The following is a 72089-nucleotide window of genomic DNA, read 5'->3' as shown; positions in this document are numbered from 1 at the left end:
AATCTGGCATTCGAGCTTAATCACAATTTATTGTCGAAACATGATTGATTAAGGCTTTTAGCCACAATTATTGATTAATTGGACTTAAGCCGGATTTGTTGAAAATAAGGCAGTTGAACCGTAGTTATTAATTAACTAGGCTCTTTAGCCAAAATTGTCGGATTTAAGCTTATTACCACGATTATTAATTAACCGGGCATTTAGCTTAAATTCATTTACTTGAGGCAATTTGTTTACTTAATGATGACATGAATGCATTTATGCAGTTGTAGAATTATTAGGAGTAGAAGAGAAGCATGCATGAAGTGCTAAAATTAAATAGGCAGAGTTTCGTTTACGTACCTGATTTAATCGGAAACCGCTTCTTAACTCCAGATTAAGCTCCTCGCTTGGGAAATATTGATTAATTTTAATTTGTTTAATTTTAGTGTCCAAATATCACAACAAAAATGCAATAAAAATTAAATTAAATGCAAAAAGCGGTAAAGAAATCGCAAGGAGCGTGGGAGGGAGAAAGATCGTCCGTCAACACAGACAGGGGTGTCAAAAATGAAGGCGGAGAGGCCATTTTATAGGCCAAAACGGGTGGCCGGCGGCAGGGGCCGCGGTTACTTGGGCTTTTTCACTCCGGAGGAGTTTTCGGGAGTTTCGGGTCTCCGAAAAATATTCCGGGACCTGTTCCGTGATCGTTGCGACATTCCGGACGTTTTAAGTACCATATTGGCATACTTCGAGTAAATGTCCAAAATGGCCTTCGGTCCGGTCGGACAGTTTGCACAGTTGCTGTAGCAAAGTCAAAGTTACTGTAGCAAAGTCAAAACAATTGGCATGGTACTGTAGCAGGCGTGCTTTCCTCCATTTAAAGAGTTTCACATACCATGTTATTCCCCTGAGCCTCAAAATTTGAGTATTCACAGTTGCCCCCCACTGGCTATCATAAAAATGATTTATGAGAGCCAGTGGCTTTCTGAAGGAGCAAATTTTTGAGGATGGGCAGAGGGGGAAACCCCGCCGTTGGTTTTTTTTTTTTTTTGTCTGAATTCCTGTACTAAACTTTGACTATGCTTCTCACTGTACTTCTGTACTGAATTTTATTTGTACCTGCACTTGGTTAGTACTGAAAATATGTATGCATGTTTATTGTATTTGAAATAAAATGGGACTTCATCATTTCAGCTTATGGGCAAATTTTTTTTTTTTTTATATTTTTTTTTGTGGCCCCCACCGTTGGCGGCTGCTGCCGCCATCATTCGGCGGTAATTCGGCGGCTGCTGCCGCCCTCATTCGGTGCATTTTCTCTATAAAAACTGGTTCTTTGTTTTGGTTTTTCACTCATTCTTTTTCTTCTCTCTTCTTCTGTTCTTTTTTCAAAGAATGAATCCTTCTTTTAATCACAGCATGCACAGCTGGACTAGGAGTCTCTCCAAAGTCGAAAAGATCAACTTGGGGAGGTACGGTCTCTCTCCTATCATTACCCTTAGGGGGGTAGTAGTTGACTGGAACTTTTTATGGGCCTGCATCAGACTCTGGGACCCTGAGGCCCACGTTTTTCGGTTCGGGGCCATGATGGAGGAGATGTGCCCTCTTTTTGAGGAATTTTGTGCTATCATAGGGTGTGACCCTAATGCCCCTTTGGTCAAGCATGAGGTCAAAATCGGGTATGTTCGGTTGTTTGAAAACTTGTTTCAGTTCAGCCGACCACAAGCTAAGGCCATGATAGTTGGTGATCAGAAAGCAATTTTGCTGCCCCTGATTGATGAGTTTTCAGAGGTCCATTCAGACAACCCTGATCAGATGAGGCTGAGAATGCGGGCCTTGGTTTTCTGCTTATTAGCTGGTTTCTTGTTCAACAAGGACCCAGGCTTCGGGGATTTGCAACTCTGTCCCATGGTTCGGCAGATGGAGGATATGGGTTGCATTGGTGGCATTGTGCTGGCAGAAACTATCAGAAGTCTTGACAAAGCTGCTTTAGGCTTTGAGGACTGGACGGTTTCCCCGATCATTCTCCAGGTACTTCTCCTTTTTCCCCCCTCTTTTTTTTTTTTTTTTTTTTTTTTTTTTTTTTTTGGTGTATCCCTTTGTAACAGAAAGGATCTATTACTCAGGTTTGGTTAAAGGATCACCTCCAAGTGGTTGCTGTTCCTACTTTACTGCCTTATAACCCTGTCCAGTATCGCATGCGGAGGATCTTGATCACACATCCGTCCGCTGATGCATGGACCTCATGGCTAATTGAATTGGGTCCAAATGAAGTGCTGTGGTTCGTACCCTGGTATGGCCTTACCCGCTTTATCCAGGTTAGCTCTCGCCATACTCAGGTTTACCTTCTAGGCCTTACCCATTGTACTTGGTACTGTGCTTCGTGCGTTATGAGGCAGATGGGAATAGATCAGACTGTACCGATCGTGGATGACTCATTATCTGATTCAACCATTACTCCGGGAGTTACCCGTGCTGTCCTTAGAGCTTGGGTTAGAGACCATCAGATGGTTAGGCCTTTACCTAATCCTGCTAGTGTTCAGACTTCTCCTGAGTATCGGGTCTGGTTCATGACCGTTGTCTGGCCAGTTGAAAAGCTAAGGAGGAATGCATTGCTGAGTGCACTCGAGGGTTGGACTCAGGCTGACGCTGGTGATGGGATTAGGACTGATGAGGAGATCATGTTGGCTCCTCGGACAGACGAGGCTGGAGGGAGTTCAGCAACTGGGGATGACTCGGAGGACGTTGCCCCACGGAGGCGACGGGGTACCTAGCCTCTGATAGGCTTTTGGACTTTTGGTGTTTTGGCTTTGTTTTAACTCTTTTGACTTTTTGTTGGGGACTTTGGCTTTGGATTTTGGGTATTATTTGGAATTTTGGCTTTAGATTTTTGGATGTATGTCCTTTTGGACTTGGACTTCATTATTTATTTTTCTTGGTTTCTTTGGCTTTCTGCTTAACTTTGAATTGTTTGACTTTATTGCTTTTAATTAGGCACGCCATTTGTCTTTTAAGCTTTCCAAGCATTTTCCAACTTCATTTATTCAAGCTCTGATTTTTGCCTAAGCCGCCCTCTCGGGTTTTCAACTTAGCGAGCTACCCATTTTTGCCTAAGCCGCCCTTTTCAGGTTTTCAACTTAGCGGGCCCCGATTTTTGCCTAAGCCACCCTTTTCGGGTTTTCGACTTAGCGGGTTTTCTCTTCTTTTTTTTTTATTTTATTTTTATCCCCCTTTTTTTTTATTGTTGGCAAGGAAGAAAGAATTATGGAATGATTTTCATTAATGTTTAGACCGTACCCAATGAGGGTTGCCTACATATCTCCGATACATAATTTCTTTTTTCCAAAGAGAATCAGGTCTAGTGTAGTTCATTTTACATTATGCAATGCTTATTACACAAAATATCTCTTTAACTGATCTAAATTACACGGATTCGTGAATTCCAAACCATCCAAATCAGTCAAGATGACGGCTCCGCCGGACAATATTTTCTTCAACACATAGGGTCCAGCCCAATGAGGACGAAACTTCCCACGTGGGTCTATGATTGGCTGTCTAATCTCCTTCAGGACCAAACAACCTTCTTCCAGTTTCCGGTCTTTGACCTTCTTATTAAAATGTCATGCCATTCTTCTCTGGTAGACTTGAGTTTGGTGGATTGCTTGCAGTCGCCTTTCATCCATACCCAAGAGTTGCAAGTGATAATTCCTAGCCCAGTCTGCTTCGCTCATCTGGCTTTCCTGGATAATTCTTGCCGACTGAACTTCCAGCTCAATAGGCAACACTGCTTCCATGCCATATATCAAAGAATACGGAGTTGCTCCGGTGGGCGTTCTAATTGAAGTCCTATATCCCCATAAGGCATTCGGTAACTGTTCGTGCCAAGCTTTGTGCTTTTTAACCGTCTTCTGCAAAATGACTTTTATAGCCTTATTTGCAGCTTCTATAGCCCCGTTTGTTTGTGGACGATAGGGTGAGGACTTATGATGTTGGATTCTTGTTTCTTTCAACAAATTAGAAAATTCACTCTGAAAGTGAGACCCATTATCCGTGATGATCTCGAATGGTGTTCCGTACCGACAAAGGATGTTAGTGTGGACAAACTGTGCTGCCTTCTTGGCATTTAAAACTGAATAAGAGGCTGCCTCGATCCACTTGGTGAAATAATCTATAGCAACCAGGATGAATTGATGGCCGTTAGAGGCCTTCGGGTGGATTTTTCCGATTACGTCTATGCCCCAAGTTGCGAAAGGCCATGGTGAAGCAATAGGGTTCAAATTGACCGAAGGCTGTCTTTGCAGCTTAGCAAAAATTTGACATTCGTGACACTTCTGCGCGAGCCTCACGCAATTTGCATTCATGGTTGACCAGTAATAACCCAGGTTCACGATTTTCCGAGCCAAGGCTATCCCGTGCATGTGTGGACCAGACTCCCCATTATGTAGGGAATCCATGATGGTTTGAGCTTCTTCCTCATCAACGCATCTTAGGTGCAAGCCGCTCCAACTTCTCTTGTACAGAACCCCCCCAGTAAGGAAATATCCGGATGCTAACTGTCTCAATGTCCGTTGATCAGTCTTGGTGGATCCCTCCGGGTAAGCTTCATTCTGAAGATAATTCTATATATCCCAGTACCAGGGCTTGTCATCAACCAAATTCATGATATGTGCTGGCTGTTTCTGTAGCCGTACTGTCAAAGGTCGAATGACTCGGTCTCCTTCTACATTGACCATAGAGGCTAAAGTAGCTAGAGCATCTGCGAACTGATTTTTGGCTCGCGGCAAGTAGTGGAAGGATAAATCCTCAAATTGCTGAGCCAATTCGTCCAAGCGTTGTAGGTAAGGAACCAAATGCTCTTCTTTAATTTTCCATTTCCTTAAAGCTTGGGAGACTATTAAGTTGGAATCTCCAAAAACCTTGAGGACTTTTATCTCTTTTTCTAGGGCTGCTTCTAACCCCTTTATGCAAGCTTCATACTCGGCTTCATTGTTGGTGCAGTCGAAATCTAATTTGACAGCGATTGGAATGTATTCTCCACAAGGAGTTTTGAATATGACTCCAACCCCATTTCCATGGTAGTTCGAAGCTCCATCAAAGTACATTTCCCAGACTTCACTTTCCAAGTTCACCAAGTCTTCATCAGGAAATTCTACCTCCGGCATTTGGTCTTCGACCGGTAATTCTGCTAGTTGATCAGCCAAGGCTCCGCCTTTCACCGCCTTTCGTTGTACAAATTTTAAATCATAAGCTGTGAGCACTGACACCCACTTAGCCATTTTGCTATCGAGAACCGGCCTCTCCATAAGGAATTTCAAGGGGTTCGATTCAGAAATAACATAGGTGGTGTAGGACGAGAGATAGTGCTGCAGCTTTGTACACACCCATACTAGAGCCAAACACAACTTCTCTATCTTGTTGTATTTTAGCTCGTAGTCTAGCATCCTTTTGCTGAGGTAATACACGGCATTTTCTACCCTTGTATCTTCTGCTTGTTGGGCTAGCATTGCACCCATCGCTTCTTCTGTCACTGATAGGTACAGTAGCAAAGGCTTTCCTAGCCTTGGTGGCTGTAAAACTGGCGGGGATAACAGATATTGCTTGACTTGGTCGAAAGCTTTCTGACAATCCTCATTCCATTTTACGGCTACTCTATTTCTGAGTAATTTGAAGATCGGACCACAAGTATCAGCCAATTGATTGATGAACCGGCTGATGTACTGTAACCTTCCTAAGAAACCTCGAACTTCCTTTTCCGTCCTCGGTGCTGGTATTTCCATAACGGCTTTGGCTTTTGAAGGATCAATTTCTATGCCCTTCCGACTGACCATATGCCCCAGAAATACTCCGGATGTAGCTCCAAACAGACATTTTGCCGGGTTGAGTTTTAAATTGTACTTTCGAAGTCTAAGGAAGAACTTCTCAAGCACTGTTGTATGTTCTTTGGCTGTTTTTGACTTAACAACCATATCGTCCACGTACACTTCTACTTCTTCGTGAATCATGTCATGGAAGATGGTCGTCGCCATTCTTTGATAGGTTGCCCCGGCATTTTTGAGTCCAAAAGGCATGACCCTGTAGCAGTAGGTTCCCCACTCCGTGATGAATGCCGTTTTCTCTTTGTCTGGCACATGCATCATTATCTGGTTGTACCCGACAGCAAGATCGGTCAAGGAGACCATCTCGTGTCCCGCCATTCGGTCTACCAACAAGTCAATATGCGGCGGGGGGAAATCGTCCTTCGGACATGCTTTATTCAAATCCCGATAGTCCACACACATTCTGACTTTGCCATCTTTCTTCGGCACTAGCACAATATTTGCTAACCATGTCGGGTAGGCAATGGGTTCTATTAACTTATTCTCCAGTTGCTTGGCTACCTCCTCCTTGATTTTCAAGGACCATTCTGTTTTAAGCCTTCTTAGCTTCTGTTTCACTGGCTTAGCCTCAGGGTATACTGGAATCTTATGCACCACTATTGCTGGGTCAAATCCCGTGATGTCACTTGCCTTCCACATGAAGCAATCGGCAAACTTCTTTAAGCATTCACTGACCTGTTCCCTGTTCACACAGTCAGATGCAATGTATGTATGTTCATTTTCTTCTTTGCCAATTATTATTTTTTCTTTATCATTTTTCATTTCATTTATTTCTTTTTCATTATTTTTGCTTGGAAATGCTTGGAAAGATAGACATGCGGGGTAGCCAATAATTTGCAAGCCTTTATTGATAATAACGGAATTGTCTTCAAAAATTACATCAAATTTGAAATGTGGATTTTCAAAATCCAACACAGATGACTCAGGAATGGAACTGGACTCTGACTCGGTTTCATACTCGGGGTCAGACTCAGACTCAATACAAGACTTGATTACAGATTTTGACTCTAGGTTTGACTCAGGAGGGGGTTTATCAGCAGCGCGCTTCTCCTCGGCGTACCAGTTGGTGAGAGGTCCTTCATTTGGCTTGATCAGGCTCAGTAAATCTTGGTCCCCATCATTTCCTGTAATGACTGCAACCTCATCAAAGAGACTAGGCTGCATGAAGTCTTCCACTTCCAGTTCGGTTGTTACCTCTTCGGATAAGTCATTCAAGTCCAGGACACAGGTGTCATTCATTTCTAGGAACAGCTCAAAAGGATCGATCAATTCCTGGTCAGAAATAATAGCATTTACCCCGTGATTTGGTAAGGGATTAGTGCTAATGTTTGGCTTACTTCTCGGAATAATTGAACCATCGTCTACCAGGTCTTGGATGCAGTTCTTAAGCGTCCAGCACGCTTCAGTCTCGTGCCCATGACCTTGATGATATTCACAGTATTCATTGGTTCGGTAGTTTCTTGGTAAAGGGTAGGGTGGCGGCCTTGCTTCCAAGGGCTTGATGTAGTTGGCCTTGACAGCCTCTCGGAAAACCAAAAGGATTGGCATCCCGAGATCAGTATATGTCCTTCTTGACCGATTGCCATTTCTCATATTGCCCACACGTAAAGGATTCGTGGGGGTGATGCTTGCCATTTCATGGACTTTGCCAGCTTGGCTAGGCTTCTCGTATTTTGAGGAACCTGAGTCCTCTTTCAGTTGTCCCATTTGAAGTAAATCTTCTACCTTCGTAGCAGTGGCAATGAGCGACTGGAACGATGGTAGGTATTGAGTTTGTAGTTGGTGTTGGTAGATAGGCTGTGGGTTCTTTATTATTATGGCCACCTGTTCTTACTCAGAAGGTCGGTTAATCATTTGGGCGACCTTGGTCCTTTTCCTCGTAAGGAATGAGGGAAAGGGTTCATTGTTTTTCTGTTTGGTGGTTTCCAGTTTTTTCCTCATTTTCTGAGCTTCCGGCTCAGAAGCAGTTTTGGAAGGCACGTCCTCCAGATTAAGGGTAGGGTTTGAGGATGCAGATGCAGCACCAGGTCCTTGATTGGAGGTAGCATGACCATTTCCATTACCATTACCATTACCCAATTCAGCTATCAGGACAATCCTTTGGGCAGCCAATGCCTCAGTCATTCTGGCCTCCATTCTGGCCTCGAGTTGTTCAATGAGGGTTTGGATGTCAGCAAGTGATGCCATTGGTGTAGTTGAAGTTGATGAGGTCGGTGATAGCACAGTAGGTGTAGCTGACACTTGAACAGGGGGTACCTGTAAGTATGAGGGTAACTGGATTAAGGGTATAGTAGTATCAGGGTAGCTGATATGAGAGAGAATGACTCTTTGTCCAACTGTGCATGACCAAAGGAAATATATTTTTTTGTGTTCTCCATGTGTTTACCCAATGTTTATGATATGTCGTGAATGCGCATAACAACACATCATAATCTGTTTTAATGAGATGCTTCATATCACGGGGTGCATACAGTCCTAAAGGATAGGTTCTATAGGCTATGACACAAATAGAGAATCAGCTTATTAAGGGACCCTTGAACCTTGAATATGGATATACCTAACCATATGTGAAACAAGGAGTTTCGCGTGGGTCCAACGGTATGCATACCCATGTGCCACCCCCAAAAGGATTAGGGATGGTTTGCGGTAACAGGGAGGACGCTTTGGCTGTCCGTCGACATAATCAAAGAGACCTGCCGATCAGCGCTACTTGCTATCCAGATTCAGAAGTTTGAACAGAAAGAGAAGAAATTCATTTGAAGTTCATTTTTTATGCAATGGAGAAAAAGATTCTCAACCGTGCAAATAAATCAACAAGTTTTAATGTCTTAATCACATTAATTAAGTCCGGATTTCCATATCAAGTATTCTTAAGGAAAGCACACTTGATTCATATTAGGGTACCCTGCAAAACAAAGCATAATAAAATAATACCTTAAAGAAAGGCCGGTTAGTTTTCACAACAATCGTAGTCCGCTTTATGCAAAATGATTACATAAATCCCCAGTGAAGTCGCCAAACTGTGAACCCCTACCCCAAATATCATAGGCATATGAATGCATATGATTAAGGGCAAAAATGCACGTGAATGTATGAGTCGCCACCTTGTTTAATTATTTTAGGGTAAACTAGGAAAAACCCTAAGTGACTCCGATTTTAATTAACCTAATTACTAGATTAATTAACCCAATGTTTAAAGCATGGTCTACGAACCCGAGGTGGATCTTGAGACTATGTCATGCTGATAAACTAACCAAAAAGAGTGAATGCTTTGCAAGGTGAATGATGGATTAATGAAATGTTTAAGTGATTTCGACTTGCCACCCAGGATTAAATCCCGAACGTGCCTACGTACTTTCATTTGAATGGAAGATCAAAGTCAACGTAGTTCGATAGGCCTTTTTAAAAGGGCTTTGAAGGTGTATGCTTAATGCATGAGTGTGTATGCTTTGTGCATGAGTGTGTATGCTTTGTGCATGAGTATGTATGCTTTGTGCATAAGTGTGTATGCTTTGTGCATAAGTGTGTATGCTTTGTGCATTAGTGTGTATGCTTTGTGCATTAGTGTGTATGCTTTGTGCATGAGTATGTATGCTTTGTGCATAAGTGTGTATGCTTTGTGCATGAGTATGTATGCTTTGTGCATAAGTGTGTATGCTTTGTGCATTTTGTTTAGGCATTTTGCCAAAGATTGATTGATTTTTAGGCATGTTGCCAAAAATGTTGATTTTAATGGCTTTTAGCCAAAATGATTTTGATTTAGGCAATTGTTGCCAAAAATGTTGATTTTAGGCGATTTTCGCCAAAATGGTTGATTTTAAGGCCTTTGGCCAAAATGTGTTGTTTTAGGCAATTAGTTTGCCAAAATGTGCGATTTAGGCTTTGATGCCACGATTATTAATTAATCGGGCATTCGAGCTTAATCACAATTTATTGTCGAAACGTGATTGATTAAGGCTTTTAGCCACAATTATTGATTAATTGGACTTAAGCCGGATTTGTTGAAAATAAGGCAGTTGAACTGTAGTTATTAATTAATTAGGCTCTTTAGCCAAAATTGTCGGATTTAAGCTTATTACCACGATTATTAATTAACCGGGCATTTAGCTTAAATTCATTTACTTGAGGCAATTTGTTTACCTAATGATGACATGAATGCATTATGCAGTTGTAGAATTATTAGGAGTAGAAGAGAAGCATGCATGAAGTGCTAAAATTAAATAGGCAGAGTTTCGTTTACGTACCTGATTTAATCGGAAACCGCTTCTTAACTCCAGATTAAGCTCCTCGCTTGGGAAATATTGATTAATTTTAATTTGTTTAATTTTAGTGTCCAAATATCACAACAAAAATGCAATAAAAATTAAATTAAATGCAAAAAGCGGTAAAGAAATTGCAAGGAGCGTGGGAGGGAGAAAGATCGTCCGTCAACACAGACAGGGGTGTCAAAAATGAAGGGGGAGAGGCCATTTTATAGGCCAAAACGGGTCGCCGGCGGCAGGTGCCGCCGGCGGTCCGGCGGCAGGGGCCGCGGTTACTTGGGCTTTTTCACTTCGGAGGAGTTTTCGGGAGTTCCGGGTCTCCGAAAAATATTCCGGGACCTGTTCCGTGATCGTTGCGACATTCCGGACGTTTTAAGTACCATATTGGCATACTTCGAGTAAATGTCCAAAATGGCCTCCGGTCCGGCGGACAGTTTGCACAGTTGCTGTAGTAAAGTCAAAACAATTGGCATGGTACTGTAGCAGGCGTGCTTTCCTCCATTTAAAGAGTTTCACATACCATGTTATTCCCCTGAGCCTCAAAATTTGAGTATTCACACATATAGGCTCGACATGGGAAGGACTCAATGCTCACAAGCCTAAACCTATATAAAAATAAAGTAGAATGTCAGTAAATAAGAGAAAAAGAACAAGAATAAAGCAGAAAAGAAAGAGAAACAGCAAAGAAAAGATAGTTTAATACCTTAATAACGCACCTGTACCGAACCTTTAGGTGCGCTCACAGACACACAGATCTATGCCATAATAAAGGTATGACAAGGCAGTAGATCCCCAGTTGAACTGCCTCACCATATCCAAGTCCTGTAGAGGTGGCAGTAGTGCTAAATCCACGTCGTTACCATAGTTTGGAAATAAGGTAGTCGACAGTAAATAGAAAAGGTAGGCCCATGCTACCATGTCTACATCCAGCTCTGCCACCCGGTCTCAAGGCATCTCCTGATAATGAGCAAAGATGCTCTCATAACGGACCCCATTGTCAGAAAGGGTGGGCTCCACTCTAATAGCACCTGAGAGGCTCATACACAGGCCCGCGCAGTCCAATGTTCTCATTCAGTCGTCGAAGACGACAAATCGCCCTTCAAAAGGAAGCCCTGTAATAGCAGCAAAATCAAGTGGCGTGATCGTCATCTCGCCAAACAGTGGATGGAAAGTATGAGTGATATCTATCCAACGTTCCATGAGTGTTAGAATACTGGAGGGAAGAGTCCGCCCTTGCACCTGGGGAAGAGTATCGATAAATCAGCCAAAGCCAACCTCCCGGATGGGGTCCTGGACCGCAGAGGGAGCCAATCGAACCACTTGCCAGCTGCATAGGTGTTGTCACCAGCTTTCCCATGCTTTACGCTCTTCTACAAAAATAAACCACTATAAATATGACTAATAAAGTGCAAAGGCACATGTTTATGTGTTTTGATGCAGGTAATCTGGAAAAATGACAAAAAATAATAAAAAGTTGGTGTTACACAGCTACTATGGCACAAGGCACTACTCAAGTGGTGTGCACCACTAGTGCTGTCAAGCACGCCATAAGGCTATAGAGTAGCCAAACAAGCCTGGAAGTGGCGCATGCTAGATGCAAGGACGCACGCCACAACAGCTGGCTTCATAGACCTAAAACGCCTATAAGCGCCCAAACAGGTAAATTTCAACCCAATTCTTCATTTCGAACCTCATATTTGCATGTTTCTAGTCTTAATAATGTAGGAAAGATAAAGAAAAAGCTCTGAAATACCTCGATTGTGCCCCAGTAAAGGTGGCTAGGCAAATCGTGCTACAGGCGGATCGTAGTTCCCGCGTCAGGAATAAACTCTCGTAGTTTCATCCCATGACTCACAGGATCGATTATCACATCACCAGGAAGCCAATCCACAACATTCTTAGTAGCCATGAGTTTCGGTTGCAAAGGGAGCTAAAAGAAGAAAAGAGAGAATTTGAAAAGAAAATGAATGAGTTTGGTTGAAAGTGACAAATGAATGTCACTTTCACCTTTAATAAAGGTTAATGAGCCTATGGGCCCAATTTAAGTCTCCGGGCCCAGTTTGGCACAAAGGTCCATTAACCGTGACCAGCTCTCACACTTAGCCGGTAACTAGCCAACGGCTAGCTGCCTAAGTAGGGGCAATAGACCGTTGGCCACCAATAAGTCGCCTCATTTTTCATGCCACAGCACAATTTTCAATAAATTCACGGAAAAAACACAAACACACATAAATTCACATGAACTCACACACACACACGAATCCACATGTTTTCACATAAAATCACACATTTTTATGCGAAATCATGAGTCGCACATGCACGCTTTTTTGGGCTTAATCACATAATTTCTAACCATTACTGGCCAAAGAGCCTCTTCCCCTGTGTGTGTCAAAATTGTTTTGCAGGTACCTCCTAAAGTGGAGCATTTCAAACCGTAAGTCCCCTGAGGCAGGAAAACTATAAGTCCCCTGAGGCAGGAAAACCCAAAGCCCTTCAAAGAAGGCACCATCCAAAGGATAACCTCCCCAGGTGGAGCATTACAGAATCAAGTCATCCCAAATGATGCACCAAAGTCGTCCCAAGTGGAACATCCAAAGTCGTCCCAAGTGGCGCATCCAAAGCCATCCCAAGTGGCGCACCCCAAGCAATTCCAAGTGGCGCACCAAAGCCCTTCCAAGAAGGAAATCAGTTGTAGAAGCCGTGCTAAGTGGCGCACCAAAATTCCCTCCCGTACCATCCAAAGGACAACCTCCCACAGTGGAGCATTTCAACAAAATCGCCAACTAATGCAGTCAGCCGTAGAAGACGTCAAAAACCACCATGACACAATCCATCAGCCCAAAAATCATCGTAAAGGCACCAAAAGCCGTCCTAAGTGGCGCACAGAAAGTCCCCCTAGGCACCGTCCAAAGGATAACCTCCCACAGTGGAGCATTTCAACAAAGCCGCCAACAGGCGTAGTTAGCTGTAGAAGATGTCAAAAATCACCATGATGCAATTTGTCCGCCCAACAACTGTCATAATGGCACCCAAAGCCATCCTAAGTGGCACACCGAAAGGCCCCCTACGCATCGTCCAAAGGAAAACCTCCCACAGTAGAGCATTTCAACAAAAACCGCCAACTGGCGCAGTCAGCCATAGAAGATGTCACAAATCATTGTGAAGTAATTCGTCCACCCAACAATCACCATAATGGCACCCAAAGTCTTCTTAAGTGATGCACCAAAAGTCTCCCTAGGCATCATACAAAGGACAACCTCCCATAGTGGAGCATTTCAACAAAAGATGCTAACTAGGCACAGTCAATCGCAGAAGACGTCAAAAAACACCATGATGCAATTCGTCCGCCTAACAATCATCGTATGGCAATCCACATCAATAAAGCCGCCAAAATGGCGCACCTCATCCATTTAAGTCATTCAGAGAATGCAAAACATGTAAGTATTTTCTTACTTACGCGTCTACTTTGCACTTTGATACATTTTGCTTAAAAAGCAAAATATTATCAAAGTGGGGGCAAACTGCAGACGCTCAAATTTTGCCCCTAAAGTTTCAGTGATAATATACCATCTTTTTTACATAAATTTGGATCAGGATCCCCGTTCGCCCCGATTTTCGAACTAATGGTCTGTGGCTGAGATTATACATGTGTTTAACCGTTTTTGCCTTTTCGGGTTACTCGGCGTTTCGCGATGAAATCGAGCTTGAGAAGCTCGTAGGGATCCCCAAACACACTTTTTGATGCACACCTCATTTTGCATGCCACCCTGTCTGATTTGGTAAAAATGGATCAGCCATATTGTGGGGCCCATCAGTGGCATTTTGCCACGTCAGCCCTAAAATGGGGCCACCCACCCTCATTTGCCTATAAATAAGCACTGGAGGATGTGCATTAGGGGGAGGATTTTTTACATCTTTAGGAAAACTCATGTGTTTTGAATACTTAAACTTCATTGTTTATTGAATGAAAAACCTCAAAGATCAATTAAGAATCCCAAATACACATTTACTAATCTTTAATCTCAGATTATTGGATCAAGAACCAAGCATTTGGGTTTCTTCATCCATCTTTTACATTAAACTTCAAAGAAATCACAAAAAGGTAATATCTGAGAACCTCTCATCCATTTCTTCATCTTTTTCTTTTCCTTTTCAGTGTTTTAACCATCTATCTTGGGTCTGATTGTGAGGGAAACCTAGGATCAACCACAAGGGTTTTTCTATGCCTCTAAGGTGCATGACCCATGCTAGTGGTGCAAGCCACTACATGTGGCATGCGCCACAAGCTTGTGACTCGTGCCACTTCAACCCAGAAACCCTATACTTGACTCTGTTCCAGCTCGAATCCTTCCTGATCTCAAAAGGGCCTTAGGCCACTATGTGTGGTGCACACCACACCCTTGTGGCTCATGCCTTTCTCCCTGTGGTGCCAGGCCCTTCGATTCAAAGGCTCAGCATGTAAAATAATCAATAAATGGCCCCGATTCGGCATCCAGTGGCCAAGCTCCAACCTTAAGTGGTCTGGGATGCGTAGTTGGCCACAAATGGATCAAATAAATCATAAAAACAAGATTGAAGCAATGATTGGTGCATTTGTTCATCATTTGTGATGAACATCAAGGCGATGAGCCTTGTTCAAACCTTTAAATTCTTACTTTTTAATTACTATTCTTTACTTTTCAAGCACCTTATTACTCTTTCCTTTAATTTTATGCTTCTAACTCGATGTTTTGATATTTATTATTCCACTAACCTTTCATTTATCAACATTGTAATTAGAACATGCATCATTTGATCATTTATTATATGAATGGATGATTGTTGATTGGGAATGTATGATTTTTGGATTTTGTGGATAATGGTTACTTTGAGTTTGTGATTGATCATATGGATGTTTTATTCTTATTATGCTTAATGTTATATTTCGCTAAATGTAAAGAGATCTTAATGGATCTCAATTAAAGCTTGTTTGTAATAATTTTTGGGCATTGAGAAATTTGGAGGGTTAAAGGTAGATTGTAAATCTTTTTTCCTTGCCCTCTTTTCTTTAAATGTTTATTTTCATTCTTTTTGTTTCATTAAGATGTATGATTGACATAGTTTTTCAAAATTGCATCAAAAAGTATTTACCCCTTATTTTTGGTTAATTGCATTATTTAAGTTATTATGAATCATTGGACAATGAGGAGGCCGATTTAAAATCGGGCGATAGGGGTGCCTAACACCTTCCCTTGTTGTACCTAAATCCCAGACCCCGATTTTTGAACTAATGGTCTGTGGCTGAGATTATACATGTGTTTAACCGTTTTTGCCTTTTCAGGTTACCGGGCATTTCACGATGAAATCGAGCTTGAGAAGCTCGTAGGGCTCGCCCAATACACTTTTTAATGCATCGCCTCATTTTGCATACCACCCTGTCTGATTTGGTAAAAATGGATTGGCCATATTGCGGGGCCCATCAGTGGCATTTTTTTACAAATGCTTGGTTTGTATATTTGACAGAGTATTTATAAGATTGAATAATTAATTGGTTTAATTAATTGACTATATACAAAAATGATTATGAAAAAATAAAAAAATTTCTTAAATTGTAACTAATGACATTACCCAAGTAAATTATGAATTGTAATTTTATTGCATTTATAATTGATTGAAAAGTATTTATAAGTGATTAATTACCTATTATTCGATTTAAAATTTAAATTATGTTTGAAGACTAATGAGAGTTATTTACTACAATTGTTATATGCTATTAGTTATTGGAATGATGAATATACTATAAATTTATGAATAGGGTTGTTAATAATTAGAAAAAGAAAATGAAGAATTTTATTGTCTTAAAATTAGAATAGTCATATGAATGATATTATCAATATTTAAATTTAATTAATAATTATATCTACTTTAACATCTATTCTACTAGATCTTGAGTGTTTTGATACCTTGATTGGGATTGTATGCTTTTTTATTTAATGTGCTTTATCCTCTTTCATAGAGCTATTGATGCGTGTCCAATAATGGAAATCAATAAGCTTATGGTGATCATGAAGAGATGGACTTAAAAGAAGATCCAAGGCTAATTAACATGATCCAAACATATCGACCTTGAGTCTTTTAATTAGTTTTATATTTTAATTAGCATTATTAAGAATTCAACATCGACTAAATACCAAATCCATAAAGGGCATATAAGGGTGGAAAGCTAGCTAGCTAATCGATTAGTAGTAATCTTTTAGTATTGGTTAGCCAAAGCCCAAATAATCCCACATCACATATTTTCAGCTCATACGTTTTAACCTTCTACCTAATTCACTTATATGATCCAAATATTTATATATTTTTATACCAAAATCCCCCTAAATTAACTAAGAAATTGGCTATATTTGTGCACTTATCTTAGGAAATTTGTAGAATTAAAGTTTTATGCAGGGAGGAACCTAAGAAATTAAAAAAGATGTATTCTTCACAAAATCTGCTGAAATATTAGCTATTGAACCCGAAAAAGCCCAATTTGAAAGTTAATATTACAAGCTCATTTTACAAGCCCAAATTGAGGTTGATTTGTGGAGGAAAGAACCCCGAAAACTAAACCCCAAAGGAGAAAAGCCCAAACATAAGTAAGATAGAAGTTAGGCTATCGCTTAAGTCAAGAATAAAGGAAGAAAGGCGATCTCCCATGGCCTAACTCAAGGTAGGTGATCTCCTATAACTAAAACAAGCTCTAGGCAATCTCCTATGTACAACTCATCCTCCAGGTGATCTCGTACGGTCAAACCAAGCACCAGGCGATCTCCTAAGGCCAAAACCATCATCAGGCGATCTCTTGAGGCTAAAAGAGCACTAGGCAATCTCCTAGGGATGAAACACTACTCCAAGCACTCTCCTATGGATGTTAGGCACTCTCCTATGTACCAAAAGCCAAATCAAGCGATCGCCTACACCAGTTCCAAGGCAAAAAGTCCCCGTTCATTGAACGACATCTCATGCTTAGCTGTAATCTGATTGGACGCAGCCCACTTACCCCACTTGCCAAATTGCGAAGAGAAGAGTAGCCTCCAAGCATCTGAGTTCTATAAATAACAGCGTAAAATCAACAGAGAAAGGGGCTAGTAGAAAATAAAAATATAGTATATCACTCTATAAATATTTAGCATAGTTTCGTGTTCATAATCTTAGAGGTTAAGAGAGGAAGTTTGTGCGAGAGAGTCTCAGACTCAACGGAAGCCACACCTGATCCATCAATTTATGCAAGACAAACGCTCGTAAAATAAAGTCGGATCCTTTTATTTACTTGACATTAGGTAAGCAAGTGAAGAATCGAAAGATGAAGTTCAAGCACCTGAACCACATAAATTAAGCATTAGTTTTATATCTAGAAATAGAATAAAGCTCGTGTTAAAAGCGGAAAGCTTATTACATATGCAACATACGAAAGGCTTCATACGATTGTCATAGTTGCCTACCTCGAAAGAGGAGATAACTAATCAGAACACTCCGCCCTTCTGAAAATATATCACTGGTGCTTACTTCACTGTCGCCCCTTCCAAATTGTAATTGAGTAATCCATCACCAGAATACTTTCTCATTTATAAATTTAAAAAGAAAAAAAATATATATATATATTTTAAACTTCTAAACTACTAACCTCTAACTGCTAACCTTTAATTGCTAACTTCTAACTTCTAAAATTTAACCTTTATTTTATGTTATTTAATTTCTTTTAATTTCTGCTCTTTTACTTTACTGCACTTTAAATTCCTGCATTTACTTTTATCGCATTTTACTTTTATGCAATTTACTTTCTGTTATTTAATTATTTTTAATTTATGCATAACTCACCCCTTTTATTGATTCTGCTTGATAATTAAGTATTCAAAGGATTCTAGTACTCAATCCTTCCAATCCTTGTGGATACGATATTTTATATACTACTTGTATAACCCATTTATACTTGTAGTACAATCTCGCCGCCCGTTATTAGCTGTTGTGGGCACGTGTCATTCACCTTTACCCTTTCTACTTCTAATATGGTATCAGAGCAGGTCTGCCCCGGTCCAATTCCTCAGTTCAACTCAACATGTTGCCATTGCATTTCAATTCAAGCTCTTGTCTGAATGTCTAGTCCTCAGTGAGGCCCATCCAATTTAAAGGGCAAAGAGCCTAATTCAATTTCAGGGGGAAGATTTCAAGTTTTAAGTGTCATCCGAAAATCCAGTCTCGGCTGCACTTGAGGGGTGTTTTCGCACTGCCCCCGAGCGATCCGGAAAACGCTCGATTTTTATTTGGATTTGGAAAAGAGTGATCTTTATTAAGAACAGTGGTGACAAAACACTTTTGGATACGATGCCGATAAATCGGTCTTATAAAACATTTTGAGTCGCCACCCATTTTTACAGCAATGGGACCGTTTCCAATTTTAAAAGTGACTTCATTTAAAACCCAATTTTATTGAAGGCCAATTTAGAGAACTGGTCAGGCGCACCGAGTGCGATTCTGGGTAAGGGAATTGGGTACGTCGGCTCGTTGGAAGCCGACGCCCAGAAAAACCGGCCTCTTTTAACCTACAATTTCTAGTTTTGATTCAGAAAAGCCAAATTATTTGTTTAAACCCAACCTGAATAAATCGAACCGAGTTCCTATATGGAAAATTATTTAATCGTCCCAAACAATTTCAATCATTGCATTCATAATCATTCAAATCATTCAAACCATTCAACCCAAAGCAGTTAAGTCAATGTAAACACAAGACCCGCTCTTGCCTTATGGTTAAAGGCGGGCCACAAACCGATCCTAAAAATACATTTTACCCAATTTGCATCCAAGAAACCCTAAATACCCGAATCCATGCATAATTACATATTAATATACTAAGCTTGATTAAACTGCAATCTGCTCACAATTGGTTGTCTTCGTATTTACTTCAAGAATTAAATCCTTTTTTTTGTACAAAATTCGTTAAGTTTTTGAACAAAAATTGCTTCTGGAACCCCAGAACAATCGCGTCACGCAGTTGTTCTATGGAAGAACAGTTGCGTGATAGATCAATGGCTGCGTGACGCAGCTGTTCATAATTAGGAAAACTTTCAGATTCGTCAACCGTTTATTTCAAATCCATAATTAAAATATAATATTAAACGGTAAATAAAACAAAATAAAATTATGAACACAAACAGTTCCATCACGCAACCGCTAGATCCGTTATGGATCTAACAGTTGCGAGACGCAACTGATCTGGGTAAAGCAACTGTGTTTTGGACATGAACAGTTTCGTCACGCAACTGCCAGATCCGTGACGGAGCTACTGGCTGCGTGACGCAACTGCTCTGGTTCGTATGTATTTTTCAAACAACCCTTTTTATGTGTTCTTTTTATTTAAACATGCTTTAATACAGTATAAAAACATCCAAGAGTAGGAAGAATACCGCTTAACTAAGATTACAATACTAAAACACCAATAACATAGATAACAATGAATAAACCACTAAAAATACCAAGAAGAGTTTTAAGGAATTACCTAACCCTCAGACTGAGGATTGTTAACAGCTTGAACGCCTTAAAGAATGAAGATTTAGGGGCTCCAGAGGCCTTTATCTCCAAGGATTCAACACTCACGTCTTTTTCTTTTCTTTTTTTTCTTTTTTATGATTTTCGTTGTAACTTGATTAATCTCTAATGGTTGTTTTTCTTCAAGGGAACTCAGAAGAGTTTCTGCAGAAAAACCCATCCGCAAATGTGTATTTTTGTGCCCTAAAATTGTTGTCCCGAATAAGATAAAAAATGCAGTATTTATAGAGGTAGGTCAGGACATAGCTGCATCACGCAACTGACGGCCGCGTGACGGACCCGATAGCTGCGTGCGCAGCTCACTTTTTGGACTGTTGCCACGTACCCAAACAGAATGAAAAACAGTTATGTCGGCATTCAGGGTGACGTCATCTTGATTGGAGTTGCGTGACGCAACTGCCAGTGCCGTCACACACCTAATAGCTGCGTGACGCAACTCTAATGCAAATTAGACACCCTTAAATTGGTCTAAATTAAATCCTTGGATTAAAGGCTTCTGGATGGCTGTGACCCTTCATTCTGCGTCCTCGTATCATCATTGGGTTAGGTGGGGGCATAAAGACACGCATCAACAGTTTGCCCCCCCACTTTATCATTAATTGTGTAAACAATTAATTTTAAAGTGGTCCATTGACGCGCCTTCAACCTCGGATCGGATGAAATGGTTGTCCTGATCATCTGGTTACATTCAAAGCTCAGTTTGATCGTCTTTGTTGACTCCAGTCGGATCGGCAATGACCTCCAAAACTCGGTCTGATTGGCTTTGAAGATACCTTCGAGGCTCGGTTTGATAGGCTCGAAGGATTTTGATTCCCCTGATCAACTCCGTAATTCACCATCATTAACCAGGAAAAGGATCCAAACAGCTTCGTAATACACCATCACTATTCGATGGGACTTATCGGTTTCAAGAAACTGTCACCGGTTGGTCATTGAGATTATCCTGATCAGCTTTGCAATACACCATCACTAATCAGTAAAAAGATTGACTCGATCAACTTCGCAATACATCATCACTAATTGAGAAAACGATCCAAACAGCTTCGTAATACACCATCACTGTGTGGTGGGCTCTATTGGCTTCGAGGAACCATCACCGGTTGGCCTGAAAAATTGTTTAAGAGAAAAAGAGCAATTTCTATGTACAAACAGATCTTTGCCTTTGTTAAAATGTTGGAGCATCACATGCCCCCATGCATTGATAATCATAAACTTTGAAATTTTGCATCAGGGCAAAAGATTTTACTTTTGCCTCCAGTCCGGAATTCCGACTCGGGACCCAAAATAACATCTTTTGGCAAACCTTGAAAATTTGATTCCAAAATTTTGTTTAAAATTGTAGCAAAAATTTAAGCAAAAAAAATTGTTTTTTTTTTTTTAGTCTTGAATTTTCAAGTATACCTTTCCTGATGCGGCGTTTGAAAGAACTTACCTGAGGGTAATTTGGGCAATTTGATGATCTTGCCCCCTATGTGGTGAGTAGACAAAATTGCTGAAGTATACGAACCGTACACTGACTTCAAATTGCTTGGATGGGCCATTATGGGCTCAAATAGGTGTTAATGGGCCATTTTGGGCTTAAATGGGTGTTAATGGGCTATTTTGGGCTTAAATGGGTGTTAATTGGCTTGGGCCCATTTTCACTTCTTATTATAAATAAGCTTTTCAACATTTCATTTCTCACTTTTCAACTTTCAGACTTTCCAAAATTCTCTGAACTCTAGCTAAGATGGCCCAACTTCCCGAGATCCTTGCTTCTGATTACACACCCGAGATGGACACTCTGGGGGCGATCTCGATTATCCCGGTTTTTGAGGGTGCGCGAGTTCCGGTGAGCCATAACGCACTGACACCCGGGATGCAACATCTTCAGCTTCTTCCGCTACCGGGCTCCGACTTTCCCGTTTGACATGATACCGACGCGATGCGCGGTTTCCAATCTGAGGTAAGTAACTTCCCACTTGAATTTCTTGCTTGTAATGCATTGTGAATGATTTTTTGTGCGATTTTGTGCTGCTTGTGCTTCGGTAGTAGCGTCACGCAGAAGTAGTTGCGTGATGCGATTGTTCTCCTATGAACAGTTGCGTGACACAGCTGTTCTAGCGAGCAATTGCGTGACGCAGCTGTTCTGGCTAGAACAGTTGCATGACGCAACAAATGCGGAGTTATGCGACCCCATTGTCTCTGGATTTCGATGCAACAAATGCGGAGTTCTATTTTGCCTAGCTTGCGTGTTTCGATACCTTGTTTGCTATCTTGAAATGCTTCGCCATGTTGATTGCGACTTGCTTAGGCCCTATAGATGCATAGAAGACATACAAATTGGCAAATAGAAAAGTTAGGGTTTCTCTTTTTTTGTCTCACCTTTGACAGATGCGTCACGCATCTGTTCTTCGGAAGAACAGTTGCGTTAGTCAGAGGATGCGTCCTTGACAAGCTGCGTGGCGCAGCTCCGTGGTTGCGTGACGCGGCTGTTAGTCCGAAGGCAAAACTTCGACAAGCTGCGTCACGCAGCTTTGTAGATGCATGACGCGGCTGTAGTTGCGTGACGCGGCTGTGTCTTGCCAGAGGCTTGAACACTTTATTTTCCTGCCATGAAAACAAAAATAGACAAGTGTGTAACACCCTCCGCCAAGCCCTGTGAGACCCGACGACGGATGCCACATTCGGTGCCGGAGACACCGTCTTAACTTAACATACAAATCATTAAATAAGATTATGAATTAGAAGTAATTGAGTATTCACAAGTGTAGCGAATAATAATTGTTTTTGTTATAGATAATCATTTCATTTTGTTTTCATCTCTTTTTTTTTTTTTTTTGAAAAATAGATTGGGAAAAATCCTATATAAATACTGTAAGAATTTCCCTTTTAAAAACTGAGCTCGCCAAACATGTGAATACAAAACACTCCCAATTAAACTCCAAACTCCCAACATCTCCACATAATCATCATAACACAACAACACTTCTATATTTTCATAATTATATAAATCCTCAATAGCAGTTTAATATTCATCAATTAATTGCATTCAGTATATATATCAAGTCTTAATAAACTAATCATACCAACTCTCTTGAAATATTTTATATTCAATCATTTAATGAATCTTATGCTTATCTCCAAATATAGACACCAACATAATTGCTAATTACATGCTTAAGTTATAATTCAAATAATACAATCTCTGAAAATATAATACTTATACATGCCATAGTTCTTAAGTACATAAATCTCAATCTACTACTACCACATTAGTCACTTCTGCCCTGATGCTACTCTTTTAGTCTTCAAGCAGCAACCACAGTCTTTAACCTGCGTGTGATAAAAATCAACGCGCTGAGTATAAAACTCAGTAGTGCTCATAATTCACATACTTACTAAAGTTGTGATGACAACTTACTTAAAACACAAATGACATAAAATCATTAAATTTCAACATACATGTACATTTATAGCAAAAGAAATATCTAATAAACTATTAATTAACAACATAAAGAATTTAATTCTTTCAACTCATAAATTCATTACTTGCACATTTATTATACCAATACATATACTATTTATGTTTAAAACTATGTACCGGAATATCATGCTTTGAAAATTCATTTGATAACATAATCATTAATTTCCAAAGTAACGTTTACTAAAATAATATAATCTCATTCGTTTAATTCAAATACTTTGAAAGTAATAAGATGATTATAAATACAAATATGTTAATTCTTTAGTTAAGGCTCGTACTAATACAGAATGAACATAAGCAGATTTGATCGTGGCCTATGTTAGCGCCACCCCCATCACACAATCGTGGCCTGTGAAAGCACCACCCCCATCACACAATCGTTGCCTGTGAAAGCACCACCGTGGCCTATGAAAGCACCACCCCCATCACACAATCGTTGCCTATGAAAGCACCACCACCATCACACAAATAAGCGCATCCGCCTATTTATAAGGGCTGATAACCCTAGCATACGATCATAGCTTCACATAACAAAATCAATCTCATCATACCACGTTTCAATCATGCATAGCAGAGCCCAAATCAAAATCATTCTTTCACAAAAGCAAAAATTCTTAATCAAAACCTCTTCATTACTTAATACCCATCATTTCAAATTTCTCAACTTACAACTTACAAAAATTACCACATTCTTCAAAGGAAATATTGAAAATATATATATATATATATATATATAGATATATATACTTAATATAGGAAAATTTCTCATAAATTCCTTTTCTTTTAAAACTTTCTTAACATCATAATGAAATTTATCATAAGAAACTTCTTATCATATAAAATCATACTTATGTCATACTTATACCATAAAAAAAATAATTAAGTAAGCCTTACCACCCTAGAGTGGTTTGGCCTCTTAATGAAAACCAAGGGGAGGAATTTCCTTCTCCAACCAAGCATACTAACATAACTCTTATGCACCAAGGTATCGATTTCTACCCTCATCATGCATTATCTAAACTAATTCCACACTTTATTCCAAAATTTCCAACAATTTTTCCCATTTATATCCATTTAAACATATCCACAATACCACTTTTCAACCTTATATCTTATTTTTGTCAAATCAATCCTCAAGCATACAAATAATCAAGAGAACCTCATCACACATGATTCATACATACATTTATCCAAATAAACCTATGAGTCAAGGCATAGGAAATTTTCAGCATTAAAATATCCTTGACCTTTCCTGTGTTTTTAAGACATAACTTGAGTTATAGGTCTCCAAATTGAATGAAATTAGATTCATTAGAAAGCTAAGACAAAATTATAGAAATTTTATGAAGGGGCCATAGCCCAGATCAATGTGTAAGGTGGCAAACAGAAGCTAGGAACACAGACCAACAGTCCAGACCCGATTCAGCAGAACTAAGTCAAATGTTTATTAAATTCCTACTTAACCAAATACTCAAATTAAACCAATACAGAACCATGGAAGTGTCAAGACACAGGGAAACAACTTTCATGAAGACCTCAGAACCAAATCTTGTCATTATAGTGGTCAAAATGGGCACTCAATCAGTGATGCATGTGGCCCGACATAACAGAGTCAGTTTAGGTATTTCAGCCATAAGTTGAGCTATGTATCTCCAAATTGGACACAAGAGGATGGGTTGGAAAGCTAAGAAGTAGACCTACAACTTGCATGAAGGACTCAGACATAAATGGAAAATGGAAGTGGTCGAAAACTAGCCCTTAATCTCACCCAATAACACTTTTTCCAAAATTCAGCTTACTTTAACCATGAAAAGAACATGAACAACAAAGATACAAGGTAGAGATTTCTACCACATACTAAATACTCATCAAACATCACCCAAGAGCATGCTATTGCAACCAAAGTTCAACAAATCAATCATTTCATACAAAATCCCAAAATACATGTATGATAGCATAAATGCACAAAATCAAAATTTCAAGTAAGGTAAGTGTGTTTATGAACACTAACCTTAAAAATAAGCTTTAGCAAGCTTAAATTAAAGCTTTCTTTGCCTTTACTCCATGGTAGAGGTTTCCCCAACCTTTGGCTTAAGTAGAGAATCTCCAAATTTCTTGAAACTAATCACCACAAATCACTTCTCAAGCTTAATTCTTTAAGATTAATTACTTAAATCAAGTTGGGTGGGTTTAATTTGGTGGATTGAACAAGTAAGAAGTGAAGAAAAACAAAGAAGAGAAGAAGAAGAGGAAGTGGCGTTGAAGAGAAGAAGAAGAAGAGAAAAAGTGGTTGCTCAATAATTGAAGTTGACCTTATAAAGTGATCAAAGGGTATTTTGGTCTTTTCCTCATAATTGGATGGCTAAGATTAAGCTCATCTAATGGCTAAAAATATTCTCCAATTCAATTCCTTCACAATATTATTTATCTCCACAAATTTCTCAAATTACTCCATAAAAATTATTCCTCAAATTTCCTTAATTAATAAAGCATCATAATTCACTATTCACTAATTATCTAAATTCTCCAAAAATATTCATTACTTACTTTCTACCCATAAAAACCATGCATACATACTCCAAAAATATTAAAGAAAATATAAAACATATATAGTAATTTTTCCGGACCAAAATAATACCGACTCTCGGACCGGTAGTACTATTCACAGATCGGTGGTACTATTCATAGACTGGTAAATCACTACCCATTCATAGTTAATCATACTCAATATCTTCCTCAGATCTAAATAAAATATTATCCCCCTTTCTGTAGCACTATTCATGACCTGATAAAATAATATTATTTTAAGATTCGAAAATTTTGGGGCGTTACAAAGTGTTAGTTTTAATCCTTTGTTTGTGCGGATTTTCTTACACAGGTCGATCTGGGCAAGGCCCGTGCTGGCGGATCCTCCACTGATGCTTCAGCCTTCTGGGACTTGTTGGACCCCCTGATGCGGTCTAGAGTCGTTGCTGCTGGTTTCGGCGATTACGCCACTGGGCTTCGCCGGACTCAGCCCCGGTTTCCACCCGCCATGCGCTACGCGCTGATGGAGCGGTGGAATGACTGCACCCACTCATTCATCTTCGGTTTCGAAGAGATGACCCTGACTCCAGCCGACTACACTGCCATCACTAGGCTCGGGTTCGATGGCCAGGTTGCTCCTCTAGATGCGCGGTACCAGAGCTGCCCTGGGAGCTGAGCTAGTTCGTACCCTACTCGGCGTGACCACTCATACCAGGTACACCGCGCAGGGGTACGTTTCTTACGAGCTCGTCTACAAGTTTTGGGCCGAGCGTATCCAGACCAGACTAGCTGCTTGGAGAGAGCTTCCCACAGATGTTAGACCTGCTGTCCCAGCTTATACTAGAGAGGAGATGGACCAGGCAGCGCGGTCCTTCCTTTTCTACATTATCTCTTCTCAGCTTCTGTGCACTTCCCAGAATAAGGGAGACCCTGCTGTGCTGGTTTGTCTACGGGATTTGGGCCGTGTTGGCTCTTATGACTGGGCCTCTCTTGCATTGGCTCATCTCTACCATGGTCTGACTGTATGGACTAGCGGTAGTGGTGAGTCTAACTGGCAGTTCCTCCGTCCGCTTGAGGTCAGACACTTATTCCCTTGACTTTCTTCCTTTATTTTTCATTACTCTGATTTACACTTAGCTGTTGGGATCTTGTTACAGGTGTGGGCCTATGAGTATCGGATCTATCCTGGTGGTCCAGGGAGTGATACGTCTGCTGATGCCCGGCGGATTCCTCGGTACTTGGCGCATCGCCACCATACCTTTCCCAGTTCCGAGGATAAACACTATTGGAGGTGCTATCTTAATGATAGGACCTTAGCTGATGTAAGTACAAGAAACTTTCTGAATAGCATGTCTCCTTTCATTCATTTTTCATCATTTTTTTTTTGCGTAATTACTGGCTTTTCTGTTTTGCAGCTCTTTCTGACTCCATGGGAGGGAGATGCTTGGGCGGTCGATCCCTCTCGTGTCATGGTAGAGGCCTTCACCCGGTCCAGGATCTTGCTGCAGGGCTACTGGGTGGACCGGTACTTCTTAGGAGAGAGGATCTTTGAGCTCCATATTCCCACAGCACAGAGGCGAGTGCCGGCTGCTCCTCCTCACCATATGTCCCTTTTGGAGGGCATGACCCCGGAGGACCTGTTGCTGGAGTACGACGGCCCGCCAGCGGATGTTTTCCTGATCCCTGGTGATTATGCCTCTTACTTCACCACCCGGCTGCAGGCCAGATTGCCGGAGGTCCGGGAGTATATTCAGGTATCTCTTGTGCCTTCGGTCTCTTTTTCAACACTTTGATCAAGTAATTAACTGCATTTGTTTTGACTTGTCACAGGAGAGGAGGAGGCATCGGACCCCTACGTACTATAGGGCGCAGGCGCAGGTGCAGGCGGATGCTCCAGCGGTTGGGCCCACGGGAGCTGTGCTAGGGGATGTCCCCTTTCCTCCGGGCATGGAGGTTGCTCTGGACCCTACTCTGGGCCTTGGATCGGCCATTGTCATTCCTCCTGACCTCCGGCAGGCTCCTCCGCCGCTACAGCTGGATCCTAAGCATGCCACACACGTAAGTAGAAGAACGAATTCACTAAGTTATAGATGCTTACCTGAATGATTCTTTATCGAATGCCTTTTCGTACTTGCAGGTGCCTGCTCAGAGATATCAGGAGCTGTACCAGAGTTTCGGCTTTGCTCGGTCCTACATTGCCCGGCTATATCCAGAGCTTCACGAGAGAGTATGATTCTCTTGCTTTTTGCCTTTTGCGTTTTGCTTTATATACTCCTCTTACCTTTCTCCTCTTTGTATTTCCACAGGATTTAGAGATTGGCAGGTTGCGGAGGCATCAGTCCCGTCAGACCAGTACTATTTCTCGTCTTCAGCTGGAGGTTGACCGGCTCCGGACTAGGCTGGAGGTGGAGGGGATTCCTTTGGATTTCTTCGAGGATGAGGAGGATGATGATGGCTCTTCGTCCGACGATGCTCCACCGCCTCCACCCTCTTCTACCAGGCAGGCGGCAACTGGTCCTAGCTGGAGGCGACGTTAGTCGACCTTCTTCATTTTATTCACACTCTTTATGACATTTTTGTAACTCGTCGGAGTACATTTTCGTTGTTTTTGTATTTATTTTACAATATTATTTACATTTCATTTAGTACAGTATTCTTACTTTTCTTTTATTACAGTATTACTTATATGTTCATTATTTACAATTTGTGAGACTTCACTTTATTCCTGCATAAACAAAACACAAAAAACACAAAAACGCAAAATGGAAGTACCCCACTTACTTGCAAGAGTGGTCCATCTCGTTAATGCTCAACCAATTTTTTGCACACCGGAAAACAAAATAAGGAAAAATAAAATAAGATAAAAATTAATCAAAAACAAAGATGAAACGTAATACTTACCTACCAGGGCGGTCCACTTGGTTAATGCGGGCATGAATGCCCATCTACTTTTCTTTACAAAGGACAAAAAACAATAAAACGAGAACTGAATAAAAATCACAGAAAGGAAAAGGATACGCCCCACTCTTTCGCAGGAGTGGTCCAGCTCAGTTAATGCGGACATAAATGCTCAACCATCCTATTGTAAGGGCTGTCCATCTTATTAATGCAGGCATAAATGCCCAATTACCGGTGTGGTCTACGCATAAATGCCCATCCAACCACTATAGTAAATACCATGCCAGATGGTGATGGCGTGCATTCACTGAGGCCTTTTCCATTCCTATAAATAGAAGTTTCCCTCTTCGTTCTCTTCATCCAGCATTCCAAACGGCTTCTCTTTTCAATAATCCCTTCCCTCCATGGCTTTCAAAAATCAAGTCTCAGCCTTTGTTCAATCCATTCCTGATGATCTGTGGCAGATTCACCCCATGAACCAACTCGCCTGGCTGAAATATTTCAAAGACTTGAAGCCTGATCATAGTTTCTTGTCTTGGCTCGTCATGTACTTCAATCCCAACACCATGGTTTTTCGATTTGAAGATTCTGAAGTAACTCCGACCTACGAGGAAATATGTGCCGTGATGGGTCATCACCCTGAACAACACGAAACTCCAACTTTGCCCCCAGGCCCAAGATGCGATCTGGCCGAGATTGCTGCTCTATGCCCGGTTTACCTTCCTGGTGGAATAGATCCGGATCAAGGTCTTCCCTTAGAACCTTTCTTGACCAGAGTTCTATCTATGGATGCGAACCCTTCCTGGGTTCGGGCTTGTTGTTTCCTATTGCTGAACATGTATGCCATGAAAAATCACCGACCTGGAATTGGAGATTTCCGACTGCTGACCATTGTTCGGGACATGCAGGTGTATCGTCGCACCGTATTTATGATGATCATGGGAGAGACCGTGTGCTGGATTAGGGATATTGCCCTTCATGTCACCAACTTCAATGTTCACCATCGAGGTTGCCCGATGTTGTTGCAAGCCTGGGCTCCAGATAAGTTAAGCCTAATTCCTCCAGTCCCAGCTCGTTTGATTCCAACCTATGGCCCTGCCAATTTTCGGTCCCGCTCCCGAGGACAATTTGATTTTGGTGATAACCCCGTGATCTGGTGGACCTACCCTTGGTGGAGGATTAGACTAGTCACAGTCGGAAGCATGAACCTCAATTATGTGTTATACGCCAGTCTTGACCGTTCCATGGCCTATTTCCCAGACAGGATCAACCGTCAGTACGGTATTGTACAGCGCATTCCCAGAATTCATGACTTTGAAAGTGGTCCCATGACGTAGAGTCTGTTGACTAATTTAGCTGACCGTTGGCGAAATCGAAACACCTGGTACCTGGGTCAAGGGGTGATGCATGACACCATGACACCCGAATATATTGACTGGTTCTACTCCCAATGATGAAACTGGCTCTTGAAGGGACTGGTGTCTGATGATTCGCTCACTGGAATAAATGCTATTGCTAATGCTTTTTCCTTTTAATTTCCTGTATTCCGGGGCTGTGAACTCCCAATTAATGTATTCCCCTCTTTTTCAACGAATGACTCTGATAGTTCTGTCTTTATTAATTCCTGCTTTCTGCACACATAGGCAACAAAAGACAACAAATCTTTTCCTTCGAAATTATTTGCTGAGTTAGCATTTGGGCCTCCTGCCCCTGGGTCAATACATGAAAGCACATAAAAAGCGGATCATTTGATTTAAAGACAGAAGCTTACGTTTGGAAATAAAAAGATGGGGTGACCATTTTTATTACCTGCAGTAATCAAACAAAATAACATATGCAACTCCTTTATGTATGCATGAACCTACTGAGTGCTAAGGTTTTATCCATAGGTTTTTGTCGATCTTTCCCAGGAAATCACTGAGAAAATGGCATTTGTTCTCCTGATTGATGTTTTAAAAGAATTCATTACACAAGCAGGACCAGCAGCTAGGACATTTTGAAAATAGATGAGCGAGTCTTGATCAGTTAAGCATAGAGGAAGGTCCTTCATTCCTTAATCATATCCGAAACAAAAAAGGAAGAAAAATTTGAAATTCAAGCCCTTTATTAATCTTACTTCTTTCAACATTACACAGAAGTAAAGAAGAACTATTTTAATACAATGGTCATTCATTCTAACTACTCATTTACCTATTCTCCTTCTAGTCAAGTTGATGACATTGAGCAACCAGTCACAAACATGTCACGAATGCATGGCATAGATTTCACATTTAAACTAACCACCACGCGCTAATCCCGAAAGTCTTATTTGTTTTATATTTTATGCTCTAACTTTTGCCTAGACCGCCTTTTATGGGTTTTCAACTTAGCGAGCTCATTTCTTACCTAGGTCATCCTTTCAGGTTTTCAACCTAGCCCCCTCTCTTTTTTTTTTTTTTTTAATCGGAATCGTCATTTCAGACATAGAACCTTTTCATTTGGTCTTGATTAATAATCCGATAGACAGGCTTCCCTTCCACAGTGGTCAATTCAGCGGCACCTTTAGCTAATAGCTTTTGAATTTTGAATGGCCCATGCCAGTTGGGTCTGAATTTCCCTCCAGGATGACTCTAGGATTCATGGTCTAACAATCTGACCAACGCTAAATCTCCATTCTTTAAAGCCCATGGATGTACCCGTTTGTTGTAGAAATGAGCAATCCTTCTCTTTCTCATCTGATCCTGGAATCTGGTATTCAATCTTCTGCCATCTAAAAGCGCTAGATCCTCATACCTTTTCTTGACCCATTCTTCCTTGGGCAGACCGGCTTCCACAAGAACCCTGAGAGACTTCTTTTCAAGCTCTACAGGTAACACTGCCTCCATCCCATATACAAGCTCGAAAGGAGAAGCTCCATTCACTGACTTGAAAGTAGTGCGATGCCCCCAGAGCGCGAAAGGAAGTTTCTCAGCCCAGCTTCTATACTTCTCGCACATCTTGGATAGGATTCTCTTAATCTCCTTGTTTGCGGCTTCCACTGCACCATTAGCTTGAGGTCGATAAGGAGAGGAATGGTGATGCTCAACCTTATACCTATATAGCAACTGGCCGACGTCTGCTAGAAAATGAGAACCGTTGTCTGTAATTATGTGATGGGGAACACCATAGCGACAGAAAATGTTCTACTCAATGAATCTAGTCACTTGCTTGGCAGTCAAAGTTTTGTAGGATTGAGCTTCAATCCATCTAGAAAAGTAGTCTACTGCAACAAAAATATACTAATGACCATTCGATGCTGCTGGCGTGATCTTGCCGATGATATCTATACCCTATGCTGAAAAAGGCCAAGAAGGAGCTGTTGGATGGAGTTCAGCAGTAGGCAAATGGCTTTTGTTATCATGGTACTGACAAGCTTTACAATGACGTACATAATTAACACAGTCACCTTCCATTTGCACCCAAAAATAGCCTTGCCTCATGATTTTTCTGGCCAAACTCATGCCACTCAAATGAGTACCGTAGATTCCCTCATGGATTTTCTTCATTATTTCTTCTCCTTCCTTCTTACCTACACATCTTAGCAGCATTTCGTCCCAAGCCCTTCTATATAGCTCACCATCGGCCAAGACATAATTCAAAGCCATTTTTCTTAGAGCTGAACGGTCTTCCTTTGTTGCATCATCAGAAAAGGTTCTGTCTTTCATATACCGTAGAATATCCGTAAACCAAGGTTCTTCCTCGGACTCAACTTGGTTCACAAAATGTTCTTCATATCATGGGATATTTGCTACGGTAATGATAAATGGCTTCTTTGGGACTTTACTCAAATCCTGCCAAGCTGATGCTAAGTTTGCCAAGGCATCCGGAATTCGGTTATGAGTCCTTCCTATGTGAGTAAAAGTAATCTTGTCAAAAAGTGCTGCTTTCTTTAACAAGTACTCAACATAGGGTTTCAACGTTTCTTCCTCCACTTTCCATCTCTCGTTAGCATGTTCGATAACCAATAGTGAATCTCCTATCGCCTCGACTTCCTTAGCTCCTGATGCAAGAAGAGCCTCCATTCCCATGATACACGGTTCATATTGGGCCATGTTATTGGTGACTGGGAACAACAATCTTTTGCACATTGTTGTGACCTCGCCAATGGGTGCTTCTATCATGATACCAGCTCCAGCTCCAATTCTGTTGGCTGACCCATCAAAGTACAATTTCCAAGCCCCTGTTTCAACACACAACAAATGTTCATCTAGGAATTCCAATTCCTATGATTCATCATCTGCAATGGGATTCTCAGCCAGGAATTCTGCCACCACCCGACCTTTGACCGTCTTTTTCGTGACAAACTCTGCATCTACACTGGACATCTGAATTAGCCACTTGGACAGCCGTCCTTCTAGAGTAGGTGTTCTTTGAAGATACTTCATAGGATCAATTTTAGAAATGAAAGTGACCCTAAAGGAATCAAAGTAAGGCCTCAATTTCTTTATCGACCATACCACTGCCATACATGTTTTCTCTACTAAATTATACTTCTCCTCGATAGGCAGTAATTTCTTATTGATGTAATAGATGGCCTTTTCTACTCCAGCAGCGTTCGGATGTGCCAACATAGCTCCAACTCCTGCATCCTCTATAGACAAGTACAGGATCAGAGGCTCTCCCGGTCTAGGCGAACTCAATACTGGTGGATTCATCAAGTACTTCTTTATATGATCAAAGGCTTTCTGTCAGTCCTCGTTCCATCTAACTGGTTGATTCTTCTTAAGCAGCTTGAAGATCGGAGCAAGTGATAGATAACCTAGAAATAAACCTGCTGATATACTGAATTTTTCCCAAGAAGCTTCTTACCTGACGTTCTGTTCTTGGCGATTCCATATCTTGAATGGCTTTTATTTTGTATGGGTCAACCTCAATCTCGTTAGGTCCTACAACAAAACCTAATAGCTTCCCCTTCGTGACTCCGAATACGCCCTTTTTGGGATTGAGTCTTAAGTTGTACTGTTTGACCCGTGCGAAGAACTTTTCCAACATCTCCGTGTGTTCTTCCTGTATTTTTGTCATGATCACCATATCATCCACATATACCTCCAATCCTTTATGGATCATGTCATGAAATAACGTTGTCGCCATCCTCTGATATGTTGCCCTGACGTTCTTTAATCCGAATGGCATCACCCTATAGCAGAAAGTCTCAAAATCAGTAGTGAAGGCAGTCTTATGCTTGTCAACTAAGGCCATCAAGATTTGGTTGTACCCGGAGAATCTGTCCATAATAGAATAACATCCCATTCTAGTAGCAGTGTCGATCAAAACATCTATGTGTGGAAGTGGGAAGTCATCTTTGGGCGAGGCTTTGTTTAGGTCCCTATAGTCAACGCAGACCCTTAGTCTTCCATCCTTTTTAAGCACATGGATTATGTTTGACAGCCATTCAGGGTAATGTACTACTTCTAAGAATCCTGCATCTAACTGTTTCTGGACCTCAGCCTTAATCTTGTCTTGTCATTCTGGTTTGACCCGTCTCCTTTTTTGCTTTACTGGCTTAATGTTTGGATCAGTAGGTATGAAATGTTCTGCAATTGATCTGTCGATCCCTGGCATATCAGCATAGCTCCAAGCAAAGACCTCTGAATTCCTCTTGATACATTCTTGAAGATCCTGCCTGAGTTCATGCTTAAAGTATGATCCGATTTCGATTATTTTGGGATTTTTGGTGGTGCTTATGTTAAATGCAAAATGATACAATGCGTTTATGTCAAATATGCGCGTGGTATAATCAATGCCATGAACGTGACAATTAGGAAAACAAGAAAACAAGTAGTCAAAATTCACTTCCATTGATTGAAATAATAAAGGGAAACCATCCAAATCGTTCTCAAAACAATAATCAGAAAAACAAAAGACACGATTAATAGCCTGTTCAATACATTCATCACAACTGTCTTTGATTGCTTGAATCACTTCATTAGCATCTGGAGCATCCTCTGCTTCTAGGGCAGCTTTCTCTTCCTTCTCCTCATGCTTTGGCATCTTCATCACCTTCCTCTCAGCTTCTTCTGCATCTTCCGCTGCTAGTATTGACTGGAGGATCCTTGCCTTAGACTTTTGCTCCTGCACCATTCTTGAAGCTTCGTCCCCAATCCCAACGAAATCTTCAAATTCAGGTATCTTCTGTGACCATTCCGTGCCACTACCTGTTTGAACCATGTCAACCATGAACTGTGTGCCTTCTACCAACTGCTCAAAAGAAGGCTCTGGAGACTTGATTAACTGCTCTTCAAAATCTATCATGAAGATCTCCAGACCAGGATATGTCTTTCCTCTGCTTTGAAATTCCCCTGAAGCCTCTGGGATAAAGAAGATCTTGTTTGGTCCCGGCTCTTTTATTGGAGATTGGACTTCATACTTCTCTTTCTTTCTATGTTCTGAGTACCCCAGTCCGCGTCGACCTTGCTGACCATGTGATGATGGCACAGGTTCAAGTCTTCCTTGTAAATCTCTGCCTAGCCCTTTGTTGTATTTCCACTGCATCTTCTTCATCATTTTACGAGAAAAAGGGCTCATCCTGTTGACTGCACTTTTGTTTTCATTGATTACAGCATCATCAATCACAGCCACCTGAAAACCAGATAAAGGCACAGCCGCCTCTAAACCTTCCACCGCCGCCACATTCAGATCTTCCTGCGCACTGATAGTTACCACATCAGCACCCCAGGGTACCTTGACTTTCTATGCAAGGTGGAAGGAATTGTGATAGGTGTTAATTTTATAGTGTTTTTAATATAGTTTTTATTAGAATTTTAGTAAGTTTTTATTACTTTAATTTGATTTTAATTCACTTCTAGTATAATTGTGTTCAAAGCTTCCTTGATTCTTAATCCGCTTGATCTAAGAGAAAATTGTAGGAATTTGGCACAGAAAAGAACTTTACAAGGCAAGACACTTAGCCTCTAGCACGCCCAGGCCGTGCTAGAAGGCACAACCGTGCTAGGAGCTAAGGAAATCTAAGGAGAGACAGAAGAGAGCACGGCCAGGGTGGTGTCAAAAGGCACGACTGTGCTAAAATGAGATCAGGGCGTGTCAAGCCTAGCACGCCCATGACAATTCTAGGCGGGAGTGACAGAAGCAAGCACGCCCTGCCTGTGCTTGGTAGCACGCCCGTGCCTCAGGGATTCATTAGCCCGTGCTTGCCTAGCATACCCCGTGCTTCACTAGCCAGACTTCCAGACTCAAGCACGCCCTGCCTGTGCTTGGTGGCACGCCCGTGCTACGCAGAACAGAATTAGCGTGAGCTAAATACGCAAATCCATCTTTTTCTCACATGGGCCGCCTCATAGAGTTTCCTAAACATACTAAGCAAGACCTAGACTTATTTTGGGAAGGAAAGGAGTCCTAATTAAGAGGAAATCAAAAGCCTAAACAGTTATGATCTCCTATAGAAGATTTTGCACTAAATAAGGATTCTATTTCCTAATAAGATTCAGACTTACTTTCAAGAGCTCTATATAAAGAAGGGAACTTCTCAGTGCTAGGGATATCATTTTTTGTGCAATTCTCTACATAATTCTTTCTCTCTCAAAGACTTCAAGCATCATAGATTTGTGCCAAGAATCAAGGAAGCCATCCATATAGTTGTGATACAGTTTTTATTCTAAACTCTTCATCTTGTTTCTTTCTTTTTATTATTGTCTTTAAATATGGTGAATGATTCAAGTATGACTGAGTTTAATTTAATTACTATGTCCAACTAAACTCTTATACTAGGGATTTGATGTAACTTAATTTGATTCCAGTTTATAATATTAGATTTATTTTTCATTGTTCTTGCTATAACTTATTATTGTGCTTAAGGCTTCCAGGCAGAAAATTTCCCCTGGATTGAGTTATTTCAATAATCACTATCGGGAGAAGGGTTATTGACATGAAAAAGATAATAAGTCACTTGAGAATAATAACTTGATGCGGAAGCTATATGGTTTGACTCAAGGGGGGTTTTCATAAGTTTTTGATTATTAAGTTATGAATTCACAAAACAACCATAAAACCTAATGATCTGATTTATGTTTGATTTCACTATTAATAGTTAGGTAATTAAACTGGATTAGAATAGCTAACAATACATCGGGAGAGCTTGTTAGTAACTCTAGGGTTGTTTCTCCTACTTGAACAATTAAAATTGATTAATAAACTAATAGGATAAGCTGGATAGAATTAAGTGAAAACAAATTCCCTAGTAATTTAATTCTCTGATTTCTTTTCACCTGAATTTTGTGCTTGATCTTTTCTGTTTTTACTTCAAATTTTATTTTCCTTATAGCAATTCTCTCTTAATATCGTCTAAATAATAATAGGTTAACATAATTTTGGTAATTGATATACAATCCCTGTGGATACGATACTCTCTTACTCTATATTACTTGTTGCGATTTCGTACACTTGCGAAAAATGCTGTCAAATTGCACCCAGAGGATGAAGCCATGGCCTTCCTAATGGCAGAGCATAATTGGCCAAAATGTCCAAGACCACTATATATACCCAACTTTCTATTGTACCTGTCGAAATCTTTGCTTTGAAAGTTCCCCTAGCATTACACATGGTGTTATCATAGGCTTTAACTACCATGTTAGACGGCTCAAGTTCCGACTCCTCAATCTTAAATTTGGATAGCATTTTCAGTGGGCATACACACAATGCCGACCCGTTATCTACCATCACATTGCGGGTTTCTCGCCCATTAACAGCAATTTGAATGTACAGAGGCTTAAAGTGATTCCTACCTTCAGAAGGGAGATCAGAATCAAAGAAGGTGATCTCACCAATCCTGCGCTGCAACACATTAATCATATCCACGCTCTGGATTCTGGCAGGAACTCTGACAAATCTCATGGCTTCTAGCAAAGCTTCTCTATGTTCCTTTGAAGCTATCAGTAAATCCCAAAGTGAGATGTCAGCCTTAGTCCTCTGTAGCTGACTTAGTATTGAATTTGCTGTTACGCCGCTTGGTACTTTGTTTTGACTACTTTCACCCACTTCAGTAGCCCTCTTTTGTGCTTTCCCCACTTCATCTTCCTTTTTCTTTTCCTTGGGTTCTTCTTCACCCTTATCTATTGCTTTCTTTCCTATCCCATCGATGGCAACTCCTTTCCCCTTAGACTGGGAATTATTGTCTGGATTATACACACGACCGCTTCGGGTCAAGCTCTGGATGCCAACTTCATTTACATCCTCATCACTGCTGTAGTACCATTGGTCTTCCTGATCAGCCAAACTTTTTTGAATCGCAAGCTGAACCTAGTCATCTTCGCTTTCTGGTACCTCGCCAACTTGGACTGTGATGCTCTTGTCAATTTCAATTTTCACGGGCCTCCTTTCTTCTTCCTCCTCACTGCTACAGTCATCTCAGATGTTCAACATGGCACACATCTTTTCCTCCCATTCGGCTTCTGCCAATACCAGCTCTTCCGGCAGACCACTCCCAATTGCATTAACTGACCCGCCTGCTGAAGGCTTATGAGGTGGATAATTGTACTAGTATTGTGGTAAGGGATTATTCTTTGTGCTTGGCTTATTGCGCTCAGAAGGTTTGGTAATCTTCCCACTGTCTATTAGATCCTCTATATCGTGCCTAAGCTTGAAGCAGTCATCAGTAGAATGCCCCTTACACTGGTGATACTCGCAGTCCCGATCCATAAACCTACCCCGAATAGGCTTAGCTGGATTAACTGGCAATTTGGACAGCACACCATTCTTAATGCAGGATCTCATGACCGTGCTCAAAGGTCTACCCAAATCGGTGAACTCCCTTCTCACCTTCTCGTTAACAGCTCCAACCGTGTTGCTACTCCCTAACTGGTTTGTAGCAGTGTTTCCAGCATTTCTATCAGTGTAGGAGGAGCGGTAGTTACCAAACCCTCGGCTCTTCTTCTTTTCATCTTTGTACAGCTCTTCAATATTCAACCCAGCCCTTTGAACTAGAGAAAAGTCAGTGAGAGGTTGGGCCAACATCCTCTCCTTGAAGAAAGGCAGCAGGCTTCGACTGAAAATCCTGATCAGCTCTTGATCCTTTGACCTTGTCTGGACCATGAACAGTTTTGTCCTCCACCTCTTGTAATAATCAGAGAAGCTTTCATCCTTTTCCTGCCTTAAGCTCTCCAAATCACATAGGCCGAACTCATCACTGTCATCTGTTTTGAAGTGTTTGAGAAAAGCAGTCTATAGCTTGACCCAATGTCGCTGCGTCTCCGTATTCAAGCCATCATACCATCTCCTATAGCTCTTGTGTAGTGTTTAAGGAAATGCCCGTAAGACATCTTCTTCATTATGTCGGTTCATTTGGGCGACCTGGATGAACTCAGACAAATGGGACCGCGGATCATTGTCTCCTTCGAATATGGTATGCTTGAAAGTCTTGAATGAAGTAGAACTCGTAGGGTGCAAGACATATTTAGCCACGTGGAAATTGGTGACTGGGTCCTTCTCCTTTGCAACAGACATTTTCTCCACCTTATCTTTCAGCTCTGCAAACTGCTTAATTAAATCATTCTCAATTGGAACCGCATCACCAATAGAGGCTTGGTTACCTAAGGTGGGTTCTGGAAAATCCCTTTCTTCAACCATAGGCTGATTACTTGAAATAGGAGGAACCTGATTTTGTGCCCTCTCTTGGGCAAAGGCAGCAGCTATTATCTCGGTAATGGTCCTTATCTGGGCTAGAGAGAAACTAGTCTCATTCACAGTGTTATCAGCCATTTCAACCAAATCTGAATCAGAAATCGAATCTGACGAACTTGAACGAGCCATAGGACTAATCGGAGAAGACTCGGGGATTGGGGACACTCTGACCAAACGTTGACCAAGGCGTCGATGCCAAGCTCTCGAGGTGATTTCCCGGGATGGATCAATTCTGACTGGTAGATAAAAATACCTGAGTTAAAGTAGGTCCTGCATGTATGCATGAGAAATAGGAGCATATAGGATGAGGAATGCAGATCTAATGTGCTAATAATTGGTATGGAAATAAGATTTCGATTTCAACGACTGGATCCAAAATTCGGTATGAATATCATAGCAATGATTTATTTCATATTCAAACATTTCTGGCATTATCTGTCGTCGACCGTTCCTTTTGGATTTTACGGTCGGCTATTTTCTCTCAAATCCCTGATTTTTGCTTTGGAATGAAGGAATTTCCAAGCAGGATACTTTTTTTTTTGTTATTTTTTTGTCTCCTTACTTTTTGCCTTGGAACAGATGGTCCCAAGTAGGATCTTATTTCGCTTACATTTTTGCAATCTCACACTTACTTTCAGATAATGCGAGAAATGTGAAAATACAAAGGAATCGCAACCCCCTTATACCTCCCTTTTCTTTTGGGTATAAATTCACTATAAATGATTGATTTATATTATTCAAAATGAATTAGAGGTCCAGTCTCAAAATCAAGGTCAAACGTCCATACCGAAAATTAGCTCTTAAATGCATGGTTGAAACGAAAAGTATTACGTGGTGCATGAATGTTACAGCAGATGAGCAGTTTATCACATACAGGGGAACGGGAGTTGGGAAATGCATGCCTTCCAACCTTATCTCTCCCACACACGAGTTCCATTGGTATAAATTTCGACATCTGTTTCCTAGGATTTGGTCTAATCTCGACAACCAGCAGGGGGTTTGAGATTGACGATATAATCTCTCGGAAATGAATGTGGCATGACAACAGCAAATAGAAACAGGTGTTCCTTAGGGGAAGTGACTATGGCTTTTAGCTACATGCATGGGCTTTGGTCCATTGGGCTTACAAAGTCCGGGTTCCGCAAACAGGATTCGGGCTTTCTCATGGGCCTACTCCTTTTGACGCACCTTTTAAGGTATTAGGCTTGCGGTTGGTAAATTTGCTAATTCTTGGGTGGATGTACCCAAAATGCGAGGTTTAGGCTGGATCCACCTTCGAAATTAATAAAGATACCGAAGGGTAATAAGGGTAGAAAGTGGTGAGAAGAGAGAAATGTAGTATGAATGCAAGATCCTAGAAAGATAAAGAAAAGTAAATTAACACATACGGAAGATTAAAAAACTTTCCAACGGCTTTCTAATCAATTTTTATTTAGAAAATGTAGTATTTAGAGTCAATTCCTAATTGCAACCATCTAGTTATTAAAAATAACCGGGGATTAGCGGTTGCTCCCTAGTGAAGTCGCCAATCTATTTTCGCACCGCCCCCGAGCGATCCGGAAAATGCTCGATTTTTATTTGGATTTGGAAAAGAGTGATCTTTATTAAGAACAGTGGTGACAAAACACTTTTGGATACGATGCCGATAAATCGGTCTTATAAAACATTTTGAGTCGCCACCCATTTTTACGGCAATGGGACCGTTTCTAATTTGAAAAGTGACTTCATTTAAAACCCAATTTTATTTAAGGCCAATTTAGAGAACTAGTCAGGCGCATCGAGTGCGATTCTGGGTAAGGGAATTGGGTACATCAGCTTGTTGGAAGCCGACGCCGGGAAAAACCGGCCTCTTTTAACCTACAATTTCTAATTTTGATTCAGAAAAGCCAAATTATTTGTTTAAACCCAACCCGAATAAATCGAACCGAGTTCCTATATGGAAAATTATTTAATCGTCCCAAACAATTTCAATCATTGCATTCATAATCATTCAAATCATTCAAACCATTCAACCCAAAGCAATTAAGTCAAAGTAAACACAAGACCCGCTCTTGCCTTATGGTTAAAAGCGGGCCACAAACCGATCCTAAAAATACATTCTACCCAATTTGCATCCAAGAAACCCTAAATACCCGAATCCATGCATAATTACATATTAATATACTAAGCTTGATTAAACTGCAATCTGCCCACAATTGGTTATCTTCGTATTTACTTCAAGAATTAAATCTTTTTTTTTTTGTACAAAATTCGTTAAGTTTTTGAACAAAAATTGCTTCTGGCACCCCAAAACAGTCCGTCACGCAGCTGTTCTATGGAAGAACAGTTGCGTGACGGATCAATGGCTGCGTGACGTAGCTGTTCATAATTAGGAAAACTTCCAGATTCGTCAACCGTTTATTTCAAATCCATAATTAAAATATAATATTAAACGGTAAATAAAACAAAATAAAATTATGAACACAAACAGTTCCGTCACGCAACCGCTAGATCCGTTACGGATCTAATAGCTGCGGGACGCAACTGATCTGGGTAAAGCAACTGTGTTTTGGACATGAACAGTTCCATCACGCAACTGCCAGATCCGTGACGGAACTACTGGCTGCGTGACGCAACTGCTCTGGTCCGTATGTATTTTTCAAACAACCCTTTTTACGTTTTCTTTTTATTTAAACATGCTTTAATACAGTATAAAAACATCCAAGAGTAGGCAGAATACCGCTTAACTAAGATTACAATACTAAAACACCAATAACATAGATAACAATGAATAAACCACTAAAAATACCAAGAAGAGTTTTAAGGAATTATCTAACCCTCAGATTGAGGATTGTTAACAGCTTGAACGCATTAAAGAATGAAGATTCAGGGGCTCCAGAGGCCTTTATCTCCAAGGATTCAACACTCACCTCTTTTTCTTTTCTTTTTTTTCTTTTTTATGATTTTCGTTTTAACTTGATTAATCTCTAATGGCTATTTTTCTTCAAGGGAACTCAGAAGAGTTTCTGCAGAAAAACCCAGCCGCAAATGTGTATTTTTGGGCCCTAAAATTCTTGTCCCAAATAAGATAAAAAACGCAGTATTTATAGAGGTAGGTCAGGACATAGCTGCGTCATGCAACTGACTGCCGCGTGACAGACCCGATAGCTGCGTGACGCAGCTCACTTTTTGGACCGTTGCCACGTACCCAAACAGAATGAAAAACAATTATGTCGGCATTCAGGGTGACGTCATCTTGATTGGAGTTGCGTGACGCAACTGTCAGTGCCGTCATGCACCTTATAGCTGCGTGACGCAACTCTAATGCAAATCAGACACCCTTAAATTGGTCTAAATTAAATCCTTGGATTAAAGGCTTCCGGATGGTCGTGACCCTTCATTCTGCATCCTCGTATCATCATTGGGTTAGGTGAGGGCATAAAGACACGCGTCAACAAGGGGGAGTGTTAAAAATCTCACATCAATGAAATATCAAATCCAAGGGCAAATAAGGGTAGCAAGCTAGCTAGCTAATCGGTTAGTACTAATCTTTTAACATTTGTTGGCCCAAGCCCAAGAAAGCCTATATCACATATTTTCAGCTCATTGGTTCTACCCTCCTACATAATTCACCTCTACCCTTTCTATTTCTAATAAACAAAATTAGGCCCATTTAAATTGGGCTTTATGTTTTAATTAGTTTTTAGGATTTCTTAGCCTAAAAGTACTTAGTTTTAAGTATTATAAGAGGGAGATCGACACATATGCAGCTTATGTGTTTTCTACGATCGAATTCAAGAGAGGCAAATCCTCTTTGATTCTTCATTAAACTTGCTTTCAAACTTATCAAAGATAATTAATCCTTTTGGCATTTATCTTTTCATCTTGATATCTTTGATTCATACTTCTAGTTGAGTATTGGGTCAAGATCTGCAATTTTATCCAAGAAGAAATTCCTAATTTGGGAATTAAGGTTCCTAATTTGGGATTTTGGATTTCTACATCTAATCTAATTTGAGGTGTCAAGATGCAATTTATAGGATTCAATATCAGTTGTTCCTTGCTATTGTCAGTTTTTATGTGATTGTGTGATTTTTTCTTAATTGGTAATTCAAAATACAAGATGGATTGTTAATTATTTGTGATTTGAGACTTTAGATCTTCTAATGAAGGTAAATTTTTTTTTTTTATCAATGGAGTCTAGTAATGCGATTTGTTCCTGCATTAAATTTCGGTGTTTTAAATTCTTCTATCCTTGTCAAGTGTGGCAGACTGTCAAAAGGGCAAAGTTTGAGACAATATTGTAGAAAATTTTTTCTATCGTTCTATTTAAAAAAGAACCAATGCGTATACAAAAGATTAATTTCTTTTGTCAAGATAATTTTCAAACAAAAGATTTGAATTTTTTATATTTATATTTCTTACCATATACTTAAGTTATATTTTTTATTAATGAATTGTTAAGTTTAAAAAAAAAAAAGTAATCAATTGAAAATATAAAATCATATTCAAAACCAAAGCCAAATAACAATATTCAAGTCATGCAGACATGACAAATAGAGAAGAGACATAAAATTCAACTTTATGTTTTAGATAGACAGATGCTTAAAATATTTGACAAGGAATCAAATTATTTGCACACCTTTTAAAATAGTTTTATTTTGACTCATGATGAAAATATTAATATTTCCTCTGATATTTTTCAAATATTTATTATTTTTATTTTATTTAATTGTATAGTATTACATAATATTTTTGTTATTTGTACAATGTATATAAGTTTTATGCCTTTATATGCTTTAAAAAATAAATAATACTTAGTAGTTAAATTTAATATAGATATTAAAAATACTAGAATTATTTTAAAAGTTGTGAATATATATATATATATATATAAATAAAAGCTGAAATAAAGAGAAATTTCAAAGTGTTCTATATATTATGTATATATTATGTATATTATGTACATACAAGTAAACTTTGTTCCAAATTCAATAATATATGTTTGGGTAATGAAGAGGTTTTTTTTTTTTTTTTTTTTTTTTTTTTTTTTTTTTTTTTTTTTTTGAATTGATTGCGAGCCACTAGATATGGAGCTAGATGGTGGCTCTTCCAGACAAAGCAACACCGGTTACTTTTATTCCAAATCCAATAATATACCTTCCAATAACAAATTGGAGTCCTAAAAGCATGTTAGGTTTCAATCTTATTTTTATTATTTTTTATTTTATTTTTGGTTTGCATATGAATTGTTTATCTGAATTGATTTATTTGTAAAATGTGACTGAGTAAACACTTTATTGCAAGCAGTTTCTAAAAAAATTTCCACATACGACAATCGAAATACAAATCTGTATAAAACGCGCATCGCGCAGGTAAATGACTAGTTAATTTAAGTATAGAGAAATATATATTGTGCAAATTAAAAATTATTTAAAACTATTATTATATATAATATGTAAAAAAAAAATTCTACGAGTGGGACCCAAAGTATGCAGCCAAACTGGAAACTATTGCCATTTCAAAAAAATTGGAGAATTTTTCCAATGTAGTTACTACTAATTATGTCTTTTTGACTTCAAATTTTTAGAATAGTGACTTGTTGAGTGGCCCAAGTCAAGAAAATGAATGAATGACTTTGCCCGTTTGTCCGACAAATAAAAATTCACCAGCTCTATTATTTTTATTTTTAAAAAGAAGAAGAAAGTTGAAAAAAGGAAAATAAAATTTCCGTAATGTTTAAAATGACAAATGAAGTGAAAAAAAAAAACCAATAATATCAAAATAAGAAATGAAGTTAAATTTCTTTCAATAATATCTAATCTAATCAAGCATTAGAACACACTATATTTGGGAGCTATTTTCAAGTACAAATCAACTTCTATATTTTTAAACAAGCCTGAAAATAAAAAATTAAATTTAAAACCAATTAAGTTTAATCTGATTGATTTTCTCGGTTTCTATAAAAATATGAGATGTGTGAGATCTCATGTTTAAGTGCTTATAGTCTTCACCAATTTTATTAGCCTAAAGGAGGCTATATCTGTGTAAGCTCAGCTCACAATATTAGTATAATAGTTTTTATATAAAGAAAAACATTCAATCTCGTCAAAAAGAAAAATAAAATTCATAAAATAATAAAAAGAATAAAAACCAACATATTGGCATATTTTAAACAAATCTGTATTTAAATAAATAAACTAAAAAAAGGCCATATTCGCTAATATTAATTGTTCAAGTAATTTTTTTTTTTTGAAAAAATGATTTAAGTAATTGGTAAGTGTTATAATAGATGTCTTCTATCATTAAAGATATAAATATTATATGGAGAATGAAAAACTTGGAGTTGGAGTCTTTTATTTTTTTTGAGAATGGAATTCGAGCTTTTTTCACAATAAATATTGTTACCAATTTAGTGAATATCATTTAAAAAAGATATATAGGCCACATGTTTTAATAAGATATGATTTGATTCGTCCAATTAGTCCATCGTCCCTTATTATTAACCAACAACGGTAAATATGGTCAATATCAAGGAAGGGTTTCAATTCCAATCTCAAGTCACTCTTGACCATCTAGAAAGGTTTCTTAACGCATATGTAGAATTTGATAGCACATTTTGAACTTTTTAGCTTTTGGAATTGAATGATTATTATTGATTATGTGAATGAATATAAATGTTCAAGGGAATTTTCAACATTTAGAAATCGAATAAAAAAATCATTATCTATCTATAATACAATCTATATTTTTTTCTTTTTTTTTAAAAAATATAATCTATAATTTTAATTAGAGTAGAGGAATAGTTGGGATGCCAAAATATTCTTGATAATTTTTTATTATGTAAGGTAGATATTTAAAATGAATGAAAAATATTAATTTAATTAGAAATATTAACTCATTAGGAATAATAACTTAATTAGAAATCTTAATATTTTGGATAGTAATCCAATCTATATCCATATTTCATGTATCTATTATATCCACTGACCGACTGACCTGAGGGATGGGAGACTAGGGAGCCGTGTTCTCTCCTTTATTATAAGGAAAAATTATAATCGTACTGAGGATGTCAGATTTTTCCTAAAAAGATTTGGAATGAACCGAACGAGCTTGATTTATTTTATTTAATAAAATGGTTTTCTCATTATTAAATTCATTTAATCCTAGAAAAAAAGGCTCTCTTACTTTGATAATAGCTTTATTTTGGAGTCGTCATCCTTACTAGGGAAAATTCTCGAATCAGCCAATACACTGGAATCGACTAATCTAGTTTTAAACCAAAGATAAGGTCCGGGAGTTAGGTACGAGATGGGAAGGTGTTAGGCACCCATCTCGCCCGGCTAAGGTCTCCTAATTGTCCATTAATTCACAATAGTTTAATAATGCAATTAGCTAAAAATTGAGATGTAAAACCTTTTATGCATTTTTGAAAAATATGTCAAACATACATTCCATCTCATACATAGCATATAACATAAATCAACCAAAGAAGGGGAAGTGAGGAGAATAGAGTTACAAACCAACCTAATCATTACATTCTACCCTCAAACCCTCAAAATTTCCCAAACCCAAATAATAATTACACCAAGCAATAATAGGAATCCCATTAAGGACCCTTTTACATTTTGTAATAAGAAGCTTAAACCAAAAATAAATCTAAACCATAAGCAACAATCATAATGGATAACATGTAACCACAAAATTATATATTAATTACAAGATCATAACACAATCAATCATTCAATAATCATGAATATGATGAATGTAGATGATATAAGATTAACAAATAAAAGGTTAGCACAATAACAATGAACATTAAACTAAATGACAAGAATTTAAAGGACGGAAATAATAAAGAAAAAAATTATAAAGTGCTAGTAAAGTAAAGGACAGTAATTATATCACATAAATTTAAAGGTTTTACATGATTTAAGCTCATGATCTTGATGTTCATCCTAGAAGGATGAATAAATCCATCAATCACTGCCCTCAATCATGTTTTATGTGTTTATTTAATCCATATATGATCTAATACGCGTCACGAATCTTTTAAGGTCGGAGATTGGCTATCAAATCACCTAGTCGGAACATTTATTGAGTAAGAACAGGAGTGTCTAGGCACTTGTGGCGTGAGCCAAAGGGAAGTGGCACACGCCACTACTGTTGGCCTCGCGCCACAGAGGTGCAGAAACCCCTGTTTAGTTGATCCTAGGTTTCCCTCACAACCAGACCCAAGAAGTGTGTTTTAAACATCGAAAAAGCAAAGAAAAAGAAGAAAGCGTTTAAAGGTTCTCAGAAATTACCTTTTGTGATTTCTTTGATGATTTGCTCAAAAATGGATGAAGAAAAACCCAACACTTGGTCTTTGATCCAAAAATCCAAGATTCAATATTAGAGTTTGTGTTTTCAGGATTTTAGATTATCTACAAGTTATTTTTGACTGATTAACAATAAATTCTTACCACAAAACCAAGGTTAACACAAGTTGCCTTTAGATTTTTTTGGTTGAGATTTTAAAATGCAAGAGCTTCCCCGCAATAAGATCGGGCCCGCTTTTACAAAAATCAGATCAGGTGGCATGCAAAACAAGGTGGTGCACCGAAAAGTGTGCTGGGCGAACTAAACGCGCTTTCCGAGCTTGGTTTCGTCGCCAACGCCTGGTAATCAAAAATGGTAAAAGTGGTTAAACACATTAGTAATCTTAGCCACAGACCATCGGTCCAAAAACCAAGGCGATTAGGAATCCTGATCTAGTTTTATGTAAAAGCAACGGTGTATCATCACCGGATCTTTTAGGGGCAAAATTTAAGCATCTACAGTTTGCCCCCACTTTGTTAATATTTTGCTTTTCAAGCAAAATGTCATCAAAGTGTAAAATAGATGCGTAAGTAAGAAAATACTTACCTGGTTTGCATGACATGCATGGCTTTGGTGCATGAAGTGCGCCCTCTTGGTAGCTTTGGGAGGTTGTCCTTTAGACGGTGAAAGGCGAAATGTGATGCACCATATGGGCAGCTTTAACTGGGGGTATTTCGATCGTCCCAGTACCATTTGTGACATTTGACGATGAGTGAATTGCTTCAGGGTGGCTTTTGATGACTTCTACGGCTTGCGCCTGTCGGCGGCTTTAACTAGAGATACTTCGATCAACCAGTACCAATTGTGGCATTTGACGATGGGCGAATTGCATCAAGGTGGCTTTTGATGACTTCTGCGACTATCTTGTGCCTATAGGTGGCTTTAACTGTAGATATTTCGATCAACCAGTACCAATTGCAACGTTTAACGGTGGACGAATTGCGTCAAGGTGGCTTTTGATGACTTCTGCGGCTATCTTACTCTTGTTGGTAGCTTTGAGTTGATAATGCTCCACTTCAGGAGTTTGTCCTTTCGGACAAGGAGAGGTAGAATGAGATGCGCCACACAGGATGACTTTAGGAGTGCGCCACACAGGGCGACTTCAGGGGCGCGCCACTTCGGACGGCTTCAATGGATGAATGAGTACAACACTTAGGTCAACTCAGTTTCTGAAATGCTCCATGTCAGGAGGTGCGCCACTTCAGATGGCTTTGATAAAAACTCCACGTCGAGAGGTGCACCACTTTAGATGGCTTTGAAAAAAACTCCACTTCGAGAGGTGCGCCACTTCGGACAGCGCACCACTTTGGACGGCTTAGGGAAAACTCCACTTCGGGAGGTGCGCCACTTCAGACGACTTAGGGAAAACTCCACTTTGGAAGGTGCGCCACTTCAAACAACTTGGGGAAAACTCCACTTCGGGAGATGCGCCACTTCGGACGGCTTTGGTTCTAAAATGCTCTGCATGGGAGAAGTACCTGCATAATGATTCTTGCAAAACAAGGGAAAAGACACTTCGGCCAATTATGGTTAGAAATTTTTGTGATTAGGCCCGAAAAAGCATGCTCGTGCGGCACGTGATTCTGCATAAAAATGAGTGATTGTGCATAAAAATGCATGATTTTGCATGAGTTCACTTGCATGTGGGTGAGTTTGATTACTCGTGAACTTGTGCGTGTTCATGTGAATTTTTTTTTATAAATTATGTTGCGGCATCTAAAATGAGGCGACTTACTTGTGGCTAGCGGTGTGTTGCCCTTGCTTAGGCGGCTATCATTAACAGGTTGCTGGCTAAGTATGAGAGTTGGATGTAGCGAGTGGGCCTTTAGGCCAAACTGGGGCCGGAGGCTTAATCGGGCCCATAAGTCCATTATTCCTTATAAAAGGTGAAAGTGACACTCATTTGTCATTTTCAACCTAACTTTCAATTCTCTCTTCTTTCTCATGGCTGTTGAAAATGTCATCGATTAGCTTTCTAGTGACGCCATTATCGATCCTACGATTGAGAAAATAGTGACATTTAGCCTTGAGAAGCTCATGAGATCTAATAAGGGAAAAGAGTAAGTGGTGATAGAAGACGAAAACGCTAAAGATGAGTTTGAGAAGAAGGAACATGTTGACAACACTTGGCAAGGCAAAGAGTGCTTTAAGAAGATGTTTGCCAAGAAGGTCGAGTTTAAGTCAGTCGTCTCGAAAAAATTCGAGAAAATTGATTAGAAGCTCGAGAAGTTGCATATGTTTATGAGATCCAAGGGAATGGACCAATATGTCAACCTCGATGATGATGATGATGAGGAGGAGTTAGAATTGAAGCAAGCTATCCCTGTGACCTACAAGATGCCAAAGGTGGCAAAGTATGATGGTAATGGTGACCCCAAGGTAAACCTCATGCAATACAAGTCTATAATGGAGTTGGCGGGTGTGCCATCGAGGGAAATCTTAAAGATGTTCCCGATGTCCTTAACTAGGTCTGCCTAAAGTTGGTATTACAATCTCGAGAAGAGAGTAAGTGGAGATTGGAACGAGCTTACTATGGTTTTCCTCAAGGAATATGCTTATAATCTCCAAATGAGCATCAATTTGAGAGATTTGGAAGCAACTGTTCAAAAACAAGATGAGACCTTCATAGATTACATGGCTAGATGGAGAGCTAAGGTCACACAAAAGAGGAACCGTCCAGATACCAAGGAGCAGATCAAGATATTCATTAAGGGGACTCTGTCGGTCTTCCGTGAGAAGCTGTATTATATGCCATTGACTGAGTTTCTCAAGTTTATGAGGTAGGAACTGCCAGCAAAGATAAAATAAGGGAAGACAAGAAGCATGGGAACTGTACCAAAAGTTTGAATAAGTCTGGGTTTTAAGCGTCTAGTCAGTCAGCTAAGACTCCAAGCACCACCAAGAACACAACAACAGCTGCTCTGGATTTGAGAGCTACTAATGTGCCACCAAGGAGATTCTCCAACTTTGGCACCCTTCTCTTCATAGTGTTTGAGAAAGTGAAAGCAGCGGGTTTGTTGAAACCGCTTGCACCAAGACCTCCTAAAACAATCTTGCCAAGGAATTTCAATCAGAATGCTTATTGCCATGTCCACCAGAGTAAGGGCCATATAACGGATAATGCTTGCGACTGAGGCATGAGATACAAGATTTAATCAACAGTGGCAAAGTTACTGATCCTAAGAAATCAAGGCCTAGCATGAGGACTAATCCACTTCCAAATTTTTGGAATGTACTGCCTCTTAGGAACTTATATATGATTGAGTCTGGAAAGGCTGCCTAGAAGGTGCTGGTCGAGTTTGAAGAGGAGGAGGAAAGAGAGAGGGAGATGCTTTTGGAACAAATTTATGTGATGGTGCTCAATGTTTGGGATAGCAATTTCTATTAAGGATGAGTCCGATTGTAATGAACTTTCTCTATTGTTTAATGAAATGAATTTTAATTTTGCTTACATGTTTGATGTCTTTCCTGATGGTTCCATTCATCAAGTAGATAAGCACATGAGCATATTTAACATTAACTCATCATGCATGCTTCAATTTAATATCGGCACAAAAGATAATCCACGAATTCTATTAATTGGGTCAAACTTAATGCCAAAGTTAAACACAAAATTTCAAAGTCTACTCATGGACTTATGAGGATATGCCAAGGATAGACAAATCTATAGCTGAGCACACAATTCCTCTGTATCCTGGAACAAAGCTAGTAAAATAGAAGAGAAGAAGGTTAAGACCGGAATGGGCCGAGAAAATTAAAGAGGAAGTAACCAAGTTGATAGATGCAGGATTTCTTAAAGTGGTTCACCGTCCAGAATGGTGGGCAAACATAGTCCCAGTTCCTAAGAAAGACAGAAGGGTGTGTGTGGACTACAGGGATCTGAACAAAGCATCACCAAAGGATGATTTTCCTCTCCCTTATATCGATATCTTAATTGACAGTGCAACAATGATGGGATGCTACTCCATTATGGATGGGTTTGCAAGGTATAACCAGATTCCTATAGCATTACTAGACAAGGTCAAGACAGCATTTGTGAAAGAGTTTGGTACTTTTCGCTATCGGGTGATGTTATTTAGCTTAAAGAATGTTGGGGCTACTTACCAAAGGAAGGCTACTACATTATTTCATGTCATGATCCACAAGGAGTTAGAGGTGTATATTGATGATATGATTATCATGACGAAGACACCAAAAGTGTGACATCCCGACCCGGCAAAGCGATCCTAAGAGGGCGGGTAGAGCGAAGCTCCTGGCTAGCTTCTAGGATGGCAAGCTAGCTAGGGTAGTAGAATGCGGGACATAGGAATGAATCGAATCATATATCGAAAAGGGGGAAACTAATCATAAGAGGTGCCTTTTGGTGGAGTGGCTGGAGAGTTGGAAGAACTCTAGGGTTAAGCGTGCTCGCTTAATAGAAATCTCAGGATGGGTGACCTCCTGGGAAGTTTCCCATTTCACCTGCAGGACAAAATCGTGCGGGTCTTGCCATCTTATATGGGCGATTTGGCTTGATCCAAAGCGGACAATTCCTCTGGTGATTAGAGTCGGGAGTGACAGTTGGTATCAGAGCCGAACCCCCTCCAGTAGATGTATGGTTCAAGGACGAACCATGCGGAAGCTGGTGGGCCTGTGACATCCTGACCCGGCAAAGCAATCCTAAGAGGGCGGGTAGAGTGAAGCTCTTGGCTAGCTTCTAGGATGGCAGGCTAGCTAGGGTAGTGGAATGCGGGACACAGGAATGAATCGAATCATATATCGAAAAGGGGGAAACTAATCATAAGAGGCGCCTTTTGGTGGAGTGGCTGGAGAGTTGGAAGAACTCCAGGGTTAAGCGTGCTCGCTTAATAGAAATCTCAAGATGGGTGACCTCCTGGGAAGTTTCCCATTTCACCTGCGGGACAAAACCGTGCGGGTCTTGCCATCTTGTATGGGCGATTTGACTTGATCCAAAGCTGACAATTCCTCTGGTGATTAGAGTCGGGAGTGATAGTATATGAATTCACAAGTCATGCATACACATCACATGCCTAGATCTCATGCAAGTGTTATCTATGTACATACAAATTCACAAGTCAACACACTTCATAAACACATGAATAATCTACACATGTAAATTCATTTTCATTTACAAAACAATATTTTCATCTTTCAAAATCTTTGTAAAATTACACTTGAAAAATCAAATCTTCTTATATCCAAATATCAAGGAAGGGAAAAACTTCATAACGAAAATCAATCATTCAATAGCAAAGTAAAAAAGATACTTTTCTTAAAAATTTAAGCTAAATAAACTTTCTTTATCACACATTCATACTATTTATGTTATAAATGTAAATCAATTCCAAATTCAAAATTCACAAGTTTCAAATCAAATCTCAAACATATTCAAAGCACATGGAAATCCTACCAGCTCAAAGGAGAGGAGGAAACAAATCCTTTAATGCCTCAGGAACATCATCACACCTCTCAAAGATCTATCCTTAGCTTTTTTTTTTTTTCAAAAAAAAAAAAATTCTCCAAAGAGTAACTCCATCAAACTATCCGAAGGGATACCATTAAAAAAAATCATTAATGTCAACCTTTACATATTATGACATTACTCTTCAATAGTAGGTCATATTACTTTCATGATCCAAAATATTTATCCACATTCTATCTCCAATACCAATTCATAGAAGATCCGCTACAGAGTCATATTGCTTATCGAACATATATAACATATATCTTCACTTAATTACTTATATTCCTTAAATTAAATATAAACCTAGAACCGCCTAAACCTATGCTCTGATACCACTAAATGTAACACCCTCCGCCCAGTCCCGTGAGACCCGACGACAGATGCCACATTCGGTGCCGTAGACACCGTCTTAACTTAACATACAAATCATAAAATTAGATTATGAATTAGAAGTAATTGAGTATTCACAAGTTTTAGCGAGTAATATGTTTTTTTTAATAGATAATCATTTCATTTCGTTTTCATCTCTTTTTTTTTTTTTTTTGAAAAATAGATTGGGAAAAATCCTACAGAAATACTGTAAGAATTTCCCTTTAAAAACTGAGCTCGCCAAACATGTGAATACAAAACACTCCCAATTAAACTCCAAACTCCCAACATCTCCAAATAATCATCATAACACAACAACACTTCTATATTTTCATAACAATATAAATCCTCAATAGCATTTTAATATTCATCAATTAATTGCATTCAGTATATATATCAAGTCTTAATAAACTAATCATACCAACTCTCTTGAAATATTTTATATTCAATCATTTAATGAATATTATGCTTATCTCCGAATATATACACCAACATAATTGCTAATTACATGCTTAAGTTATAATTCAAATAACACAATCTCCGAAAATATAATACTTATACATGCCATAATTCTTAATTACATAAATCTCAATCTACTACCACCACAAGAGTCACTTCTACTCTGATGCTACTCTTCTAGTCTTCAAGCAGCAACCACAGTCTTTAACCTGCGCATGATAAAAATCAACGCGCTGAGTATAAAACTCAGTGGTGCTCATAATTCACATACTTACTAAAGTTGCGATGACAACTTACTTAAAACACAAATTACATAAAATCATTAAATTTCAACATACATTTACATTTATAGCAAAAGAAATACCAAATAAACTATTAATTAATAACATAAAGAATTTAATTCTTTCAACTCATAAATTCATTACTTGCACATTTATTCTACCAATACATATACTATTTATTTTTAAAACCATGTACCGGAATATCATGCTTTGAAAATTCATTTGATAACATAATCATTAATTTCCACAGTAAGTTTACTAAAATAATATGATCTCATTCGTTTAATTGCCTTACAAATATTTTCTAAGAGGCTCGCATACACTTAGGAGAAAGAGAATATAAGCAGATTTGATCATGGCCTATGTTAGCGCCACCCCCATCACACAATCGTGGCCTATGAAAGCGCCACCCCCATCACACAATCGTGGCCTATGAAAGCACCACCCCCATCACACAAATAAGCACGTCCGCCTATTTAGAAGGGCCGATAACCCTAGCATATGATCATAGCTTCTTTTCAATACGACATCAAGTGCCGAGCATGCTCATCATACATAATGAAATCAAATCTCGCATCAAATTCACGCCAAGTATATTAGAGCCCAAAATCCTTCTTTTACTTCTTAATTCATAATACTTCTCATAAAACTTGTCTTATTCTTTAGTCTTCTTAAATTCATAAGCAACTCATGAAAATTTCTTAACATAGAAAATTTCTTATCATATGAAATCATACATGTAAGCTTACTTTTGAACATAAGTGACTCATGAAAACTTCATACTTAAACATAATTACTTAATATAGGAAATTTCTCATAAATTCCTTTTCTTTTAAAACTTTCTTAAAGTCATAATGAAATTTATCATAAGAAACTTCTTATCATATAAAATCATACTTTCCTTATTCAAAATTCAAAGCACACATACACCTTAAATACCCATTTTTTTAAAAAACTCTAACCATATGAAAGTTATCAAAATAATCATACTTATGGCATATATATATAGATAGCATACCATACAAAAAAAATAATTAAGTACGCCTTACCACCCTAGAGTGGTTTGGCCTCTTAATGAAAACCAAGGGGAGGAATTTCCTTCTCCAACCAAGCATACTAACATAACTTTTATGCACCAAGGTATCCATTTCTATCCTCATCATGCATTATCTAAACTAATTCCACACTTTATCCCAAAATTTCCAATAAATTTTTCCATTTATATCCATTTAAACATATCCACAATAACACTTTTCAAACTTATATCTTATTTTTGTCAAATCAATCCTCAAAAATACAAATAATCAAGAGAACCTTATCACACATGATTCATACATACATTTATCCAAATAAACCTATGATTCAAGCATAGGAAATTTTCAGCATTAAAATAACCTTGACCTTTGCTGTGTTTTTAAGACATAACTTGAGTTATACGTCTCCAAATTGAATGCAATTAGATTCATTAGACAGCTAAGACAAAATGATACAAATGTTATGAAGGGACCACAGCCTAGATCAATGTGTACGATGGTAAATAGAAGCTCGAAACATAGACCAACAGTCCAGACCCGATTCAGCAGAACTAAGTCCAATGTTTATTAAAGTCCTACTTAACCAAACACTCAAATTAAACCAATCCAAAACCCAGGAAGTCTCAAGACATAGGGCAACAATGCTCATGAAGAACTCAGAACATAATCTTTCCATTAGAGTGGTCAAAATAGGCACTCAATTCAAAGATGCATGTGGCCCGACATAACAGAGTCAGTTTGGGTGTTTCAGCCATAAGTTGAGCTATATATATCCAAATTGGACACAAGAGGATGAGTTCAAAAGCTAAGAAGTATACCTACAACTTCTATGAAGGACTCAGACACAAATGGGAAGTAGAAAGGATTGAACAATAGTCCTTAATCTCACCCAATAACACCTTTTCCCAAATTCAGCTTACTTTAACCATGAAAAGAACATGAAAGACATAGATACAAGGTAGAGGTTTCTACCACATATTAAATACTCATCCAACATCACCTAAGAGCATTTTATTGCAACCAAAGTTCAACAAATCAATCATTTCATACAAAATCCCAAAATATACACATGATAGCATAAATGCACAAAATCAAAAATTAGAGTAAGGTAGGTGTGTTTATGAACACTAACCTTAAAAACAAGCTCTATCAAGCTTAACTAAAACTCTTTAAGCCTTAACTTGCCCTTCTCTTTGGTAGAAGATTCTCCACCCTTTGACCCAAGTAGGAAAATCTCCAAATTTCTTGAAATTAGTCACCAAAAATCACTTCTCTAGCTTCACTCTCAAAGATTAATTACTTAAATCAAGTTGGATGAGGTGAATTTGGTGGATTTAGCAAGTAGAAGTTGAAGAAAAACAAGGAGAATAAGGAGAGGAAATTGGTGTTGAAGAGAAGAAGAAGAAGAGAAAAAGTAGTTGCTCAATTATTGGAGTTGATCTTTATAAAGCAACTAGGGTGTTTTGGTCTTTTCCCACAATTGGATGGCTAAGATTAAGTCAAAAGTAATCTCATCTAATGGCTAAAAATATTCTCCAATTCAATTCCTACAAAATATTATTTATCTCCACAAATTTCTCAATTTACTCCATAACAATAATTCCTCAAATTTCCTTAATTAATAAAGTATCATAATTCACTATTCACTAATTTTCTAAATTCTCCAAAAATATTCATTACTTACTTTCTACCCATAAAAATCATGCAAACATACTCCCAAAATATTAAAGAAAATATAAAACATATATAGTAATTTTTATGGACCAAAATAATACCAACTGCCGGACCGATAGTACTATTCACAGACCGGTCGTACTATTGATAGACCGGTGGTACTATTCATAGACTAGTAAATCACTATCCATTCATAGTTAATTATACTCAATATCTTCCTCGGATCTAAATAAAATATTATCCCTCTCTCTGGAACACCATTCATGACCCGATAAAATAATATCATTTTAAGATTCAAAAATTTTAGGACGTTACAGGTGAAAGATATGTTGGTAATGAGTTGCTAGAATTACCAAGTAAATGAACTATATGATTTGAACTTGAGCACATTGGATTTTAGATGATTGAAGTTTGATGCTAGTATATGAATTTTGATGAGATTTGCATGGATTTTTGGCCAGAGAGTATTTATGATTTTAAGGATGTAGTATTATTGCACAAGTGTAATTTATGAGACCTAATCGATATATACTTTGAGGTCGTTCACTTGGAATGTGAGAAATGATTAATATTTATAGGAGATGATACTATTTTGTGGAGTAAAAGTATGATTAGTTTCTCATTAGCCATTTATGAAATATATATGGATTTTGTGGATAATATGGATTGTTAAGATGATAAGAAAAAAAATTAAATTATTGTTTTTAGTAAGAATTAAATTGTTTTAATCCTTATGTGGAAATTTTGGAGCTCGTATAATTGTGGCACCTTATGGTGTAGCATGGAATAAGTAGGCATTGAATTCTATGATATTGTTTTTTGATGTTTAAAGAACCTATTGAATTCTAGAAGCTATATGAATTATAAGCAGAGATATTGGATTAATGTGAGATGTTATGATGTTAGAAAAGTGAATGATTTCTTTAAGAAAATTTAAGATGATTATGCTATATAAATGTCATGTCATGAGGGTTAAGAGAACTGGTTAATGACAATGAGAATCAAGATATGGTCTGTTCAATTATTAAATTGATGTTTAAATTAGTGAGCTGGATAAATATTAATGAATATGGTTATGTCAGCATTTTAATATTAAGAAAAGAACACCTATAAAAGTTGAAAGGAATATGACTTGACATGACCTAGAAGAGACTTAAAATTTGGGTTATTATTAATTGGTGATTTTTGATTAATTAAGAAACCATTGACTTCTAAGAATTAATGAAAATGGAGGTAATGAGTATCAAGCTATAGACTTGTACATTTTGGGATTCTATAAGTTAAGTGTGAATTGATAAGAATAATGATTTGAGGTGATCTTATCATGCTTAAATAGAACTGGTTTCTATGCCAAAATAATCAAATATATATAAGTAATCATTGTTAAGATGGAAGGATGTAGTGTGATATTTAAAGGAGTTGTTTACTATACATGAAAGGTTTATGGGGTTACATGAAATCACTATAATCTTAGGAATATGATATAACTTGATAAAATTCGGTTGGTGTTATAGGTCAAGCCTTCTTAAATAAATGAGCAAGTGGGTATAGTGTACATATGGAGCATTTTCACAAGCTATATTAAAATCATCTTGTTGCATTCATGTGTGTAGACGTCACTCTTGCATTTAAGTGGGTGCTACCATATGAATCTAAGTATTATGATATATATATGTATATTCATTTGTGAGTTAATGCATGTTATCTGTGATTTGGTTATGTGGGTTTAAGTATTAAACCTTAAAGCATAACCCTTGATTTTTGCATATGGTCCCTAAATTGCATGTTAGAGGGAATGAAAGATGTTATTAAGTGATTCTATGGAAGAGTAAAGGGGTATTTTGAAGGATCTATATAGTTTGGATGAATGATGAGATTATGATATGGTTATTGAATTAGAAATCTTGATTATTAATTTAGATGATTATGTCTGTATGTAAATCATTCGTTATGGAGAACTCTTCATAGATCCTAAGGATATTAAGTATTAATCTTTTTGAGAAGAATTTATAGGAGACAAAAGGGAATTATAAGATTTTCAGTATTTGATTCAATTCAATTTCGAGGCCGAAATTTTCTTAAGAGGGGTAGAGCTGTAACGCCCCAAAATTTTCGAATCTTAAAATGATATTATTTTATCGGGTCATGAATGGTGCTATAGAGAGGGGGATAATATTTTATTTAGATCTGAGGAAGATATTGAGTATAATTAACTATGAATGGATAGTGATTTACTAGTCTATGAATAGTACCACCGGTTTATCAATAGTACGACTGGTCCGTGAATAGTACTACCAGTCCGGGAGTCGGTATTATTTTGGTCCAGAAAAATTACTATATATGTTTTATATTTTCTTTAATATTTTGGGAGTATGTATGCATGATTTTCATGTGTAGAAAGTAAGTAATGAATATTTTTGGAGAATTTAGATAATTAGTGAATAGTGAATTATGATGCTTTATTAATTAAGGAAATTTGAGGAATTATTTTTATGGAGTAATTTGAGAAATCTGTGGAGATAAATAATATTTTGTAGGAATTGAATTGGAGAATATTTTTAGCCATTAGATGAGATTACTTTTGACTTAATCTTAGCCATCCAATTATGGGAAAAGACCAAAACACCCTTAGTTGCTTTATAAAGATCAACTCCAATAATTGAGCAACCACTTTTTCTCTTCTTCTTCTTCTTCTCTTCAACGCCAATTTCCTCTCCTTCTTCTCCTTGTTTTTCTTCAACTTCTACTTGCTAAATCCACCAAATTCACCTCATCCAACTTGATTTAAGTAATTAATCTTTGAGAGTGAAGCTAGAGAAGTGATTTTTGGTGACTAATTTCAAGAAATTTGGAGATTTGCCTACTTGGGTCAAAGGGTGGAGAATCTTCTACCAAAGAGAAAGGCAAGATAAGGCTTAAAGAGTTTTAGTTAAGCTTGTTAGAGCTTGTTTTTAAGGTTAGTGTTCATAAATACACTTACCTTACTCTAATTTTTGATTTTGTGCATTTATGCTATCATGTGTATATTTTGGGATTTTATATGAAATGATTGATTTGTTGAACTTTGGTTGCAATAACATGCTCTTGGGTGATGTTTGATGAGTATTTAATATGTGGTAGAACCCTCTACCTTGTATCTATGTCTTTCATGTTCTTTTCATGGTTAAAGTAAGCTGAATTTGGGAAAAGGTGTTATTGGGTGAGATTAAGGATTGTTTTTCAATCCTTTCTACTTCCCATTTGTGTCTGAGTCTTTATGAAAGTTGTAGGTATACTTCTTAGCTTTTGAACCCATTCTCTTATGTCCAATTTGGATATATATATAGCTCAACTTATGGCTAAAACACCCAAACTGACTCTGTTATGTCGGGCCACAAGCATCTTTGAATTGACTGCCCATTTTGACCACTATAATGGAAAGATTATGTTCTGAGTTCTTCATGAGAGTTGTTTTCCTGTGTCTTGAGACTTCCCTGGTTTTAGATTGGTTTAATTTAAGTGTTTGGTTAAGTAGGAATTTAATAAACATTGGACTTAGTTCTGCTGAATCGGGTCTGGACTGTTGGTCTGTGTTCCTAGCTTCTGTTTACCATCTTACACATTGACCTGGGTTATGGTCCCTTCATAACATTTGTAGCATTTTGTCTTAGCTGTCTAATGAATCTAATTTCATTCAATTTGGAGACGTATAACTCAAGTTATGTCTTCAAAACACAGCAAAGGTCAAGGTTATTTTAATGCTGGAAATTTCCTATGCCTTGAATCATAGGTTTATATGGATAAATGTACGTATGAATCATGTGTGATAAGGTTCTCTTAATTATTTGTATTTTCGAGGATTGATTTGACAAAAATAAGATATAAGTTAGAAAAGTGTTATTGTGGATATGTTTAAATGGATATAAATGGGAAAAATTGTTGGAAATTTTGGGATAAAGTGTGGAATTAGTTTAGATAATGCATGATGAGGATAGAAATGGATACCTTGGTGCATAAGAGTTATGTTAGTATGCTTGGTTGGAGAAGGAAATTCCTCCCCTTGGTTTTCATTAAGAGGCCAAACCACTCTAGGGTGGTAAGGCTTACTTAATTATTTTTTTTGTATGGTATGCTATCTATATATATATGCCATAAGTATGATTATTTTGATAACTTTCATATGGTTAGAGTTTTTTAAAAAAAATGGGTATTTAAGGTGTATGTGCTTTGAATTTTGAATAAGGAAAGTATGATTTTATATGATCAGAAGTTTCTTATGATAAATTTCATTATGACTTTAAGAAAGTTTTAAAGAAAAGGAATTTATGAGAAATTTCCTATATTAAGTAATTATGTTTAAGTATGAAGTTTTCATGAGTCACTTACGTTCAAAAGTAAGCTTACATGTATGATTTCATATGATAAGAAATTTTCTATGTTACGAAATTTTCATGAGTTACTTATGAATTTAAGAAGACTAAAGAATAAGACAAGTTTTATGAGAAGTATTATGAATTAAGAAGTAAAAGAAGGATTTTGGGCTCTAATATACTTGGCGTGAATTTGATGCGAGATTTGATTTTATTATGTATGATGAGCATGCTCAGCACTTGATGCCATATTGATAAGAAGCTATGATCATATGCTAGGGTTATCAGCCCTTATAAATAGGCGGACGCGCTTATTTGTGTGATGGGGGTGGTGCTTTCATAGGCCACGATTGTGTGATGGGGGTGGCGCTTTCATAGGCCACAATTGTGTGATGGGGGTGGTGCTAACATAGGCCACGATCAAATCTGCTTATATTCTCTTTCTCTTAAGTGTATGCGAGCCTCTTGGAAAATATTTGTAAGGCAATTAAACGATTGAGATCATATTATTTTAGTAAACTTACTGTGGAAATTAATGATTATGTTATCAAATGAATTTTCAGAGCATGATATTTCGGTACATGGTTTTAAAAATAAATAGTATATGTATTGGTAGAATAAATGTGCAAGTAATGAATTTATGAGTTGAAAGAATTAAATTCTTTATGTTATTAATTAATAGTTTATTTGGTATTTCTTTTGCTATAAATGTAAATGTATGTTGAAATTTAATGATTTTATGTAATTTGTGTTTTAAGTAAGTTGTCATCGCAACTTTAGTAAGTGTGTGAATTATGAGCACCACTGAGTTTTATACTCAGCGCGTTGATTTTTATCACGCGCAGGTTAAAGACTGTGGTTGCTGCTTGAAGACTAGAAGAGTAGCATCAGAGCAGAAGTGACTCTTGTGGTAGTAGTAGATTGAGATTTATGTAATTAAGAATTATGGCATGTATAAGTATTATATTTTCGGAGATTGTGTTATTTGAATTATAACTTAAGCATGTAATTAGCAATTATGTTGGTGTATATATTCGGAGATAAGCATAATATTCATTAAATGATTGAATATAAAATATTTCAAGAGAGTTGGTATGATTAGTTTATTAAGACTTGATATATATACTAAATGCAATTAATTGATGAATATTAAAATGCTATTGAGGATTTATATAGTTATGAAAATATAGAAGTGTTGTTGAGTTATGATGATTATTTGGAGATGTTGGGAGTTTGGAGTTTAATTGGGAGTGTTTTGTATTCACATGTTTGGCGAGCTCAGTTTTTAAAGGGAAATTCTTACAGTATTTCTGTAGGATTTTTCCCAATCTATTTTTCAAAAAAAAAAAAAGAGATGAAAACGAAATGAAATGATTATCCATTAAAAAAAAACATATTACTCGCTAAAACTTATAAATACTCAATTACTTCTAATTCATAATCTACTTTTATGATTTGTATGTTAAGTTAAGATGGTGTCTCCGGCACCGAATGTGGCATCCGTCGTCGGGTCTCACTGGACTGGGCGGAGGTCGTTATAAGAAGAGCATCCAGCAGCCCTAGAAAAGTTCATGGACAGAGTGATTAAATACAAGCTACGGTTGAACCCCAAGAAATGTGTGTTTGGGGTGACTTTTGAGAAAGTGCTAGGATTTTGTGAACCCTCCCCCGAAGGCAAAATTGCGCTAGAACGAGGTATGCTCACATGTGTGTTTTATGAAGTCACCACCTAGTTTATTTTTATAAGGGAAAACTAAGAAAGAACCCTAAATGACTCCAATTTTAATTAACCTAAGTCTAGATTAATTATCCCAACATTTAAGGCACAATCTACGAACCCGAGGTGGATCCCGAGACTATGTCATGCTGATTAACTAACCTAGTGTAAGTGCTTTGCAAGGTAAATTGATGCAATTGAACCAGTAAAATGTTTTGATGATTTTGACTTGCCGCTCGGGGTTAAATCCCGAACGTGCCTACGTACTCTCGTTTGAATGAGAGATCAAAGCCGACGTAGTTCGATAAAGCCTATTCAAAGGCATTTTAAAGGGGGTATGCTTCATGCATGAGTGTGTGTATGCTTCGTGCATTTTTTTTTAGGCATTTTGCTAAAGTTTGATTGATTTTCTATTTTAGGCATTTATTGCCAAAAGGATGTTTGATTGGGAAATTTATTGCCAAACTTGATGTTTGGGCTATTTGTTGCCAAAATGGTTGATTAAGGCATTTGTGCCAAAAGATGATATGTAATTTAGGCAATTTATTGCCAAAGAAAAAGTGATATTTGGGCGATTTGTCGCCAAAAAGTGGTTATTTGAATTATAGGCAATTTGTTGCCAAAAGTGATTGATTAAACCATAGGCAATTTGTTGTCAAAATGTGATTGATTAGACTGTAGGCAATTTGTTGCCAAAAACGTGATTGATTAAGGCTTTTAGCCACAATTATTGATTAATTGGACTTTTAGCCAAACTGTTCGAAATAAAGGCAATTACACCGTAGTTATTAATTAACTAGGCACTTTAGCCAATATGTTCGGAGTTTTAGCATTAATACCACGTTTATTGATTAACCGGACATTTTAACCTAAACTTATTTACTTAAGGCAATTTGCTGCCAAAGATGATGAATGGTGTGAATGCAGTTATTTAATTATTTAATTAGAATTTGGAGTAGAAGAGAATATGCACAAAATGCTGAAATTAAATGGGCAGAGTTTCATTATTACCTGAGTTAATCGGCAGCCGCTTCTTAGCTTCAGCTTGAAAATTCCAGATTAAGCTCCTCGTTTGGGGAATATTAATTAAAATTAATTTAATTAAGTGACCAAATATCACAACAGCAGAGTAATAAAAGCCTACACTAAATGCAGAAAAGCAGTAAAAGAACCGCAAGGAGCGTAGGAGAGAAGAGAGCGTCCGTCAACACAGACTGAGTGAGTAAAACTGTCGATTCGGGGCTGTTTTTATAGGAAAAACCAAGCTGGAGGGCGGCTGCCGCCGCCGTGGACGGCGGGAGCCGCCGCGGAGGACGGCGGGAGCCGCTGCCGTGACCGGCGGGCGCTGCTGCCGCCGACGGCGGGAGCCGCCGCCCTATCCTGTCCACTCGCTAGTTTTTCGTTCCACAGGCTTTTTCGGGAGTTCCGTACCTCCAAAAAATATTCAGGGACCAGTTCCGCGATCCTCGTAATTTTCTGGACGTTTCAAGTACCATATTGGCATACTTTCGGTGAACTTTTCGAATGGCCTCCGGTCCGGTCGGACTGTTTGCAGTCTGGGAAAATAGGCTTTTTGAGCCTGAAAATTTGAGTATTCACAGATTTATAGTAGGACCTAAGGGAATAGAGATTGATCCAGACAAGATTAAGGTGATCTAAAAAATGGAGCCACCTAAGACAGAAAAGCAAGTGAGAAGCTTTCTAGGAAAGATTCAATATATCAACAATTCATATCAAAGTTGTCATAGTATGTGATCCAATCTTCAAGCTTTTAAAGAAAGATCAACCAGTAAAGTGGAACAATCACTGCTAGATAGCTTTCGACAGAATCAAGGAATATTTATCAAGTCCCCCATTTTTTTGCCCACCAAAGCCAAGGAAAACCTTAATTCTGTACTTGACGGTGGAAGATGCTGGAATTGGAGCCATGTTAGCACAAGCTGATGAAGTCGATATTGAGAAGGCAGTGTATTACTTGAGTAAAAAGCTTCTTCTAAATGAACAAAAATATAACTTGATTAATAGAACTTGCTTAGCAATGGTATGGGCTACCAGAAAACTTTGGCACTACTTTCAGTCTTATAAAGTGATAGCAATATCAAGAATGAATCCAGTCAGATATTTATATGGAACACTAGCTCTAGTGGGAAAACTGGCAAAATGGCTAATCCTACTATCAGAATTTGATATTGAATATGCCACAAAGAAAACCGTCAAAGGATGAACAGTTGTGGACTTTCTAACAGGACATCCAATTGAAGATACTGAACAGTGGAAGATTGAATTTCCCGATGAACATTTGAGTTTGATAGAAAAGAAAGGATGGAAGCTCTATTTTGATGGTTCAGCTCATAGTAAAAGAGCCGGAGCATGCGTCTTGCTAGAATCTCCACAAGGAGAAGTTATCCTGATGTTGAAGAGGTTACAGTTTGTAGTCACGAATAACATGAAAAAAATATGAAGTCTGCCTATTTAGGTTGAAAGCTCTTATTGCAGTTAAAGTTGAAGAAATTGAGGTTGTTACTGATTCAAAACTGGTCATTGAGCACGCTAATTGCAATTGGGAAGTTAAGGAGCACAGGCTGAAGCCATATATTGACCATCTGCACGTTGTTGTTTAAAACTTCAAGAAGGTAACCTTCACACATACAAGTAGAGTAAACAACCGAGTACTAGATGCCTTGGCTAACTTAGCATCAGCTTAGGAAGAGATTTTAGTAATGCCTAAGAAACCGTTTATGATGTCTTCGTGTAGCATCCCTATGTTATGAAGGTGAAAAGATTATGGATATTGAGGAGGAAGAGAAGCCATGGTTTTATGATGTCCTGCATTGGATGACTAAACGGGTATACCCAGATTCAGCTACTAGAGATGATGGAAGAGCTATACAGCATTTAGCATTACAATATGTAGTCTTAGACGGTCAATTGTATAAAAGAATGTCAGACGGGGTATTGTGAAGATGCGTATCGAAGAAAGGAGCCAAAGGGATTATAGAACAGATCCATGCAGGGATTTGCGGTACCTATATGAACGGAAAACGCTTGCTAAGAAAATTCTCAAATAGGGTTTCTTTTGGTTGACAATGGAAAAAGATTGTATTTCTTTTATGAAAAGGTGCTTCGAATGTCAAATTCATGGAGACCTGAGTCACATTCCACCTTCAGAATTAAATCCTTCTATTTCGCCAGGCCAGATTTCACCACCTACTTCTAATGGACACGAGTTTATAGTGGTCACAGTGGACTATTTCACAAGATGAGTTGAAGTAGAATTATTTAAAAATATAGGCGCCAAGAAAATGACCAAATTTATTGAAAAGAACCTAATCTGTAGATATGGAATCCCCCATCATGTTGTGACAAACAATGAAGTTTAATTCTAAGCAAAAATGAAAATGCTATTAGAAAAATATGGAATCGAACACCACAAGTCTTCACCTTACAAACCATAAGCAGCTAATGGGGTAGTGGAGGCCGCAAACAAAAACATCAAGAAGATATTAAGGAAGATGGCAGAAAATCACCGTGATTGGGCTAGTAAGCTATAGTATGCTTTATGGAGATACCAGACCATAGCCAAATCTGCGAATTGGGCAACCCCTTACTCTTTAGTCTATGGAATGGAACTTGTACTACCTACTGAAATAGAAGTGCAGTCCTTACGCATAACGATGGAGTCCAAGTTTCCAAAATATCAATCAGCAGAAAATCACTGTTAAGAATTAGCACTCCTAGATGGACAAAGGCTGAATGCCCACTTCATAGACCAATTGTATAAAAGGTGGATAGCTAAGTACTTCAACAAGAGAGTTCATCCAAAGTTACTTAGAGTAGGGGATTTGGTTCTGAAATAGATGTGGCTAAACACTCACAACACAAGGGGAAAGTTTAAGCTTAACTGTGAGGGCTCATTCCTGATCAAGAAGATATTTTCCAAAGGTGTAGTGAAGCTATCAGACATGGAAGGTAATGATTTTACTAAACCAGTCAACTTGGATAGGCTGAAGAAATTTTATGTGTAGCTTGAAATGTTTATTGCAATGTGCAATTAATAAATTCACCTTTTGTATTCTTATTAACTTTAAAGCGTGTTATGTTAAGTTTATGTTAATATGCAAATGTTCTGAATTTATCTTGGTGATATAGAATAGCAGGAAATGTATCGAGCATTTTTTAAAAAAAAAAAAGTCATTTCATTCATAATAAGTGCATACATTACATACTACATTTCATTAGAAATCAGGATAAAAGCATCTACATGCCAGGTCCTAACATAAATCTAGTTGTCAATAGATCAGCCGACTCTGAATCAGCACCGATTCTGGAATAAGGCTGTAGCCAAGTGCGGTACCAGTCTAAGGAAGAGGTATCGGCCACATCAGTAATGGGCACAGTCGTGCAATTAGGCCAAGTGGAAATAAAGCATGATAGAAAGCGTTGTGTAAGAAGGCCACCCTCGAACTGCATGTAATCAGGGACGGCCTGATGATGATCGAACACCTAGCTACACGACTAGGATAATAAGCAAGTGTCATGGACAATCCACATAGGGGCACACAGAGTATGTAAGAGGAAACTATGACTCGCTCTATATACCACCAGGGGTAAGTCCATCTGACTCCTTCGAAGGTAAGATCCTGATAAATAGCAGTCCAGTCTTCCACAGTCTCACCAATCAATCGGAACTGACGTCAAACATAGACTCGTGATCTATAATTGAACATCAAATTGTCCGATGGTGGAGCCATCACCTATAGCTTCTCAAAAGCCCATAACTGCAAATGCATTCAAGAAAAAGGCAAAAAAAAAAAAAAAAAAGATAAAAAAGAAAAGAGAAAAGAGAAAAGCTCGTTAAGTTGAAAACCTGTAAAAGCGGCTTAAGTAAAAGTTAAAGCACAAAAAAATATAGATAATAAATAATGGTAAAAAAAGAGAAAAGCTCGTTAAGTCGAAAACCCGCAAGGGCGGCTTAAGCAAAAGTTAGAGCATAAAAGAGAAAAGAAAATGAAAATGCATTTATACAGTAGAAGCGGACTCCCCATTGGACCGAGCACCGAGCTAGAGTCCCGAGCATGCTCTCCCTGCCAAGTAAATGTCTCTGCTAGAATAAGTGAAAAAGGCGTGCGTCGCATAACCACCTGTTCGACTATGGGCACCAGCCTAAGGCTACCATAGCCATTAATGCCACTGAGTAGCAAGTACCGACTAAAAAGGCAGAAGCAGACAAGAGAAGGCCAAAATGGACTAGTGCGATCCATACTCATTGCACATTCTACAAGTGGTCGCAGGGGCACGACATCAGCTCCAAAGTCATAAGATGGTATCTCATAAGCTGAGAAATCAAAGACAAGTACAGTCAATAAAGCAGACCGCATGAATTTATTCAATCACGAGTATTCTCCCAGAAAGGATGCTAAGTTATTCAAAGAATGGACAGATCTCAAAGTCATTATGCCGAAATAAGTTGTCCGAAGGATCAAAGTGGTTGATCAACCACTACAACAGTCCAGGTTGAACTCGAATGTTCCGGTAGTAACTCAGCCCGTTGAGTTCGAATGGTGACAGCAAATCCCAATCCTCACAACTAAGACTATGGAATAATATGTCAAATGCAGGTGCCAAGGACTGATCCATGAAAATATGGAAGAAAAGGGAAGTTTCAGGAAGTTTTTGAGTGAAGAGCTTCGTATGGAAAAGAGAAAAAAGCTTTTGTAACGTGAACAAGTTTTATAAGCTTTTATAGCAAGAGAACAAAAGGATAGCTTGATAATTGGCTGCTACAGCAACATTAGTGACGCACACCACTACATGTGGCACATGCCACAATATAGTGGCACACGCCACTACTTGCCAAACAACTGCAGAAAATGCTACCTTATTGTTTTTGCTTCACAAATTCAACAAGCAATGTAATTATCAGCTATGAAGCACAAATACTTTAATATCACTTAGAAATATGTAAAGAAAATGGTTTTTGGCCCTCTTATATATGAAAAATAATTATTCGTTACAAAATGTTCCCCAAACTGGGTCCAAATACAAAAGAGTGGAAAGCAGAAAAACAAGTAGAAATATGTTGGGGCAGCTCCCTCAAGACATGTTTGAAGCTGTCTCCTTCTAGAATCCTCGATTTCTTTGACAACAACTGGTCGGCATCCAGCTCCGCAACCAGCATGACCACCACGATGAACTCCCCGACCTCAACTTACTGGAGCCAACATGCTAGCTCTCTACATACATTCATAGATATCAATAATTGCATTACACGCATACATGGCATATGCATTGCATATTTTCTTTTTCATTGTTTATACTTACAAATACATGCTCGTCAGAGAGCCTCACCACAGCAAGCTTGAGACGTGTTGCTTCGTAACATTGGCTCACCTAATTGTAATCGGCAATGGATACTTGTAGGATGAAGCAAGGGTAGACAATAAGAAAGCAGAATAATTAAAAGCAATAATCAGAATAAAAGAGCAGAATGTACTCACATGGGTGTAACCAGGTAGAGACATCTGATACGGACTCACCAGATGTATCTCCAGCATGCCCTGAGCAGTTTGACTTGTGCGATCTAAGATAAAAGAAAAGGATGCATCCAGTCCATGCTCTGGCTTGCAGATTATGACAGCCGTATCCGGAGCCCTAGAGTCAGAGCCTCCTCTCGCGCTCTTACTGTGCTGCTGCTGTAAGAATAAAACACGGCCAGTGAATAAATGGAAAACAGATATTGGAATAAAGTCATGGACAGAATATCAAGAGTGGATGAAGTTCACCTGTACTAGGGAATCGTCATGTCCCCTATCTAACTCCTTTACTTCTGCAAATGGATCAAACTCAGCGGGAGGAGGGAGATGGACTAGGAGCCAGGTCCATATAAAGATGGCATAAGCACCTGTACAAAAGCAGCTACGTGGTCTGTGGCAACCGACCCCTCCGAGCAGCCACAATATCCTACTCCAGCCGGATAGATCTAGTGGAAAGCACGTAGTATGGCACGTCGTGAGGCACTCTCCTCCGATTTGGGCCTAGCTCCCATTCATACACCCTCTCACCGAGGTAATACATGTCGTAGAATGAACGGGGAAGGAGAAGCCGCCTCTGCTGGTACATGATGGTAGCCTGAATGAAATCGAGGTAATCAGCTACATTGTCCCACGGGTACTTCATCATCTATAAAAAAAACAAAAAAAGAGAAAGAATAAGACAAAAGAAAAACAAAAATGAGAAAAAAAGAAAAGAGAGAAAAAGAAAAAGATCGAAAATAATGTGAAGTTGCACACTTATCCAGTCCCAAGTCAGGCCGTTTAAGAGCTGTTGGAACACCGAGATTTCTAATGTGGTGTATGCATACTTTCGGTTGAACTTCGATGCCCAGCCTCGAGGGAGGGATGGTGCGCTAGTGTCATCCTCGAAGCCATGTAACCTCGGTATAGGGAGGACACGGTGCTCATAAGCCCAAATCTATACTGTAAATAAGACAAGAATAAATAAGGCGAAAAGAATAAAACCATGGAAGAAAGAGAATAGTTAAAACAAATACCTCAATGGCTCACTGATAGCTGACCTTCGAGTGCTCTCCAACGGGCGTACAAATCCATGCCACAATACAGATATGACAAGGCGGCAGCACCCCAATTAAATTGCCTAGTCATTTTTAAGTCTTGTAGTGGGGGTAGAAGTCCGTGCTGTTACCATGATTTGTGAATAAGGTAGTCGACAACAGGCAAATCAGAAAACCTCAAGCTCCCACATCCATGTCCATCTCAGTTACAAGATCCTGAGGCATGTCCTCATAATGGGAGATAATGTTCTCATACCGTACCCTCTTGTCGGAAATGGTAGGCTCCATGCCAAATGTAGCTCGAAGACTCTCTCACAAACCCTGTTGATTTAGAGTCCTCAGCGAGGCATCAAATACAAGAAACCACCCTCCAAAAGGTAGTCCAATAATGGCAACAAAATCCACCAGCGTGATTGTCATCTCGCCAAAGGGTAGATGGAAAGTGTGGGTAGTATCCATCCATCGCTCCATAAGCGCCATAATGCTAGCAGGGATTGTTCGCCCCTGCATCCAAGGTAGTGTGTCGATGAAGCAGCCAAATCCTGCCTCCCAAACTCAGTCCTGAACTCAAGGAGGTAGTTGACTTAACCACTAGCCAGCTGCATACGTGTTACCGCTCGACTTTCTGTGCTTCGCGCTCTTCTACAAAAATAAAACAATGTAAGAATGTTAATAAAGTGCGAAGGCACATGTTTTTATGTTTTCTTGCTGATAAACAGAAGAAAAGTGACAAAAATACCAAAGAAGGGTGTTCCACAAGCTACCGTGGTGCAAGGCACTACTCAAATGGCGTGCGCCACTAGCACTGTAGAGCACGACACAAACCAGTAGAAGAAAACTAGTTTGCAGAGATGTGGCGCATGCCACAGCGCATGCCACAAATAAAGAAACCCAAAAATTGCCAAAAAAGGTAAAATCCAACTTTATTTTTTATTCCTAACATGATATCTACATGTTTTTAGTCCTAATAATGCAAGAAAAATAAAAAGAAAGGTCCTAAAATACCTGGGTTAAGCCCTAATAGATGTGCGACAACAAATCGTGTCACAGATTGATCCTAGTCCCTGCATCCGGAATAAATTTTCGAAGCTTCATGCTGTGGCTCATAGGACGAGTCACGGGGTCGATCACTGCATCACTTCGCAGCCAGTCCGCGACATTCTCAGTAGTCATGAGTTTAGGTTGCAAGAAGAAGCAAAGAGAGAATTTGAGGGAAAAGAAGTTTGAAAGTTAGGTTAAAAGAGACAAATGAGTGTCACTTTTAACTTTTATAAGAAAAAGTAGGCTTATGGGCCCGACTAAGCCTCCGGGCCTAATTAGAGCCAAAGGCCCACCTGCTGCATCCATTTTCATACTTAGTCGGCAACCAGTCAATGGCTAATCGCCTAAGCTGGGGCAACACACCACTGGGCAAAGGTAAGTTATCTTGTTTTGTGTACCGCGGCACAATTTTCAATAAACTCACACAAATTCACGAATAATCAAATTTACACACTAATACATGCAAACTCACATGAATTCACAAATTTTTATGCCAAAATCACGTGTCACGTGCACACACTTTTCCGAGGCTAATCACAGAATTTCTAACCATAATTGGCTGGAGAGCCT

The sequence above is a fragment of the Jatropha curcas genome, chromosome 5 (assembly GCF_041381405.1).
Source record: "Jatropha curcas cultivar XTBG-Jc1 chromosome 5, XTBG_Jcur_1.0, whole genome shotgun sequence".
In the NCBI taxonomy this organism is placed as follows: domain Eukaryota; kingdom Viridiplantae; phylum Streptophyta; class Magnoliopsida; order Malpighiales; family Euphorbiaceae; genus Jatropha; species Jatropha curcas.
This window is presented reverse-complemented; position numbering follows the sequence as displayed.